General features: G+C 58.1%; 3 protein-coding genes across 14 annotated transcripts in view; 2 read left to right on the forward strand and 1 right to left on the reverse strand.

The window, feature by feature from the left end:
* Positions 1-2471: 2471 nt before the first annotated feature.
* On the reverse strand, positions 2472-31922 carry TRIP13 (thyroid hormone receptor interactor 13). Of its 3 annotated transcripts, XM_027073416.2 has the most exons (13): positions 31731-31921; positions 30922-31087; positions 29139-29268; positions 28345-28400; positions 27546-27636; positions 25930-26002; positions 23324-23387; positions 22425-22511; positions 22077-22183; positions 19639-19792; positions 17238-17350; positions 16052-16121; positions 14806-15705 (listed from the first exon to the last, which is right to left on the reverse strand). In XM_027073416.2, the coding sequence occupies exons 1-13, from the start codon at positions 31820-31822 to the stop codon at positions 15610-15612; spliced, it is 1299 nt and encodes a 432-aa protein (XP_026929217.1). In that variant the 5' UTR covers positions 31823-31921; the 3' UTR covers positions 14806-15609. The 3 variants fall into 3 exon arrangements, with proteins under 3 accessions (XP_053058507.1, XP_026929223.1, XP_026929217.1); XM_053202532.1 differs by lacking the exons at positions 14806-15705; positions 16052-16121; positions 17238-17350 and adding an exon at positions 2472-4644 and having other exon boundaries at positions 31731-31922; XM_027073422.2 differs by lacking the exons at positions 14806-15705; positions 16052-16121; positions 17238-17350 and adding an exon at positions 7729-8045 and having other exon boundaries at positions 31731-31922.
* Positions 31923-32016: 94 nt separating this feature from the next.
* On the forward strand, positions 32017-55706 carry BRD9 (bromodomain containing 9). 8 transcript variants are annotated; one of them, XM_027073355.2, is made up of 17 exons: positions 32019-32213; positions 32876-33090; positions 33346-33478; positions 34948-35008; positions 35435-35579; positions 37168-37278; positions 37945-38120; positions 39160-39292; positions 41446-41521; positions 42457-42552; positions 43446-43578; positions 46124-46235; positions 47058-47141; positions 49257-49295; positions 51672-51771; positions 54098-54271; positions 54973-55706. In XM_027073355.2, exons 1-17 carry the CDS (start codon positions 32162-32164, stop codon positions 55071-55073), a joined length of 1941 nt encoding a protein of 646 aa, XP_026929156.1. In that variant the 5' UTR covers positions 32019-32161; the 3' UTR covers positions 55074-55706. The 8 variants fall into 8 exon arrangements, with proteins under 8 accessions (XP_026929201.1, XP_026929156.1, XP_026929164.1 ...); XM_027073363.2 differs by having other exon boundaries at positions 37987-38120; XM_027073369.2 differs by having other exon boundaries at positions 38005-38120.
* A 3038-nt stretch (positions 55707-58744) lies between these two features.
* LOC106989707 (palmitoyltransferase ZDHHC11-like) overlaps positions 58745-67780 on the forward strand; it is a 23118-nt gene continuing 14082 nt past the window's right edge. For all 3 annotated transcript variants that reach the window (XM_053202565.1, XM_053202557.1, XM_053202563.1), the window contains exons 1-3: positions 58745-60473; positions 64599-64774; positions 65218-65319. In XM_053202565.1, the coding sequence (XP_053058540.1) occupies positions 60261-60473; positions 64599-64774; positions 65218-65319 (491 nt within the window). In that variant the 5' untranslated portion in view covers positions 58745-60260. The remainder of the gene's footprint in view (positions 60474-64598; positions 64775-65217; positions 65320-67780) is intronic.

Below are 67780 nucleotides of genomic sequence, written 5' to 3' on the forward strand. Positions count from 1 at the left end.
AAGAGACAGAGGGACAGAGATAGGAGATAGAAACAGAGACAGACAGTGACAGACAGAGATACACAGAGACAGAGACAGAGGGAGATGGAGAGATAAGGAGTGGAAGGAAAAAGGAAAAGCAGATTATTCACAAATGGTATCATCATAGAAATTAGGGGAAAACGAACAGGATAAAGAATCAATAATAAAGACAAGACATAAAGGATAACGTGGAAACCCGGAAGCATTCTGCACACGTTACCAGAGGAAATAGCACGGAGCAAGTATGTTGGATGCAAATACGACGTACAGAATCGGCTACATCTCTGTGTCCCAGAACAAACACGTGAAAACCTGTACAAATCTAACAACAGATGCGAACTTCGTGGAGACGCTGATAAGGCTCTAGCTTCTCGGCACCACCGCGCTGACGGAGCGTGAGCCTGGGCGGCTGGCGAAGACGGTGCCCGCAAGGACCAGTCAGCACCCATCCGGTTTTGCTGCAGGACGCGGCAAGCTGCTGCAAATTCGCGGGGACGCTCGCGGCACAGGACAGCCAGACGGAGCGGGTGGGGAGCTGTCCCTGTCGGAGCCGACAAGGGGCGGGTGGGGAGCGAGAACAGACGCGTGATCCGACACGCAGGGACGCCGCAGAGGGCCTTCTCGGTGGACGTCTCGGGAAAATCAGCTGTGGCTTAAGAAAAGAGTCTCGCGTCCGGGCAGAAATGCTGGGTAGAAGACGTACAGGAGCAAGCACCTAGGTCCCTAGGGGAGCAGGGCTTTCCGAAACAAGCCAGAAAAGGCAGAAAGCGTCAAGGCAGAGGCTGGTACATTGAGCAGCCGTGAACTGAAGAATGCGCACTCATCGAGACACACGCAGGCTGCAGAGACCAGGCGTGGGGCCGGGACGAAGCGCTCACGTTCAGATGACGTCAAGGACGCCGAGCCGTCAATGAGGAAAACACCAAGGGCCCGGGAGCACACGCCGTTCAGCCTCATCGGTAACGACGGCCCCCAGGAGCAAGTCAGGACACCGGCCGTGTCACTCCCTACGGAGACCGAAGTCAGCAAAAACCAAGCGACTTCTCGCTCGGGGTCGTGGTACGAACGGCGGTATCGTCAGAGGGAGAGGGAGGAGCGGACCAGAACGAGGCTCGGCGGGAGCTGCCCCTCGAGCTGCCGGGGCACTTTCTTCCAGACCCTGAAGAACCAGCAGAGCCTCGCGTGGACCAGCGTGGCTTCCGCCTCCTGTAGTGAAGTCATCTCCCTGCGGCGCGCACCCACAAGTGCGGAACCGGACCCGTGGCCCCAGAAAACCGTTTCTCTTCCTTCTCAGGCCCGTCCTCGGGAAGAGTAATGTACCGTCCCCAGACTCCATTCCTGCCCCTCTGACTACACACGGGCTGCCCGCAGGGCCCTCGGAGGCCAGAGTCCGGAGCCGCCTGTGCTCCCAGCGCCCCCAGTGGAGAGACCCAGCGCGGGTTGTGAGAACTGTACCCCTTACCTCCTGATAGCCTCGGCCGGCCTCTGCAGCCTGCGTGTGTCACCGGCCCCCGGTTGCCCGTGGAGAGATGGGGCTACTTCCTTGTTGATCGGAGCGTCCCCTTCTCTGTGGGGCAAGTCGCGGGGAGGTGGATCTTAGGGTGGTGGGCACCCCAGCGGGCCGGGGCCTCGGGTGCTCCTGGGGAGCAGGCAGTGGACCACTCGCTGGGTGGGGCCGGGCCAGGGAGTCCGGGCGCTCTCCCATCTCCCCCCTGCACCGAGGGGCTGGGCTCATCGCGGTCCCTAAGGCCCGAGCCCTCCGACGGGCTAAGGCCGCGCGTCGTCAGGACAGAGGAAACAAACACGCCAGCCCACGTGCTCCTCCCTCCACCCGTGTCTACACGGTGGCCTGCCCTGCCCCCACTGCACCCCAGCATGGCCTCGCGCAGCCAGGCCTGCACCGCTCCAGCCCCCGGAGCCACCCGGCAGAGGCCCCAGCCGCCGGCACCCTCCCAGGCAGCCGGCAGGGCAGCCCCCACTAGGGCCTGTGGCACACCACGCCAAGCCGCCTCCGGATGGGCGGTGGCTGTGCTCACTGCCGTCTGCCCACCCCCCCCCAACCCCCCCCCCCCCCCCCCCAGCGCAGGTAGCTCCGTCAGGGCCTGGCCCTGAGCAGCTGTACGAGTCCAGGAGGGAGTGCGGCCAGCCTCTCCTCTCTGCGAGGAGCACCGGTCTGGGGGTCTAGCCTGCCTGCTCCCCTCACTCCACGGATCCAGCTAACCGTCAGGAGCAGGTTAGTTTGAGTCCGTTTGCTGTGCAGTTGGTGTTTCTGTCTTAGACGTACTCTGGAGAGGTGGGCCTCTGCTCCTTGCACAAGAGCGTTTCTTTATTTTTTTTAAGTTTATTTGTTTTGAGAGAGAGAGAAAGAGAGAGAGAGAATGTGTGTGTGTGGGAGGGGGGAGAGAGACAGCACAAGCACACACAGCAGGGGAGGGGCAGAGGGAGAGACAGAACCCCAAGCAGGCTCCGTGCCGTCAGCACAGAGCCCAACGTGGGGCTCGATCTCACAACCATGAGATCGTGACCTGAACTGATATCAAGGGTTGGACGCTTAGCCAGCTGAGCCACCCAGGTGCCCCAAAAAGTATGCTTTTTGATACCCGGGTCTGCCGCACCATGTGCGAAGCCACGAACACAAACCTGTGAGCCAGCAAGACGGGCACGCTGCTCTCCAGGACCTGCCAGCCTTCACCCAACAGGGTGCCCTGCAAGGGCGGCCCTCAGGGCCTCCAGGGCTGACAGCCTGTCCAGTGCCCATCTTCCTAGAGCCTCGGGAGGGGACGCCCTAGTGGGGCCGTGGGCCTTCTCCCCCACCCACCGCAAGCGGCGTGCAGGGCTTGGGGGCGGCCCCTGGCCACGGGGTCGGCTCTCAGGGAGGCCTCACTGTGTCTCCGCAGCGTGGACCCTCTGCTTCTCTGCCTGCACCTGGACGTGTGTGCGCGTGTCCGTCCACCTGTGGGCCAAGGTTGTCTCTATGTGCAACATCTTACCCAAGACTGTAATGTTTATAATTTAGTGAACTGGTACCATGAGCCTTTCCAGGCAGGACCACAAAATTAGCAAAGTCCTTTGCATTATCTTCCTCAAAAACTTTATTCATAAATCAAAGGCGCAAGGATTCATCACCCAGATGGTTCTGTCAGGACTAGCCCATCCAAGAGAATGCACCACAAGACATATATAAAACTAGATTTTCTAATAGTCACATTAAAACAAAAACAAAAACGAGCGCCTGGGTGGCTCGGTTGAGCGTCCGACTTCAGCTCAGGTCATGATCTCATGGTCCAGGAGCTCAAGACCCACGTTGGGCTCTGTGCTGACAGGTCAGAGCCCAGAGCCTGCTTCTCATTCTGTGTCTCCCTCTCTCTCTGCCCCTCCCCTGCTGGCGCTCTGTCTCCCTCTCTTTCTCTCAAAAATAAACATAAAAATAAATAAAAGCCCCAAAAGAAACAGATGTCATTAGCTTTAATAATATGCCATTTAAGCCAACGTACCCCAAGTATAATTTTGGCCAAAATGTAACCGAAATGTAAAGTTGTTGCCAAGATGCTCTGCGTCCCTTGCCCTGCACTGTGTCCTTCCACATGTCTGCGGAGGGCAGGTTTCAGGGGCCCCACAGGCCCGGCGGTTGGCGGCCACCAGCTGGACACCCAGGCCCAGACTTGCCATGTCACAGTCAGGTGCTGCCTTGCCCAAGTCAGCCCACGTCTGTCCTATATGGCCCTGGGTTGCAGGATGTGTGGGGTCCAGGGGCAGGGGGGTATTGGGAGAGGGAAGGACACCTCAGGTCCCTGCACGTCTCCTGGGGGCCAAGCCCCTGACGTGCCTGAAAACCCGTGTGCCCTCCAGCCCCACCTGCAGTTGGAGGGGAAGCCGTGAGGGGGACAGGAGGTAGAAGGGTCACCACAGGACAGGGCGGGCACGGAAGGTAGGACCAGCCTGTCCTTCGGGAGCAAAGTCTCTGGCCCCCAGGTAACGGCAGAACCACCCCGGCTTCTCCCCAGACAGGGGTGGTGGGGGAGGGTCCCGCGTCCTGGACCCCGTGAGAAGGATGGTCCTCACACTGTCCTCGTCCACACCAGAGGACTGAGGTCACAGGGAAACAGCCACTTTGAGTCTACGGAGACAGAGGGTCACTGGCACCCAGAAACTGGCAGAAACACCTGACGGTCATTTTCACGAGTTGACGAAGGCTGAGCAAGGACAGACTCCACATCTTCACGGTTTTGCCTCCAGGAACCATACCAGGTTCTCCTGGTGAGGATGCAAACACCTCCACCTGAGAGGAGGGCTCAGTCCCCACGGTGACTGGTCCCCATCAGGGCAGGCCTGGGCTGAGTGTGGGACGCTGTGCCCTGGAGGAAAGGTCCCAGATGCTCCGTCCCGCACGTGTGGCCGCCTGCAGACACAGGGACGCCCAGAGCCAGAAGGGGAGGCGACACGGCCTCTGAGCCCTGGTGCCGAGGCCACCGGCAAGCGCAGCCTGTCTCTGGCCAAAAGAACACAAAGCCCATCAGAAAGGCCTTCCTCGCTCGGTGCCACTTACCCCGCACAGGTGTCCGGCTTTCAACGTGAGCCACAAGACACACCGCCATCTGGGAAACGCCACCACCAGACGAGACTCTACGAGACACAGCAGGGATTTTAGAATTTGGGGACTGGGATTTGCTTTTTATTACTCTCAGTTTTTAACAGTTTGGCAGAGAGAGGGAGAGAGAGAGAATCCCAAGCAGGCTCCGATCTGTCAGTGCAGAGCCCTACTCGGGGATCCATCCCACGAACGGTGAGATCGTGACCCGAGCCAGAATCAAGAGCCAGACATTGACCCGATGGAGCCACCCAGGTGCCCCTGGGGCCTGGGATTTAAGATGCCAGTGATGAGCATGTGAGGGGCTCCAGTGGGAAAAGCAGGCGGAATCGGTGGCCTGGAGCAGGGAAGCCCCAGGACACCATGGACCCACACACGCGCAGCTAAGAATTCCAGGAGGAGGAGGGAAGAAGGGAGAGGACCCATTTGCGGTGAAAGTGCCTGGAATCTTCCAGAGCTAATGAGACCCAAACCACAAACCAGGAAGCTCGGGGCGCCACCAGCAGAATGACCCCCCCGACAGACACCTCAGCAAACCCTCCTCCAGCTGGAGAACGGGAGGCGGGGAGGGCGCGTGAGGAGCCGTCGGACGAGCACGCCAGCTTCCTCCCAGAAGCCAGGATGGGGACCCAGCTCACCTCCCGAGCCCGTGGCTCCAGGCCTTCCCGGAGGGACCTCGCACACGTCCCAGAGCCCTCCTTGAGGACAACGGGGTCGGGAAACCGCGACCAGAGGAGCCTGGGGAGACACGGCAGTAGGCCTGTGTCTGTTCGTGTGTGTCCGTCAGTCTGTCCGTGTCTCTGTGTCCGTTTCTACGTGCGTCTGTCTGTCCATGTCCACGTCCGTGTGTGAGCCTCCCAGGAGGTGAGGGCGTCTAGTCTGAAGGGCCCTCTTGCAGCCTTGGTTCAGAGGTTCAATTGTATGTTCAATTGTGTGTAAGACCATACAATTGACACAGGAACCATTTCCATTAAAACAATTTCCACGATACGTGGACAGAGCAAGGTCACGTCCAGGGTCATGCGGAGGCGCGCTCAGGTGCACGCGCTCCCGGTCGGGTCTGTGTCTGCTGTGCTTATGGCCTCCAAACAGCGTGTCTCCCCAAGCGAGCACTGGTGCTAAGTAGGTGAGGTGGGTGCGTGCACTGGCCGCTGACCCCCGCTCCCCCCTCAGGTGCCCTCCGCCCCCCCCCCCCCCCGCAGGCATCCTCCCCATTGCACAGGAGAGTGCTGGAGTGCCACCGGAGGTGCTCCCTGTGGTTGCACTTGACCTAAAGCTCCGAGTCGGTCTGCCCGGTCTCTCCCTGTGATGAATCACTGAATCACGGGCCGCCAGACACAGTCACACCCGCCCTGACAGCCCCATGTGGAAGCAGGCCTGGGGCCAAGTGGCTTAATGCTTAACGTCTGGGCCCCGATGCAGCCTTGCAGGCGAGCGGTCTTGCCGGTGGCCTGGGGCGCTCGGGCGGGACCGGGCCCACCCCACTTCCCTGCAGGCTGATGAGGCTATGTGGCCCACGTCCTCAGATGACCCCTGCCTCAGCCACCAGCCGTGCTGTCCTCCCTCCCCTGCCCCCCGACCACTTTCTGGCCTCAAATCCCTGAGGGGCATCTTGGTGATGGATAGATGGAGGCGTCATGACCTCAGCACGAGCAGCAGAGAAAACCCTAAGCAGGCGAATGAACCCGAACAAACGGAGACTTCGAACAAAAGGCAAAAGTGTCTGGACTCCAGGAGGCGTCACCCCCAAGCGGCCGCTGGAGCACTTGTCCGAGGGGAGCTTCCAAGCTGACGATTAAGAGCGTGATGAGGACAGTAACCAAGCTCCAAGACGAGGGAGAGTGGCTACGGAGAACGAGTGGGACACATCGGGAGAAAACAAAACACACGGTGGCTGGAATACAGAGTGCGACGCGGGCCAGGGCCACCTGGAGGCCGTGGAGGTGGCGCCTGGGAGGGACGGGGGCCCAGGGGAGCACTCACAGCCATGGGGTGTGTGGGGGCGAGTCGGCGCCCACACCTGGGGCCATGGGACAGAGCAGACCAGCAAATGGAAAACAAGTTCAGAGTTTCCAGAATTACAGAATGACGAGACCGTCCCCGCCTGCGGCCACCATCCTAAAGTCTGAGAGCACAGACCAGCGAGGAGGTCCAGATGACCAGGAGGGGTGCTCAGGCGGCCATGTCTTGAGCCCCACGTTCGGGGTCACAGAGCCCCTGTCTGAGAGCGCGTGGTGGGAGGGGGCGCAGGCGGTGACAAGTTCAGAGTCGGCAGGAAGAGTCAGGGCAACAGGAAGGACAGACAGAGAACTCGCAGACCAGCCCACGGAAATGCACTCGAGGCAGGGGACGGCACAGAGACGAAGGGAGGAAAGACACAGGGACACGCGTGGAAGTGGGAGGCGGAGCAGACACTGGACTTGGACACGGAGTAGGGCTGCACACCTCCTCCGGGGGCGGTTTTAGACGCGTCTGCCAGGAGAGGGGACAGGAAAGGGTGCCGCTCCTTCCGTTGTCGCTCAAAACTCCTCAGCGCAAGGGACACTGGAAACGCTGGCTGGGAACCGGAGGTTTCGAGGGTCGCGGCCAGAGGGTGGCTGGCATGGGCAAAGAGGCCCCGCTCCGTGGGCTGCGCCCCCCACTGGCCTGAGACCCTTGCTGGGTCACTCCGTGTCTGTCACTCACTAGCAGGAGATGACACGGAGGTATGTGAGTGGGGTTTGTGTGGGGAATAAAAGGACACAAAGAGAGGACATGGTCGGCAAGGAGCCCAGGCATGTTAGCGTGTTCTTTCTGAAATATCCCATTGTGACCATCCTCGAGGCCACTGTCCCCTCGTTTGGATGATGCATTTGGGCTGAGCCACGGGAACAGAGATTCGCCGCACCAGCCAGAGGGGGGCCAGATGGGGCCATACAGGGGTCAGACATGGGTCAGATGGGGGTCAGAGGGACACCAGACAGGTGTCAGATAGGGGCCATCCGGGGGCTGGTGGGGGTCAGACAGGGGTTAAGCAGGCGCCAGATAGGGGCCATACAGAGGCTGGTGGGGGTGAGACGGGGGCTGAGGGATCAAGTGGGGGCCAGGTGGGGGTCAGATGGGGACAGGGGTCAGACAGGGGCCAGATGGGGGCCAGACGGGCTGGTGGGGGTGAGACGGGGGTCAGACTAGGCCGGACCGTCGGGATGTGCACAGATCCCAGGACCCCTGGTCTGTCCCTGAGGGTCTGGGAGCACTGACTTCCTAAGGTTCCAGGCGACTAACGGGCTTATGCCGAGCAAACCAGGCGTCAACTCCAATTTCTCGCGATGACGAGACAGGGTCGTTACCCACACACAACCGACAGCTCGTCACCCGCTGAGGTTGAAGTGGTGGGTGCCATACTTACTTGTCACACTAAATAAATGTGCAGCCACCGGTTTCCCAGCAGAGGAAACTGGAAAATACACCAACTCTGGGTTGATTTTGGAACAAAAAGAGGGCCGGACCCAGTGTCGTGCTCCACTGTTCCTGCTAAAAGTCCGTCTCTTCGATCAGAATGTGGGCATAGTTTCCCCATCTGTGCATCCCACTTAAGCAACAAGTCCTCCCTCCCTTTCATTCCAAAAATTAGGCCAAATAAAACCTAGCCAGACTGCCAGTTGTTCTCCAAAAGGGAAATAAAAGAAGTCATGTGTCAGCAGAAAATATAATAAATAATATATAAAATATATAAATATATATAATATATAATATGTAAATATAACAAATAATATATAAAATACAATAACTGTTATAGGCCAGTGGGTGGGGCAGGATCCCACCCCTACATCGTGTCCCACACCCAAGGTGTTAGTGGCAGGTGCCCAAAGCCCAGGGTAAGACACACTAGGCCCTGGGGCCCTGGGTGGCTCAGGGGTTCAGCATCCCACTTCGGCTCAGGTCACGATCTCTCTGCTTGTGAGTTTAAGCCCCACGTCGGGCTCGCTGCTGTCAGTGCGGGGCCCACTTCAGATCTTCTGTCCCCCTCTCTCTCTGCCCCTCCCCTACTCGCTCGCTCTCTCGAAAATAAACAAAAAACTAGGCCCTGCCAGGCGCTTGGCTTTAGCTCACTTTGTTGTAGCCACTTAAAGAACGTGTTCCTTCCCCAATCGCAGGTGAACATGCTCACAGGGGAAGGGTCTGTGGCGTCCGACTCCCTGGGCACCGGGAGGAAGCGTGACGTGCAGACATGAAATTGGGGTGGCCTTGACGAGAGTGAGCACCCGCGGATGAAGCAAATGCAAGCTCCAACCCCACACGCAGAGCTAACTCAGGACGTCGTTGATACTCGTCTCTTTCTAGCCCCAAACACAGCTGGTTCTGCTGACACGGGCATAAATTACACGGGTCAGGATGGCAGGAGAAATTAAGACAGCCCAAAGCAGGTGCTTGGCTTAAGCACAGGTCTTTAAAATTCGAATCAATGTAAAATAACGTCCGGTTTGAAAGACTCACCATGGTGGCTAAACCAGGCCAGCTCCGGGAGAAGTGAGGCTCCAGCTCCGGGAAAGGAATCACGGGGGAGGGGACACCGCAGGGACAGACGTGGGGCAGAGGCGGACACCGGCAGCACCACCTGAGAGCCAGTGAGGGCTGCTCTGTGCCTGAGGCCACGCTGCCCCGGTTCCCGGGGCTCTGTGGCCACACCAGAGGGGGGCGGGGGAGGGAGCGGGTGGCCGCGGGGTCGACGGCTGGCATCCCCTCCAGATGTCCCTCGCCCTCGTCATGGAGTTGCGTGCAGCGGCCAAGGCCAGAGACCAGGGGCAGCGCGCCGGCACACGCTGCCTCTTCGAGCACAGGTGCGTCCTCTCCCTGGGCCTCGGTGGCCCCCCAGCCAGGCGAAGGGCCAAGCCAACACCCGTCTCAGGGAACCGAATCCGGCATGCCTTCTGCAGGCGGTTCCAAGTAAAGGTGTCACCTAATTTCCATTCCAGGTGCCAGCAGCCTGGTTTTGCCTTTCACAGGGCTGCTTAGCGGCTCCGGGCAACTGGGAGCGAACGGGTCAGCCCGGCCGCCAGGACTCCGTGAGTCAGGATCACAGGCCTACGTGTGGACGAGGAGCTGCTGGCCTACGCGGTCTCTCGGGGACCGGCCGGCGACGCCGCAGCAGGGTCCTTGTGCTGCTGGGCTGGTCTCCCCGCCACCCCTCCGCCAGCACAGGGAGAGTGAGGGGTCACATGTGCCCAGGACCCGGGCCGAGTGGAACAGCGGCGTCCAGCTGTAGGCACCTCGGCAAGCCGACAGCAAGCGCCAGCAAATGGCCCTCGTTTTCTGAAAAACTCAAAAAGAACAAACAACAAAACTACCTTAGAGCAATTGCTAATCCCAACCCCAGCGGTTGAAAGCAGGCCTCCTTTCCTGTACTGTCTCGGGGAGACTAAAGAGATCTCTGGAACAAGTCCGACTCGGCGGCACAACTGAGCAACATCTTGCACAGCCCTCTGCCAGTCCGGCGGGGAAACGCCACGGGAAGAAACGCTCACGGTGATCTTCCCAGGTGACTGCAAAGAAAAGTGAAGCGGGAAAGACAAGTCTGTGCCTCAAACCAGCAACAGAGACTAGGTCAGGACCCGCGGATTCACACGCTCTCTTTCCCAGGAAACCGCCGCCGAGTGAAGAAAACCACTAAGAAGAAAACAAGGTGTGCAGGACAGAGGCTCTGGGACACAGGTGTACACAAAGCAGAACTCAGGACGTAGAAGACAGGTTCCAACCATCAGTGGCAAGTCAGGGGGCACAGAAGGAGTGCCATGTCAGGTGACAGGGAAGGACCATTCCTGATGTGTGTGAAAACACAGGTGACGAAAGAGATCGCTGGTTGCACGTGGTGACTCGGTAGGTAAGGAAGGGACACTTCCAGTCAGAAGTGCCTCAGATGGTCGAGAAGGATAGTTCATGGTTACAAATGGTAATGAAAGTAACAGAGAAGGACTTTCTGGTCATAAATTGTGACCCAGGTGACAGGAAAGGCTCCAGTGGTAAGTGGTAAATCGGTGGACAGAGAAAGATTCCTAGTCATTAATGACAGCTTGGGGGTTAGAAAAAGATGGTTTCCGTTCATAAGTAACAACACACGTGATAGAATAATACTGTTCCAGCGATAAATGGTAGCTCAGCCAGCAGGGAGAGAAGGTTCTGGTCAAAAATGATCATTCAGTTTTGATAGAGAAAGAATGATTTCAGTCATAAATAACTCAGGTGACACAGACAGACGTTCCCAGGGATAAAGCTTCAAGGCTTTCAGCCCCAGATTAGAAGTCAGATAACGGACGGTGAGTGTTTCCAGGGACCAACCACTGGTAAGTGGCAGGTAAGTGATCAGAGGTGATGGAGTCAGAAAGACTTCCTGTCAAACATGAAAGCACAGGCAACAGGTATTGAAATTTTCCTGTCATAAGCCGTAATTCGCACAACAGCAAAAGGTTTCAAGTGGTAAGTCCCGTGATGGAGAAAGTTTCTGGTCACAAGCGAGCATTCAGATGACAGAGGAAGGCTTCTAGTGCAAAGTAATAACTCAGCAGAGGCAAATCCGGCTTCCAGTCATCAAGTATGGCTCAAGGTGGTGACAAGAAAGACCGCCGGTCACAAGTGATAACTCGCATGACAGGGAAGGAAAGGCTTCCAGTTGTAAATGCTGCGCGAGGGGTACGGGAAGGAGCCCAGGCACGAGTCATGGCTCAGGTGGCGGAGAAACACTGACTTCATCGTAAGTGTAACTCACTCAGGGGGGAAGTGCATCGTCAACCCGAACTGTAAATTCAGCAGATACACAACAGTATTCGGGTGACAGAGAATGAGGACTTCCAGGCATGACCGATAAATCACGGAGGAAAAAAAGGTGTCTGATCGTAAAGGATAAGCCAGGCTTGGTAAAGACAGATAGCAGCCAGTCATGGATCATAACTCACGTAATACTGAGAGAGGACATTCAGCCAAAAACGCCTCAGGAAAAGAGAAAAAAGCTTCCAGAAAGAAATGTTCAATAAGTTGACAGGGAAGGACATGTTCCATTGTAAATGGTGACTCAAAATGGTAGACTAGGCTGGGTTTCAGTCATAAACTATAACTTAGGGGATACAGAAAGAATCCAATCTTAAATCCAATCCAAGAGCAACGGAGTTTCGCCGTAAAGGATAATTAGGAGACACAGAAGGAAGAATTCCACTCAAAAATGACAACCAGGGTCATGGAAAGTTCTCCAGTCTGAAATGGTACTTCAGAGGGCAGTGAAGAAGGGAAGGGTTTGCGATGGTAACTGACAGCTCACGCGATCAGCCACGAACGTTTCCCGCCGCAGGTGGTCAGTCCGGGTGCCGATATGTTTAGGAGACAGGGCGGGAGGTCCGCTGTCACAAAGGACGACATACAGACACAATGCGATCCATTACTGACAACTCGTGCGGTAGAAGAGGAAGAATCCCAGTCAAAAAATAACTCATGTGACAGAGGAAACAGGTTTCTGTGAAGGGTAACTCATCTAATAGAGAAAGGTTTCCAGTCCTAAGTGAGAACTCACAGGATAGAGATTACATTTGTGGTAAGTTGGGTCTGGGTGTCTGTGGGGTGCAGGGACATGAAGCACGAGGGAACGTGGTGCTCACACCGCTCACTGTGCAGAGATGACCTCTGCCTCTGCTTGAGTTTCCCGCCAGCATCCACGAAACGTGTCTGCTCTTAACTGACCCCTGGAATGCTTCAAGGGACCAGTCCTTTCTCCTGACAGGGGGCTCCACCAATAGGCCGTCTTCTGCTTGGCCATCTGAAGGCTCCCAGGCCCAATCCTGCTTCCTCTCTGGTTGGGGCCCCTCCCGCCTGGCGGGGAAGGTGCTCAGGTGGCAGGGACCGAGGAGGCTGACCGTCACTGCACCCGAGCTGTGGGGGTGTGCCGGCCAGAGAGGTACGTGAAGTGCTCGGGGGAATGACAAATGCAAGGACGGTGGCACTGGGTGGTTGTTACTACGATGTGAGGACGTCCTGCAGAAAAGGAAAAGCTGAGGCCAGCGGACGATGCGTGCAGAGGAGTGAGGGCCAGAGAGGCTCCAGACACTCAGAGAAACACAGCTCATGCAGCAGAAAAGCAGAGAGTTTGGTGGTCCAGCACCCGGACACAAGGTGGTCGAGTGCCCCCAGGGGATCCCAGACCACAACCCAGGCATAGGACACCTGTGTGAATGGGTCCCGAATCTAACTCCCCAGACCCGCTGGACCTTCTGAGCCCGCAGAAGTGGCCCCCGAACTAGGGCTAAATAGCACAACCTACCTGGGGACCTGCCGGGTCCCCAGGACTGAGCTGTAGAGGGAGCACCAGGGCCACACCCCAGGGTGTCACCGAGGGAGCTTGAGGGGAAGATCTGTGAGCGTTCAGGACTTCAGGCACTTTCTTGGGACACGGGGTCAGATTTCCTGGCCAAGACCCAAGGGATGAGTAAACTGGCCACTCAGGGGCCCTTGGAGGCTTAAAGACAGATGTGGCCACGTGGGGCCATGGCAGCCAAGGAAGGGGTGGCTGGGTCGGCAGGCCTGTGACGGCAGGGGCCAGGCAGCCGTGGGGGAGAGCTCACCAGAGCCACCTGCTTTTCCCTGCTGTGTGCGTTGGGAATGAAGCAACACGCTTAACATCGGGTCCCTGCCCAGTGGTGAGAGCCATGCCAGTGGGGAGAGCAGGGGGCAATCTTGGAACTGACCCCCCACGACGGTTTCCCAAAACCAACACCAGGTGGGAAAGGGTTCAGGGGTGTGCCCTTCCCACCTCTGCTCACTCTCCGCCTGGTCCCGTGGAAACTGGGACGCAGTGATGACCGTGGGCTCCCTCAGACATGGCTCACAGGTGGCCCTCCTGGCCCCGGTCCCCACACCTTTGCTGCTGAGGCACGGTCTCGTGGCTACAGCGGTCTGTGGCTCATGCCCGCTATTTGGAGGACTCAGAAAAGGGGCCCAGAAAGCGTTCACACACACACACTGCCCTGCCTACAGGTGACCTCTCTCTCAGTTTAATCTCACGGCCCCTCCGGGCTTCCGGGGACAGCACTCGGCGTTTCGCCCATGAGGAGTGGGCTGCCCACCCCAGGAATGCAGCTCTGCTTGCCCCTCAGACCCGCCCCTTGTGGGCAGGACGGCCCTGAGCCAGCGGGGTGTCTAGCGATGCCCGGCGACGTGCACCTGGGAGGTTTTGGCTGCTACCCACACAGTGCCCCTGACACAGCCTGTACCACGGGACAAGCCCAGGACCCGTGTCCTCAGTCTCGGGGCCCATGTATGACCCCCTCCTCACACTTTGGCCCACCCATCTCCAGCAGGCCCCTCCGGATGGCCAAGTGGGTGCGATGGCCCACGGCCTTTCTCCTACACACGCCTAGCGAACTAGGTTCCGAGGAGGAACGAGAAGCTGGGAACACTCATGCCCCGCCGCCCCCTCCCCTGCATGGAAGTTCATGCTCATGCACAGCCCCAGGCTCAGACATGCACATGGACACACGCGGCACGTGGGGAAGACAGAAGGGACCGCAGAGCCTAAGAGGGACACGTGGCAGGGTTGGTGGCCTTCGCTGACCACGCTGTCCACCCCGGGGCACCGGCTGAGCCCCGGCACCCCCTCCTGTGCCACCACCCGGGGCAGCGCCACCCTCTAGAGGCCCTTGGGCAGATGCATCAGATGCACCCACAGAACCTCTGGAACCCACCTTCTGGGAAACGGGTCTTGGTCTGGTGGCCTCCCGTGCTTAGATCTCGTTTTCTGCCCGCAGGGTCTGGCTCTGGAGCCCCCGCGCCCGCCGTCCCCAGTCCCTCGGGCTTCCCTTCCCCCTGCCTGTCTCCCTTACCCTGTCTTTCCCCCCATCTGCCCCAGCCCAGCCCCTGTCTCCTTCCTTCCATCCAGGCACCTGGACACCAGGCATTTCAGCAAAGTCGAGATGAAGTTGTCTCAGGGTCCCCCACTCCTGGGGCACGGTGTGCCCCTCTTCTGACCCCGGTGCCCACAGACACTGCTTTTACCCCCTTCAGGGCTTGAGGAGGCCAGAGCCAGGCTCCAGGTTCCAGATGCGGCTCTTGGTGTCATTCCCATAAATGGTCACAGTCCCTTTTGACACCTCAAGGCATGAAACAGGCTAAAAGCTACATAATCACGGGAATGTCTCAATAGAATCCACATCGTCGGAGTGGAGACTCAACATGAAAACTTCTGGTGGAATACGCTTTAATACTTAAAAAGCTCTGTAACAAAAGCCAACGTGGTTTTCAAAACGTGTACAAAACAGGAGCGTGAAATTGATCTGAGCGTCGGGTAAGCGCAAAGCACATCCTGTGAGGTGCGCCAAGTTCCAGCCAGCTTGCCGTACGCGGGTGACGTGCCACCGCGCGCAGCCGCAACGCTACTGCAAAACGACGGGCAGGAAACCGTGTGACGCCGCCTGTCCTGGGGCCGAGCTGCGTGGCACACACTCACCCGATCCCCAAACTGCACCTTTCTCACAAATAGCACCTTTGTGCGAAGCCCACTCTTCCAGAATTGTTTTCTCCATTTCTAGAACATAGGAATAGGTTTTTTTTTTTTTTTACTCATTAGTCTCTGAACCGTTTGCACCAAATAAACGAGGCTCAGGTCAGAGAGCAAAGGCCACCTCATATTTCAGTGACCCAGATGTTTTTAACGCTGGGATTACATTCTTATTTAAGACAATGTAGTTTTTTCTTTTGCTTCTTAAAGCCTGTGTTCATGGCCTATTTTAAACCAACTTTGTCAGCATTTTGCATCTGACTGTCCAGAGGCAGGATGGAGTGAGCACACCTAGACGGCAGAACTTGAATCATCTTTTACAACAGTGAAAATCACAGGCCGATCCGTCTTAAAAACACGTCACATAGGACACACTGCTTTGAACACCACTCAGCCTCGTGGGCTTCCGGCCCGGGCAGAGTGTTCGGAGACTTCTGGGCAGCGACGTCACCTGCCAACTGTGCCCACGATCACGGCGGGGTCCGGATCAGACGCAAGACGAGAGCTGCTTCTTCTCTTCGAACTGCTTGTCCACTGCCAGAGAGAGGGCTCGAAGGAAGCCCTCGATGGTGACAGTGGGGGCCTGGAAGCAGACATGGGTACATGGGCCGGTCGTGCCCCCCGTGGGGCTGCTGGCCGGCACCCCCAGTATGGGGCAGGGCGGGGGATTCCGAGGCCCTGCTCCGCGCGGCCCAATGTGAGCAGAGGTGTGTGAGATGCCCGCAGGCCACCTCCTCGCTTCAGAGGCACCGAGGCCCTCCCACCCAGAAGCCAATCGCTTAGGCATGGAGGTGAGTCAGATCCGTATCAGTGTTACGTGCAACTCCCTGTGAGGCCAGGCCCCACCACACAGAGTGGTGGTGGGGGGCACACAGTGGCAGTGGGGGGCACAGAGCACTCAGAGGAAGGGGCGGCCATGGCGGACTCACCTGGACATACAGCGCATGAGCCAGAAAAGGGAGCTTTCTCAGGACGCGGCCGCTGAGACCCTCGCTCTTCCTGTGAACAGAATCGTGCTTGGGGACGGTTCCCTCATCTCCGAAAGTCCCCTCCCCTATAGCTGGCCTCAAGGTGGGCTGGTGGCCCCCAGTCCTCAGCTCCTGCCCCAGGCGGGACAGGATGCTTGCCGCCCTGAGCTGCTAGCGGCCTAGGAGAGGCACACACGACATGGTGGACACGCGGCCAGTGGCACGGATCCCGAGGAAACCAGGCTGGTCCCCATCAACTATTTTTGTCCAAGTGTCAGAACTTCCCTCTTCTGCCTCATCTTGACCAGTTTCGATCTCTTCAAGAGATAACCCGAAATATAGTTTCTTCAGGCTATCCCTTTGTTCAAAAGCTTCCACAAGCCTCACGGCTTCAGGATGAAGTTCAAACTCTGGTCACAACGTGGCCTCTGGGCCGCCAGCATCACCACCTGATCTCTGCCGTACAGCCCACCGCAAGTCCCCCACGGCCTTCCCCAGTTCTCTCCAGTTTGTCCAAATTCTAACTGTCCTTCACTCCACTGCAACTGTGCTCCACTCCATCTCCCCACCTTCCCTTCCTGCCACCCCTGGTCACCAAAGCCATGTGGGAGGTCGACCACACTGCCAGCCACAGGCCCGCAGCACGTGTGCAGCCACTGGCGCTCAGGGGCCGAGCGCTCCCTCCTGACGCCTAGGGCTGCCGGGCCGCGTGCTTTCTCTGACTTCCCGAAGCACCAAGCACAGACCCCTGCCGCTGTGTCCTCTGCTTACTCAGACAGAAGTTTCCACTTTTTCCTCCTCATCGATTTGTAAACATTTAACAAATGCCGTTTAAGAAATCAGGACTACGTCATGAGAGCCTCATCTGGATATCTATCTTTTCAGAGACAAACACAGCACTAGTTTTTACTTTCTAACGGTGCCTGTGGGAGGGTGGCGGACCTCTACGCTCTGGCCCAGGAGCCTGGGGCCAGGGTGGTCGGGTGCTCTCAAAGCTCTCCCAGCGCCTGGGTGACAGACGCCTCGGGGTCCCAGTCCCTGTCCTCTGACCCCAAACCATGACCCCAGGCTGCTACAGTCAGCTACAACCGCCCATGACCACAACAAATGCACTTTTCTAGGTTATAAAGATGGAGGCAATGCACACCTTGAAATTTCACTCAAAAGGAGACTCAACCTTGACACGTTGTTTTCAATGAAGCCAATCATCTCCAGCTCCCGGAGGGTCAGCAGCTGCTGGCGAGGGTATATGATCTGACACTGGAGACAGACACAGGGCGTCACGTCGCGGTTCACGGGCAGAGTGCACACTGTCGGCCACGGGACAGCAGCCCGTTTCTCAGAAACATCGCCTCCCCCAGAAAGGCAAGCACGGCCACGCCAGGACGCAGGCCGCTCCCCTCTCGCTCACACGCACGTCCCCGCTCCTTCAAACGCAGGTGAGAATACGGGTGACGGGACACGTCTCGGAGACTAGCGGGGACCCAGCCTCTTCTGTGCTTTTGATCAAGACATGTCTTCACTACGTGTCAGGGCAGAGAGGGACTCAGAGGGGCTGAGGCCAGCCCGGTATTGGGTTTCAAAGGCATATCACAACCCAGGGAAGCAGAGTCGAGCTCAGGAGTCAGGACTTGGCCTGCCTTTCAAGGAGGGTCTCCATTTTTTTTTTTTTTTTTTTTTAGTATTTATTTGAGGGAGAGGGAGAGGGAGAGGGAGAGGGAAAGAGAGAGAGACAGACACACACAGAATCCGAAGGAGGCTCCGGGCTCCAAGCTGACGGCACAGAGCCCGACGCGGGGCTCGAACCCACAAACCATGAGATCATGACCTGAGCCGCGCAGGTGCCCCTTCATTTGTTGTTTTTAAGACAAGACCGTTGCGTGGCAGGTGGCACAGCCTGACCCTGGATCTGGACTTCATTCCCTTGTGAGCCACGTGGCTGTACACGGGAGGCACTCTGCCAAGAAGCGGCACCTAACAGGGCGCCCAGGGACCAGCACTGAACAACTTCTAACGTGAACTGCTCTGACTTAGGGACCAGGAGAGAACGGAGAACAAACAGCTTTGTCCGCACGTTTTGGAGGTCTGGTGAAGGCTGTGAGTAAATTTAAGCAACAGGGTTTATGTCAGGAGTGTTCTCACCTTCCTGAGCCTCCCTGGGCCCCTGCAGCCTCCCTGGGACTGCCCCCCGCTGGCCCTCCGGGTGCACGTGACAACCGCGGGCTCCTGACGGAGTGGGCCAGGCACACGCCGACAGCCTTCAGGACTGGCCAAATTTCCACTCCGTCATCGGAATGGCTTAACTTCCTGCAAACCGGTTGAGAACCCCTGTCCCACACACTCAGCTTCTAGAAAAAGTTCGTACGTTAACTGGTGAAACATCTCCCGGATGCGCAGCACAAGTAGGAGCGTGACCACCGTCGGGATCCCATCACGCTGACTTCTCAGCACCAACACTTCCCGGAGCTCACCTGGGACCTCAGGTCAAGGCTCCCTGGGGCCGCCACTTTCTCCGTGCCGCAGCAAAGTGGGACGGGGTGCACACGCCAGACCAGCCCTCCCATCCCTGTCAGGGGCTGTGTGATCCCCGCCGAAGCTCTGTGGCGCCGGGCTGGGGGTCGATCCCAACCCCGCCATCCTGTTACGACAACGTCATGCCCACGATCACCACGTAAATCCCCGTCCGTCGGTTGGCTTGGTTACCTCGTATCTCCCAGAATCAGGGTTCAGGAACGCTCCCCTGGGGGAAGGGACTGCCTGCCTCGGGCCTGCTGTGCCCAGTGTCCTGGACTCCTAGCACCCAGGTTCTGCCTAGAGTGGTTTACACCAGGCCCACTGGGAGCGCGCTACCTTGCCCACTGCTGTTGTGCTCACTGCTCACTAGAACACGGGACTGAAGGGACATTAATGCCGTAGCTAATGATACACTGTGAACGGCCACCCAGTCAGATGACCCCTCTGTGAACTATGACCTCCAGTCAGGAGGACGTCCCTGTGAACTGTGGCCTCCAGTCAGGTCTCCCTATGAACTAGGACGTGTCCGGCAGGTTTCCACGCCCCTCCCAGCAGATCAATAGATCACATGATCACAATCATCATTTTGCACTAAAAGAGCAAAAATATAAAGTCGGTGGCCATAATTTCTTTTTTTTTTAATTTTTTTTTTACATTTATTTATTTTTGAGAAACAGAGTGAGACAAAGCGTGAGAGGAGGAGGGGCAGAGAGAGAAGGAGACACAGAATCTGAAGCAGGCTCCAGGCTCTGAGCAAGCAGTCAGCACAGAGCCTGACGCGGGGCTCGAACCCATGAACCGTGAGATCGTGACCTGAGCCCAAGTCAGACGCTCAACTGACTGAGCCACCCAGGCACCCCAATAATTTCAACTATCAGCGCAACCTACGGAACACACCCACTGCAGTTTTCGACCTAAGATGGTTAATACCACGTTCAAGTAACTCATCCCATCTCGGAATCGGCGACTTTAAACCTGTGTCAGGGAACGAAGGACACACGAGAAGCCTGGTTGGAAACAGAAACGCCCCGTACCTTCATCAGTTCTTCCAGACAGGAGAGGTAGATTTTGAAGATGGCTGCTGCAGAGGGCGGTCCGATGTACTGCCTGATGTCAGCCCTGTCCACGAAGGCCACGTCGATCCTCTCCGTGATGTTGGAAGTGGTCAGAATCACCACGTTGCAGTGCCTGGAGGCAGAGGAGTGAGCGCCAGTCGGCCGGTGCCTAGTGATTCCATCACACCCCCCACCCCCGTGCTCAAAGGTTCAGAATTCAGCCAGCGTCTCAGCCGGCTGCACCCCACGTCCCAAACCCGGCCTAGGGAGGCCTCCTGAGGCCCACACCCGAGTGCCTGCCGGGCCCCCAACTCCCACCAGGCTCTCTTGGCTGCAACACAGTGCGCCAAGGAGGTGTTGCTCCTGTCTTCCAGCAAGTTGTCCCAGACCCCCACTTGACCGTTCCCTCTCTTCCATCAACTGTGGCATGACAAAACTCTCGCTTTTTCTTTTTTCTTCCTCCCCCCCCCCACCATTTTATTTTTATCTCTAGAGACAGGGAAAGTGTGTATGTGCAGGGCGGGGGGGGGAGAGGGAGGGAGGGAGGGAGGGAGGGAGGGAGGGAGGGAGGGAGGGAGAGAGAGAGAGAGAGAGAGAGAGAATCCCAAGCAGGCTCCATGCTCAGCTTGGAGCCCAGTGCAGGGCTTGATCCCACGACCTGAGCCAGTATCAAAAGTCAGACACTTAACCGCCTGAGCCACCCAAGCACCCCCGGAGCTCTCACTTTGTGTGCAGAGCCCTGAGCACCCCATCGACCTGCCAGGGCACAGCCAGCTGAGCACTCGACACGCAGCTCTCGGGACTCCCACACGCCGTGGAGCTGAGGTATTTATCCTGTTTATGGGCTGCTTCCCCTTTAGCTTCCAAAGGACAAGAGAGCCCCGTTGTCCAGTCTGTCGGCCAGCGTGGCCAGCACACGGCAGGCACAAGGCATCCCACGAGCACGCTTCCCAGGCCACTGGGCCTGGTGTGGGGGATGTGGCGATGCTCCCCCGGGGCCCAAGTCAACACACAGGCCAGGCCGCAGGAAGCGTGTGGCCTGGGGAGCCCCCAGGAAGGCCAGCTTCACCCGGTGTCTGGAAACAGGTGTGTAGTGCGGGGTGAGCAAGGGTGAGCCACTGAGGGTTAGGGGCAGGGAGTGTGCGGGTCACAGGAGTCCGGGCGGAGGGATGACACGGCTGGGATTCTTGTCTGGGGACGGGCTTTGTCCCAAAGAGTCAGACCCACACAAAGGAAGGCCTGGAAGGGTGGTCTAGAGGGGCCTGAACAGGAAGCGTGAAGTTAAGGGCACAGGAAGGGGTGAGGGCAACCGGAAACCCGTGCGTCTCCATTCCCTCCTGAGCCCCCACACCTGCCAGCGACAGGAGGAGCACTGGGACCCCACCTTCTGGCTCGAGCAGGGGCTGCACAGGGAGGACATCGGGTCAATGGGAACCCTGGAGGCAGGAGCTGCAGGGCTGAGCGAGCGACCAGGGAGTGTCCGACGCCCAGTCTAGGTGGACCCGCAGGCCCGTGAGGGGTGACCAACAGAAGAGGGAAGGAGGCTGACAGCAGAAACTAGGCGGTCTGGAGAGTGGAGGCAGGGGAAGGGTGGCTGGAGGTCTGACGGTGCGGAAAATTCCAGGGAGGGCAGATGGCTCTCAGGTAAGGGAGGGGCAGAAACCAGACTGAGGAGCAGAGCCCAGGGAGGAAGGAGGAGCGGCTACAGGGGCACATGGCTGGCCCCGAGCAGGGTGGAAGCAAGCAGGCCAGCAACAGCTGCCGCTCAGGAAATTACAGCCCCTCACAGCAGGTCGCAGGTCGTAAACCGTGAACGTACTGCGGGAGGCCCGGGAAAGAGCCCACGGCACGATTCGGTTCCCCACCAGTCCACGCGGACAAGCTGGCTCTGCAGCCGGGCAGCCGCCCAGTGGGAGAGCGCTCCCGGGACCCACCGAGGGCTGCGATCCGGGGTGGGGGTGGGGGCCCGGACCGAGTCAGGTTACGAGGAGTCACTCCCTAAAGCTGCACGGGCTCAGGGCACACTGACCACAGGCCCCGGACCTGCAAGGCTGGGCTGTGGAGATGTGAAATCTGGCCCCATGAAGCGCACGCGGGGGGCGCTCGCCTGTCCATCGCCAGCCCTGCAACGCCAACCAACACTGGGCGGTGCCGGCATCGGTGCCGGAGGGCGGCCGTGTCTCACGGTCACGTGCTTCTCCGCACACTTGAGTTTCGCTTTATGTTTCCGATACCTTAGTGAAAGTACCTGCCCGCGAAGTGGTGCACTTAGCAGATACACCGCCTCAGGTGTGGGAGAAGGGCTGAAACTCAGCAGCCGTGTGTCCGCTCAGAGGAGCTGAGTAACGTGTAGAGGCGTGCGGCCACCTCACACCCTCCCTGTGGCTTCTCACGTGAGACCACCGTGTCAGCATTACCTCTTAATCTGATCGATCTGGGTTAAGACAGCGTTGACCACACGGATGGCATCTGACGGCTCGGTACCTGCTCTGCAAGCGTTGCGGGCGGCCGTGAGGCTCTCCACCTGTGGGGATGGGGCGACAGGTCGGAAAGGACAGCACCCGACCCCAGGGCAGCCACGCGCTGCATCAACCGCGCGAGCGAGGGACAAGTGAACGGGTACGCGTGGGCCCGCTATGCCAGGAGCTCGACGTGCGGGACGCCGGGGAGGAGAGGGCTGCGTGACAGGAGTGCCAGATGGAGGACGGACTCAGCCAGGGGTCCAATTTCCTTCGGTCACGGGTGTGATGTCCAGCTGCGCCTACCTCATCAATCAGCACGAACACCAGCGCATCTCTGTCATCAATCAAGTCCTGAATCTTCTGGAACATCTTCGTTACCAGCTTGCCACTCTGGAACCAAAACACTCCTTTAATGTTGACTTGTACGCTTCACGCCGCCTGCTGCACACCCTTATCTGCCGTCCCTGCCCAGCCTCGTTATGACCCCAGGGGGCCCCACAAGCCCATTGCCTCCTGACAGCCCCCTGGAGAAATCCCTAAATCCCAGGAGCCAGGGCCACACGGGAGAGGCCGACCCACACGATCCCCTTGCCCCGCTCCACGTGCCAGGAAGCGCGCCCGAGCCCACGCCGGCTCAGCCCTGAGCCGCCTGGCACACACAGGTGCCTCAGCGCCCTCCCTCCTTCCTTCTGCCTGCCATCCGCACCACCAGAACAAGATGGGTCACGGATGCCAGCTAAGTGCGCTCCTTACGGGTGCTCCGCGTCCTGGCTCACCACCCTCTGGAGGGATCTGTTTGCACCGGTGCCCGGGCAGAGCTCTCCTGTGCTGAGAGGCACCTGCAACATCACCTTGACCGAGCCCCATGGTTCGGACAGAGGAACACAGAGGAACGAGGCTCAGAGCCCTGAGGGCGTGCTCTCTGAGGATGCAGCCCTCTGCTGAACGCAGGTCCCGTCCTCGGAGAAAGCTGAGTGTCTGTCCCGCCCAAAGGTCTGGATGCCACCAGCAGAGGGTACTCTCGGGCCTATTTCCAAGTTACCACTCAGTTCTGGAACTTCCCTCTGACCGCGAGTCTGCCCTACTGTCACGTTACCTACTTCTGTCTGAAGCTCTCAGAGGAGAGTTTGCCTACTCTACGAGACAGCCGTCCAACTACATGGTTGACAATGCCGACAAGCAGAAGCGATGCTGATACTTACTTCCGAAAACCACTTAGAGAAGAGGCTGTGGCTGTTTATTTCAATTAATTGGCCGTACCGGTACCTGAGATGATAAAACAGAGTTACAACGAGTGGCTTCCAAATCGCTCCTACGGCACCCACAGGGGCGGCAACACTTCTGCTTTAACCCAGCATCCCTCCGCTGCCCACTAACTGGCTAAGTCACCACAGCTACCAACGAGGGCTGGTGCAGCAGCCTGCGCAAGTACTTACGACAATCTAACAACATGCAATCAGCGGTCCTAGCTGAAGCAAACTAAGGGTTTTGAACTGGAAAACATCTCTGCATCAAAACAACAGTAACATCTCTCTCGCTTTTCATCTGCTTGTAACTGATGTCTCAGGTGCTCTAAGAAGCGTCACCAGCAGTAACGTGGTAGCAAAACAAAACGTAACCGTCAGACGTTTTCTGGCCAGAGCTGAACGTGTTTTCCTCCCTCCATAAACCCGACGAGTGGACAATCTGTTTCCCAGCAAAAACTCACTTCCTGTGGACCCCAGGGCCATGGGGCACCCAGAGGCCCCGAGGTCAACCTCAGTATATACTGACAGACTGCAATCTAGCACTGGTCCTCTGTGCACACGGGCCACCTGGATGCACTTAGTTCTAACTAAAATCAAACAGGGAGCGAGACGGGGGCAGAAGGGAAGCCGAGCCCTGTCCCCGATGCCTCGAAAGTCCACGTGAGAAAAACAACCCCTTTCAAAAAATTGCAACTGGCTATCCACTAATTCTGTTTACCAAAGAGGGGAGAGACAGACAACCTAATGGAATAAAGACTGGGTTGAATACTGAACAAAATGAACCCTAAGGCATTTCGATCAGGTGAGCAACAAAGGCTTGCTAAGGTTTCTCTCTGGCATTTCTAAGCCACAAAATAAATGCGTATTTCCAGACGGTTGTACTGCAGGAAGTTTTCTTTCTTGCAGTAACATCTTCAGTGTCCAGTGTTTCAGGTAACGGCTCCAAGAGATCTGCAAGGCACAGATGCACCTCGGCAGGTCAAGACAAAGCCAAGTTGCTCACACAGAATAAAAAGTAGAAAAAGAGCAACTTCCCTACACAAAAATACTCACGGGACATTTTTGAAAGGGAAGAAAATAAAGTATTCGTCCTAGGATACACGCTGGAGTAACAAGTCTCAGATCAATCCCCTGAATTAACCAGAAAAGGAGACGAAATCATTGCAACAGCATCTGTGAATGGCGCCAGACAGCAGGCGTCGGGACTGTCACCCAGACAGGAACGAGGGAGCCCGCAAGCGCTCTGGCTCTCTGCCTACAGCGCCTTCCGACCGCGACCCTGGAGGGGACCCAAGACGTGCACAGCCACCGCGCTGACTTGGACACAGAGGTCAGAGTTCGAGGAGCCTGAGGCAGCTGTAGGCTGCAGAGCAGAGTTCCAGAGGGGAGGTAGACACGCAGGAGTAAAGCTCCGGGAATCATCACGGGGTCCCTCTGGGTCTTTGCTGACACTCGGGCGTGTGTGAATACGGAAATCCCAATCGGCTGGAGAGCCGTGAGGGGCACGGCTCCTGGTGCTCACAGGCTGGGAAGCTCGAGTTCCCAATGGCCAACGTGCACAGTACCCGCTACCACTCAGGGTGCCCAAGTGAGATCCCAGAAGGGCCTCACTTCACTATTAAGTCTGGACTCCTTTCCAGTAAAGCTTAAAAACAAACCTCAAAAGGGTTGCCCTAAATCACAAATGCAATGCCTAGCGGAACAAAACCCGACAAAAACAATGTCTGCATTCAACCAAAACTTACCTGACGGCACAAGCAGAAACGGACCCCAAACCAGGAGAAACACCGGTCAACAGAAAGACCCGGAACTGACAACAAGGATGGACTTAGCAGGGAAAGCTGTGAAATGGTGACCACACACCGGCTCAAACATTTTAACAAGAGGACGACGCGGAGAGAATTGAAAAGTATAAAAGGAACCAGGTGGAACAGCCAGAAAAAACTACGCAAACAGAAATGAAAACGTCACTGAATTAAAAGCAAATCTGACATCTTAGAAAACTGCCCAAAATGGAACACAGAAAATTCTAAAATCCTCAAAGAAAAAAAGCCACACTGGTGGCCCAGGGGAGAATATCAAACAGTTGAACACGCAAATAAATGGGTCTGTTCCTAGAAAGTGAGTGTGTGTAGGGGGAATCCGTTGAGAAAATAACGGCCGAATGGAGTCTAGACGCAAGGACATCATGAGCCCCGAGAGAGACAGAACTCAAGGAGAAACACACAAATCCACCCCTAACTTGGCCATGCCTCTCTCAGGCAACAGGATGGGAGACCGTCAGCGAGAGCAGCAAGCATCCAGCCCCGAGAGCGGACTGCATTCTGACACACACGTGGGACAGTCACCCAAAGAGCACGTGCTGATCGTTAAAGGAAGCGCCGTAAACGTAAAAGACTGAAACTCTTAGGACAGTGCTCAGTACGGGAGTGAATTTGCTCTGAGAGAGAGGGATCTACTAGTAAAGGAAAATTAGGAAGAAATAAACGGCTTCCGTGTCATACATGAAAAGCAAGCGACCCGGTCCTGCTGCTCCCCTTTCTCGAATTACCAGAAGTTACCTGCTCGAAAGTCTGATGGTCAATTTCTGGGCTAGTGCCTTACACAGGGATGTTTTTCCAGTTCCCGGAGGACCTGTAACAAAACCCAAGCAGATGTGTTTTTAAGTCAGCGTGGTAACAAATCCCTTAAAACAACGGGAGCCGCATTATCCCCGGCACACACAGCAAGGAGTGGGGCTCAGAGCTCCGAATGCTGTTACCCCAAGTACTGCCGGGCAGCCCACAAAGAAGTCGGCTAGCAGCGTGCGTGCTGCAAAATATTAACACGCTTCCCAAGGCTTTCCCTTTTTCTCCTTGTCTGACCTCGGCCTGTGTTTCTACTCTTGGCCTCCGTGTCCCCAACACAGCATCGCCTTCCCGGCCCGTGCGTCCCCTCAGCATCCAGAGCGAGCACATCTCCTGGTCTCCAACTTCGCTGACACCCTCCTTGTCCCCACACGTCCTCTAGAAAACCCACTCGCTAAGTCACCTCGTGAAAGGTCAAACACCTTTCATGACAAGCATCTGGATCCTTAAGGCACTGATGTTTGTCATTCCTGCAGCCCACAGCATCCCTGTCTTCCACGGCAGCCCACACTAAACCAGAAGAGCAGCAGGCGAAGCCCTGCTCGTACAGCTTCTTGCCCCGTGTGCCACTGAGCAGGAGGCCTGGCAGCAGCTGAGACGCCAACACAGAGGGACAAATGCATCTACCAGAAGATGCAGACACTTTCAAATCTGATCTGAGTGCATTCTTGATAATTAAAGAAGAAACATAGAGCCGATTCTAAATGGGAAATACTTGATTTCACTAACCAAAATACCCACGGATGGTCTGCTCAGAACCCAGTATCAGGACAATATGCTGAGATTAACCGCGGTTTAAAAGGCCCCGTGTTGGGGGTGCCTGGGTGGTTCTGAACCTTGATTTCGGCTCAGGCCAAGATCTCACAGTTTGTGAGACTGAACCCTGAGTTGGGCTCTGTGCTGACAGCGTGGAGCCTTTTCGGGATTCTCTCTCCCTCTCTCTCTCTCTCTCTCTCTCTGCCCTTCCCCCACTCGTGCGCTCTGTCTCAAAACAAATAAATACAATCTTAGAAGAAAATAAAAGATTTTTAAGACTCCACAGAAGCTTATGGTCTTAACTGGTCTCAGAAGCTAATCACCCCCACCTCACTATTATTTGGGCATTCTCTCGATTTCTTTCTAACCAGGAACATCAAGAAAAAATCCAACGTTCTCCTCTGAGAAGATTCAGACAGAATTTCAGTGAAGCAGGGCTGTTGCGGTTTATGGTCACAAAGCGAAGCCCTGGGAATACTACAAAAACGTGAGGCAGTTCCTGCCCTAAGGACTGTATGATCACTTGGGGGAATTAGGCAGTTATATGAAAAGTTTAATAATAACATAGAAGAGTCACAAGGCAGAGACCAGGCAGCTGCCGAGTGAAGGGTCAGGTGACACATGCCCAGGGTAATGTGAGCTAGAGTGGCTTCTCAGGGAGGGGACATTCGAGGACAGCTCTGGCTGCATCAGAAAACAGAACTGTAACCCCTTGAAGGTCAGCAGGACAAGTAAAAAAGCCTGACTTCACACGGTTTACCTGGTTAAATAAAGAAAACCCCACACGCTCTTACCGTGAAGCAGCACCACCCGGTTCCAGGCGATGAGATTGCTGTCGACGTTCTTGTCTGAAAACAGCAAGGTTGTCATCACGTAATCGAGGAGCTGAGCGAAGAAAGGTAAAATGCACATGGAGGTGTGGACAAGGCAAAGGTTCCCACCAGATGTGCTGCCAGAGCTCGTGCCCGAGGAGAGGGGCCGGGCGCCAGACCACCCCTTGGCGACTGCTGGCGCCAAGTGCCGGATGCTTCACAGGCTTTCATTTTGGAAGAAACTCCAAACGTACGAGACCAGGTTGGCTGCTGCTACTCTAAGTATGCAGGCAAACACAGGGGTCCCGCCAAAGGACAAGACTTAGCAAGTGATGAGTGGGCTCCTACCTCTGGGACAACACAGCAGCGGGCAAGCCACAGCACATTCAGTTAGGACAACAGCCAGGACTGTGGTCGCGCAGCCCGGGTGATGTGGGGGATGGACTTCTAGTGTCCCCCACGGCATGTAGGACCCTTCCCCTTGAAGGGGGCTCAGATGAGCTGGCGCTTGCTCAGACCTGCCGACCTGCTCTGTCTGCCCCTTGGCCCTGCCTCCTCAGTCCCAGTGCGTTAAGAGCACAATCCGGTGAAAGCTGTCTTTACATTCTGCACCCTCCTCTTCCTCCCCCATGGGACAGGCACCCGGGACACGGGCTGCCAGGAGCCATAAATTCCCAAAAGCCTAATTGAGTCACAGGGCTCCAAGATGCTGGAGGGCAACACAATATTGATCCCAACTCAAACAGCCGGGACTTCCTGCAAAATTAGCACAGCAACTTACATGAGATTTGACTTCCACATCATATACCAGGCTGTCCCAAAGCCCATGGAATTCAGCTGGGAGAGAGGAAAACAAAAACCTAATTTTAGGAAAACAAGCACCACAATGACCAGTGAGGTCTGCCCCGAGTCACTGACGCTCTCCGTCGCGCCACACACCACAGGCTGAGAGTCTCATTACCGGGAAGTTAAATTTTTGAATTGTTTCTTAAAAGTTTAATTTTTCTTTACAGATGCAAAATCACTGCCAGTCACTCAGCTTTCAACAGACAACCGAATGGAGTACGGAGTTACTTTTTCATCACGTGACCGCACGCAATTATCTCTTGTGGACCTGAGCTCTCCCACAAGCACATAGACTGCCCCACCGTCCTCCCCAGCAGCCAGCACTTGGGTGGGGCAGAGGCAGGTCTGGGCTGGCTGTCACGACACCACACGTAAACGCTGAGGACTCCACCGGCTAGAACCAAGGCAAAGTCCACAGGGAAGCACGGAGAAGGCAGGAGGAAGGAAGGGGCCGGCAGGTGACCAACCGGGAAGGAAAGAGCACCTCCGGATTCTCAGCACCATCTCTGAGGGACCCGCCTGCAGGAACACAGCCTCACAATGGAGACCCCTGCTTTTATCTTCTGTGATGCGCTCTCTGTTCCACAAGAAAAAAAACACCCCGAAAGCCTACAAAACAGATGGATGAATACAACCTCCTCAGCTAACTGCCTTGGAGAGAGCAGGCCACATGCCGACCCCTGACTTCGTGTCCCAGGTGCATACTGCCCGGCGCCAGTGCTCACGCACCTGCGGGCAGGACCCAGTGACTCGCCGCAGTTATGTTCTCGGTCTCCTCCTCCAGAGTCTCACTGCTGGGGCCGCCCTCATTCAGCTGGAAGACGTGAAGTGAAATCGTGCAGGCACCCAAGTCGATGGGCTGTGATGAGAGGGAGAGCAATCAACCCACACAGACTGAACTCCCTTCCTAATTCTAGCCATGACAATTACCCGGTAACGTCCAAAAATAAAAATTGAATATGCAGAACGTTAGAAACTCGTTCGTAGATTAGGAAAAAAGCCTTTCATATTCAGATTCGGTATCAACTCTTTAAGATGTTTCCCTCTCCCCTTTTGACTAAAAAACTACTTTATTGTTCTTCATAATCATGAAAATTATGTGGTTAGTGAAAACATACAAACGATACAGAATGAAGTTTGTCAAAGTCGCCCATCCAACCTCACAGCCACACGTACTTGACCAAAAACGGATTCGACCACACAGTTTTCTAACTGTGCCTTTCCGGCTTCTTTTTCACAGCTATGTCGTATTTACTGTGATCGTATCATCTGCTTAGTCAACCTCTAACTGACGGATAACCAAGATATTTCGAGTTGTCAGCTACTGTTAACAACATATATAGAAAGTCGCCCTTGCACTTCTACAAAATCACATAATTATGTCTGAAGATGAATTTCTCTAGGTGAACAGGCAGAGCCAAAGATGAGAACGTTAAAACGTCTAATCGCTGGCCCCAGCACCCTCCACTGAGGCTGGGTTAACCTGTCCTCCCTCAGTAGCGTGGAGAGCGCCTCTGCGTCCTCCAAGCTGTCCAAAATCAAGTATGATGGGTAAAAGTCACAAAGCCACAGGGCACCTGGGTGGCTCAGTCGGTTGAGCGTCCGACTTCGGCTCAGATCATGATCTCACCATTTGGGGGTTCGAGCCCCGCGTTGGGCTGTGTGCTGACTACTCAGAGCCTAGAGCCTGCTTCAGATTCTGGGTCTCCCCCTCTCTCGGCCCCTCCCCTGCTCACGCTCTGTCTCTCAAAAATAAACATTAAAAAATTTTTTTAAAAAACCCCAAAACTGACAAAGACACAAACGTTAGTCCCAGTATAAGAAAGGAGAGGTCCACCTTCTAAGCAAAATTTTGGGGCCAAACCAATGCTTCCCAAGTGATTCTTTGTAAGACACGAGCCATGCGGATAGAAGGGATGTATCAGACACTGGGTTGTTTGTATAGTGACAAGAAGGTCCCAACACACCCACCCTCTCCCACAAAGATGGTGGGCGAGGCCGTCCACACGCCAGACTAGACGAAGCCCTTCTCCACGAAGGCCCATCTCATCCCTCAGCCCCCATGCCTCCTACAGTCTATGCCGGTGGAGCGGTCCATGGACATCTGCTGCCTGGAAGGACAGAGAGCAGGGACGGAGGCCTCATCAGCACAGCCCATTCCACGGCGCTGCGTTCTGCTTTCCCAATGGTCCCCCTACTGTGCTGTGAGCATCCTGACCCCGGGGCCAGCCCACTCCCAGCACCTGGCTCTTCCCAGACAAAGCAACAGATAAACGAACCACTTTCTGACAACACACCACCAAAGCAGCGAGCAGACATCCATGATACTGACGTTGTTTTTTTTTTTTTTTTTTTTTTTTAAGGTAAACTCAACACCCGACATGGGGCTTAAACCTATGAACCCAAGATCAAGATTGCATGATCTGCTAAATGAGCCAGCCTGGTGTCCCCATGACACTGACTTTGTATTCGACTATGGATTAGCGATTTCTTGGCAATATGAATTAGTCACCTGTGGGTCTTTAACCTTCAACTCTGTGTCAACAATAGACACAGACTGCACGTTTCTGCTCAGAAAAGGATCATCAAACTCGGTCCACGTGTAGTCACCAAACACAATGTTATGTCTGTTGAGCAGCTTTCTAACGCTCAGCTTTATATCTTCTTTTTTGGCAGTGCTGGGAACACAAGACACAGAGGTCAGGATGGTAACAAGTGCCTTCTACAAAATCAGGCCTTTCAGAGCACAGCGGTGGGCTCGCCTGGGGGTCAGCCCCAAGCCAAGCCCTGCCCTCCATCCGCCAAGAGGCCACAGCAACAGCTCCTGCCACCCGGGGCTGCCCCAACGGAAGATCAGCCCGGACACACAGGCCTGGCGTGCGCCACGAGCTCTCGCTAGTGCTGCTACTGTTAGGAACGAAGGCGCAAAGCTCCCACAGCCGTGGGGTTGCAGCCCGAGTCCGCATTTTAACAAAAGCCCGAGGCCTGTGATTCACGTGGGAAAACTCTGACACTTTCCGACTGGCATTCAAGGCTTCCAGGACGCCGACCGGTTCTGGACCATACCTGCCTCCGCCCCACCTCCCACACTGCCCCAGCCGGCCTCCCCCTCGGGCTCCCCCTCGGCGGCAGGCAGGCCAACCCAGACCCCTCTGAAAGCTGCGGACCACGGGGGTTCGCCTGGGGTCCTGAGAGATCAGGTGGTGGGCGGCTGGGGTGACCGAACGGCCCGACAAACGCCAAGTCCGAGAAGAACGTGCACACGCGCCCCTTCCTCCCCGGGCCCGTCCGGCTCCGCTTGGGTGCGGCGCCCGAGCTCACCTGCCGCTCCGCTGGTGCACCTCCACGTGGACGGTCGGCGCCTCGGCCACGCAGGGCAGCGCCTGCTTCAGGTCGCCCACGGCCTCGTCCATGGCGCCGCCTGGAGCAGCGGGGACCCGGCCGGAGCGTGGCCGCCGCCGCCTCGCGCCCCGAGCCGCCGCCACCACCCGGGCCGCCACCGCCCGGGCCGCTCCAGCCGTCCGCCCTCCCGCCCGCGCTTGAAAGTGCCGCGCGCGGCGCACCGCCCTCTGACCCGGAAGCGCTGGGCGCCGGCGGGGCGAGACGGCCCGACTTCCGGCGCCTGCTTCCGGCGGGGCCCGGCGACCTCCGCGGGGCCAGGCGGGTGGCGAGTCAGGGCCGCGGCGGCGGCGTCCACGCTGCGGCCGCGCTTGCTTGCAGCCCTCAGCCCCGCGCTCCGGCCCCGCGCCGCCATGGGCAAGAAGCACAAGAAGCACAAGACCGAGTGGCGCTCGTCCTACGAGGGTGAGGCGGCGGGCGCGCTTTGTGACGTCGGGCCGGCCGGCGGGCGGGGGGCGGGGTCCCAGGCGGGGGCCCCGGGCAAAGATCCCGGGCTCGCGGGCTCGGGCCCCGAGGGAGAATCCCCGGCTCGCCTGCGGGTGAGGGAGGGGGGTCTCGGCGGGGGGAAGATTCCGGGGTGGCGGGAAGGTGTCCTGGGCGAGGATTCTGGGATCGCGGGCGGAGGTTCCGGGCCAGGGCGCCAGGGCTGTCGGGCGTCTGGTCCGGCCCCTGCATCTGTGTTGGCTTGTCTGGTCTTGGAGAAGTTCGTCCCTGTTTGTCACCCGCGTCCCGCCTGCGCGTTCCTGCAGCCTCGGTCCTGTGTCTGCTGCAGGACAGACGGGCGTGAGCGCAGGCCAGGAGCTCAGGGAAGGGGGCGGGGAGGGACCAGGCTCCTGGGCTCCCCTGCCTCCTTGTTCCTCGCCAGACAGAGCAGCTCGAACTATGTCCCTGAGGGTGATGCAGCACCAAGGGGGGCGGGGCTGGCAGCCCTGGGGTTTGCTTCCCCATCTTTCCCTGATGGTGTTGCCTTCTGGGGCCTGGGCGTCCTCTCTGTTCCCCCTGCACGTCGGGCCCCTGGTGCCACTACACACCCGAGCACACCCCGAAGCTGCGGTCTCTGCTTACAGATTATGCAGACAAGCCCTTGGAGAAGCCCCTGAAGCTGGTTCTCAAGGTTGGAGGAAGTGAAGTGACTGAGCTGTCGGGGTCTGGGCACGACTCCAGTTATTACGATGACAGGTCAGACCATGAGCGAGAGCGGCACAAGGAAAAGAAGAAGAAGAAGAAGAAGAAATCTGAGAAGGAGAAGCACCTTGACGACGAAGAAAGAAGGAAAAGAAAGGTAGAGCAGGGCGGCAGCTGGCCGGTGGAGGCCCCCCAGCCCCCCGGAGGGCAGATCACAAGGGCCGTGGGGTCTTAGGAAAGGGCTGTCCTGTTTGTAGCCAAAGGCGCACGAGCCCAGGGGGTGGTCGTTGGGGGGGGAGGGGGGGTCTGAAGGAGAAGCGTCTCTGGAGGGAGGTTTGCTGCTCGGCTTTGTGTTGCAGGAGATTATTGAAAACTGCTTGCCTTGCTCTTGTGCCCTGACTCTGCCTCACAGGAAGAGAAGAAGCGGAAACGGGAAAAGGAGCATGGCGACTCGGAGGGAGAGGCCGACGACTTTGATCCCGGCAAGAAGGTGGAGGTGGAGCCGCCCCCCGACAGGCCCGTGCGAGCGTGCCGGACACAGCCAGGCGAGTGGAAGGAACGTGTTTGGAGGCTCTCCTGGAGCGCGACAGCTGTCTCTGTGACACAGTGGTTGGCGTCGTGCTATTCTGCCTCTTGGGGACGTGTGCGGGAAGGAGGGAACAGCGCTTTCTCTTCCAGGGCTCGACGTGAAGCGTAGCTGGACCTGAGGTCTTAGTGTCAACTTGAACCTGTAGAGCAGGGTTCAGCCAGCTGCCGCTCCTGTGCCCCCTCCCTTTGTTCTTTTTAAACTCACGAGCTCGTCACGGGGAGAAGGGAACTAGTGCTCAAATCAGTTGTTACTGAGGCTGTCAGGCACCACGAGGGCTGTGCCAGCCTCACCGGAGGAGAGGACACTCGGGGCTCTCTAATCTGTGAGTGGTCACTTTCCTCAGGGGCTTTCAAAGGGTCAGGAGGTACTGAAGTGGAGGCGGTTTTCCTTCGAGCGTTTCTCTTCTTGACGTTGGGCTTCGCTGCCTGTGATTCGGGAGGGAAGGAAGTGGGGTCGTATGGCAGTCGTTGCCGAGGGTGTGGTTTTCTGGCAACAGCCGTCCCCGTGCAAGTCATTGCCACGGTGAACAGGTAGGACCCGGGGCCACGGGGCACAGTGGGCAGGAGAGAAGGTCAGGCATGAGACGGTTCGCTAGGTGAACGTGCTCACGAGGTGCGTACGGTCGCCGGTCCCTGCTGGCTTGGTCTGACCAGCTGATTGAGGTCACGCGTGCAGTGCTTCCCTTCCATGTACCCGAAGAGGTGATGTTCACACTTGCTCTGGTCACTGTCACTATCGGGACCCCCTCGTGGTCTGCAGGCCTGTTTGCTTCAGCCCTGGAACCAGCTATTTCTCCGAGGAGCCCTGGTTCCTTAGTGCATTTCAGATGCTGAGGTCTGGGGGCTGGGCGTGGCCGGCAGTGGTAAGAGCACTTGTGTTCTTATGGCTGAGGGAACAGAACCTAGGCCGCCACGTGTGCTTACTACGTTCACCGGAAACCACGGTTCCACACCGTGGGCCAAGAGATGTAGTTAGTGGCCGTCCTCACAAGGACCCCCGTGCGGTTGCATTCGTACCCGTTTTACAGAGGAGGAGCAGCAGAGGTGCGGCCAGAGGTTCTGGACTGCCAAGTAAAGTGATAGTCGGTGAAGCTCGGCCTCTGTGTCCTGGCCGTCTTCGTACTGTGTCTGGAACGTACTGGGCCCGGCCGTGACAGGGGATTCATACAGACTGACAAGTGACAGCTCCCTGTTGTCGTCTGAAGGATCTTGGCACTTTCTAAGGGGTTTGGGGGACTGATGCTGTGGTGGATGCCCCTCCCACCCAGCTGAGTTTTTTGGGGCCAAGACCGGGTCTGGGTCATCCTTGTACCCAGTTCTTGTTGGAGCCTGAAACACTGAAACGTGCCGTGGAGTGGGAGCTCTCTGGTGACACAGTATCAAGATGTTTTGACTCATCGTTATCCTGTACTCTTTAAATTGTCAGCCGAGAACGAGAGCACACCGATTCAGCAGTTACTAGAGCATTTTCTCCGCCAGCTCCAGAGGTAAACAGTTTCTCAAGAACTTGAGGTCGGGAACCTTCAGGGTGTCTTTCCTTGTGACGGGTTCTTCCCGTACCTCCCACACCCGTGAAGCAGACCCTTCGCCCTCCCTGGGTGACGCCCAGTCTAGTGGGGAGGTGGGCCGGCGTGGGGAGAGCGCCGTGTGCCTGGTCCGTGCAGGGCAGGGGTGTTGGTGGGGGGCGGTCAGGACCTCCACGATGCAGATGTCACGGCTCCAGCCAGGAGGGTAATTTTGGAATTTTTAATCATCAAAAACATCTACGCTTCTACAGAGTGTAAATTTTATTTCTCATTTTAAGGAACAAAACTTGGTGAATTGTATCATGTTTTTACCGTGAAACGTTTTGTATCGTTTGGAAATCTACATTTAGGGTTTTCCTGTTTAAGTAATGATGTTCTTGTTTTCAGAAAAGATCCTCATGGATTTTTTGCTTTTCCTGTCACGGATGCAATTGCTCCCGGATACTCCATGATAATAAAACATCCCATGGACTTTGGTACAATGAAAGACAAGATTGTAGCCAACGAATACAAATCAGTCACAGAATTTAAGGTAAACTAATTTCGGTTTCTGAAATAATTGTTGTGAAGCTCTCTGTGTGTTTATGTCCAGTAAGCACTCTGTCCGTATCAGCTGGTTTCTAGTTGGGAGTGTTCATGGCGGCCTGAGCCTTCGGGCCAAGGTCTCCCAAAGGTTGCATCAGGGAAACTGGTATCTTGTCTGGAAGCTGTAGAGACACGTGAGGTCAAGCAAAAGTGTGTCTGATTTGGTCTGACTCCAGGATGGGTATTTTTAGAATTACAGTTTTTCCTAGTTTTTTGTTTCATAGTAACTGTGAGTTTAATTTTTTTTTTTTTTAACGATAAATTTCTATGACTCTCTAGTGTGTAGTTCTGAACTCTGTTTCTTGGTACAACCGTGAGGCAGGAATTGCTTGTTGGCTTTGATCCCAGGGGCGGATCAAGATGAGTGCTTGATGCTTTGGTAATGATGTCATGTAGGAAAAGGCATCGGGTTTCTTTTTTAGTTTCTATTCAATTTGGAAGGCTTAGCTCTATTCCTTTCATTTGCTGGTGACATGACTGAGCGTGTTTGCTGAGCCTCAGAGGCTGTGCCACGTGAAAGGGTACGGGGGCAGGCGGCCCTCAGTCCTCCACCTTCCTTGTCGGGCCCTGGTTTGCTCTGCTGCCCAGTGACAGTCCTGGATGTGAGCAGTGTCCCCCCTCTGCCTTGTCCTCAAGACTGCTACATCAGGGCCCACAGAGGAGGGGGACTTGAGGGCCACAGGCCCAGCCCTGGGGACCTTGGCCGTGGGGCCAGTACTGGGGCTCGGTCGGGGTCTGGCTGGCTTCAGCTGTCCTTATGCGTTCTCATGGCCAGCACAGCGCACAGTGACAGGTGTGTGTGCGGTCTGTAATTTGGTTGGGGTGATGATATATTGAAACGTCCAATAGCTTGCTTTTAACGTAAGCTGTTCAGCAAGATTTCCCTTATCTTACAGAAAGCCTTTTTGCTGATGCTATTAGAGTAATTGGCGATAGACCAAGTTTTGAATTCTGTGGCAAAATCCCAGAGAGAGGACGTGAACATGCTCAGCTCTCGGCTCATTCCTCAGCTTTTCCTTAAAAGGACCTGGCTGTCACTTGTCGTTCCTACTTACATGTGATTTCTCCCAAAGCGGGGGAGCTGGAGATGGAGAGAGGGAGCCGCGATGTTCTTAGAACGCACACGTGTTGGGGCAGCTGGGAGGCTCCGTCGGTTAAGCGTCCAATTCTTGGTTTAGGCTTAGGTCATGATCTCGTGGTTCACGAGTTCAGGCCCCACGTCAGGCTCTGTGATGACAGCGTGGAGCCTGCTTGGGATTCTGTCTCTCCCCTGCTCACACACACATTCTCTTTCTCAGAATAAAAAAACAGAAACAGAAGCCACACGTGTCGCGCTCAGGAGGAAGCTCCAGGTTTGGCAGGCTTCTCACTGTAAGGTCTGAAACTTCCCTCAAAGAGTCGTTAAAAACCATTTGTTAAGCTGAAGAGCCTGGTTTAGTTGCTTGCCACTCAGTTTTAGCCTCTTGACAGGAATCCGGTTTTTGCCGGCATCTCAGTGGTTCAAACTCGACAGATTCTATTTTTTTCCCTTTCAGGCGGATTTCAAACTGATGTGTGATAACGCGATGACCTACAACAGACCAGACACTGTGTACTACAAGTTAGCTAAGAAGATCCTTCACGCAGGCTTTAAGATGATGAGCAAAGTAAGAAGCCCGCAGCGGCAAGGAGCCACAGAGACGAGAGTTCCCCTCTGTCTCGATGCCTACACAGAGCCCCACCCCCACTGACTGACATGCTTCCACCCGTCCATCACTGGCCGTGGTGCAGAGCCTCTGTACACATCCCAGGCCACCCTCCCTGCCAGGCGCGCTTTCTCTCTCTCTCTCTCTCTCTCTCTGCTCCTGCGCCAGCTGGAACGTCTCCTTTAGGGTTGGTGGAAAGTGCTGGATCTGTTGATCTAAGTGTGGGTGTCTGATGGATTGCAGCCAGCCTGTGATTTGTTTTACGTGGCTGCCTGACTGAGTCCAGACAGGACGTCTTGGCCGTCCGGAGTGGCTTCCCAGATCTGTCCCATGAGCCAGGTTGCATGCGTCACGCATCTAGGACCAGTGCCTTGTGCCTGACCGGCCTGTAGGTGAGGTGCGGGCCCCTGTGCCCTCTGGCCCGTCCCCCTCTGCCAGCCCCGAGTGCTCCCAGCCAATCGGCCGCGCCTGTGGTGCTGACTCCCACCTGCACCTGCCGCGGTAGCGCCACGGGAGCCCGCTGTTAGGCCAGGCGAGGCTGCGGCCATCCCCATCCCACCCATCGCCATGGCGCCTCGGCTGTGAGGCAGAGGTAAAGGCCTGCTGCTCTGTCCTTTTTGATTCTAGGAGCGGCTGTTAGCTCTGAAGCGCAGCATGTCGTTTATGCAGGACATGGATTTTTCTCAGCAGGCAGCTCTTCTGGGCAACGAAGACACAGCTGTTGAGGAGCCCGTTCCTGAAGCGGCACCTGTACAAGTAGAAACTGCCAAGAAATCCAAAAGGCCGAGTAGAGAAGTTATCAGGTAACGGGAAACGCACCTCAGGATTGTGAGTGAGGGTGAGCCTGTGCTGGCGCCCGTGTCCGCGGAGTAGCTCGCGGACCCCCACCTGCTGGAAGGAGCCCGGTCCCCAGCGGCCGCGTGTGAGCTCTGGTCTCAGGTGTTTCCAGGCAGCTGGCCGGCAACCTGGGCCAGCCGGACCTCGTCACGCTAACGGATCTGGGGGCACAAGGGCAGGACAGCCCCTGCCAGCCACACGCAGGCTCTGTTCCAGGTGTGACACTGCTGTTCCCATATGCGTGTTGCAGTGATTGTTGGCCCTTCACTCTGAAGAAGTTCCCTCACGTGTAGGAGGACACTTGATGGTGGCCTAGCTTGGCTGTCCCTGTGCGGGGGACATAGCTGTGCTGTGTTAGGCAGGTGACACGCTTTGTGGGGGGGCTTCATTCTCCTCGTACCTGACCCCCCAACTCCTGCAGCCGTCCACCCTGGGCCAGAGGCGGGGCCTTCTTGCAGGCTTGGGGTCCGCAGGCAGAGTTTGCTCCCGCAGCTCCTTGGATGGAGTCGGTCCATATGCTTCTGGCTTCCACAGGAGAGGCCACATCCCTTGGGCGCTGCACCCAGTGACCCTTGGCTGTTCGAATAAAGCTCTGTGTGGGGTCTGAGCCCGCCTGCCGAAGGCTCGGGACGCCCCTTTTGCCTCACGACCTGTGCTCCCAGCTCACCCTTGTTTCTGGCGTCTCCACGCTCCACGGAGCTTTGCCTCTTTTTCCAACGGTGCCTCGAATGACATTGTGAGTAGTGAGGTTGCCGTCAGGTTGCTCTTAGATCAACTCAGGTGTGCAGCTGAGACACGAGACACCTCCAGTGGCCGTTTGGGGCTCCCTCGCTGTTCGTGGAGGCCCCGCATATTGCTGCAGTTACAGCCACGAGGACAGGGTCGAGGAGTGGTCCGTGCCCTTGCTCCCGGCCCGTGGTGACCTTGGGGAGCGGTAGGGACTGACCGTGGTGAGGTGGGAGCAGCACGTGCCCCGGTGACGGGTGTGGTGTTCCTGCCTCGCAGCTGCACGTTTGAGCCGGAAGGAAATGCCTGCAGCCTGACTGACAGCACGGCAGAGGAGCACGTGCTGGCCTTGGTGGAGCACGCAGCTGACGAGGCTCGGGACAGGATCAGCCGGCTCCTCCCAGGGGGCAAGGTAGTGTCAGGGGTGTCTGGGCAGAGCTCGTGTCCCGCAGGCTCGCTTTGGGTTCCGTCACCGGCTCCATCTCGGGGGTGGGCGGGGGCCTCCAGGGGTGCCTCGCGGGCAGGAGCCTCCTAGAAGCGGTGTGTGATGCGGGGACGCTACAGCAGCCTAGCCCCGTAGTGGGGATGTTGCCCACCGGCGGATGGATGTCAGGCCTGCCAGGCATCTGCGCTGCAGCCTCCCTCTTCTCCTGGTGTGCTTGCGTCTCTGTGTGCCTCTGCGGTGCCCGTGGGTCCCATCTGACCTGGGCCTGGCCTGTGGGGGCCTCCCTGCTGTGCTTGGAGCACCCCCCTGCCGGGAGAGCAGACCGGCACCTCCGGTAGAAACGGTGTGGCTCTTGCGTGCACTTTAAAAAAATTTTTTTTTTTTTTAATGTTTATTTTATTTTTGAGACCGAGAGAGACAGAGCATGAACGGGGGAGGGGCAGAGAGAGAGGGAGACACAGAATCGGAAGCAGGCTCCAGGCTCTGAGCCATCAGCCCAGAGCCCGACGCGGGGCTCGAACTCACGGACCGTGAGATCGTGACCTGAGCTGAAGTCGGAGGCTTAACCGACTGAGCCACCCAGGCACCCCTTGCGTGCACTTTTAAACCCGCTAGTCACGGTAACAAGGACAGAGGTGATGTTAATCCCGACACGTTTACTTGACCTGGTGCATCCACAGTCTCGTCTGTGCATGTGGTCTGTGTGAAGAACTCTTAGAACTTCACATCCCTGTCTCAGACACGCGTTTTCAAAACGCGCGTGGAGTGTTTTGTCAAAGATTTTGAACAATGACATTTTGCATACGCCGAGTTACGTGAAGCATACGGAGATGAATCTTTTACTTACCTTAAGCTTCCCTGGTGGAAAGTTTGCAGTTCCCTGTGTAGCTGATGTTGATCTGCTGGACCCGCTGGTCTGCACGCCTGTAGTGCTTCATCCCTGGAATGTCCTGGGCACTGGGCACGGCCCTCAGTGGCGCTGGGAAAGAGCCCCGCGGACTGTAGCTCGGTGAGGGAGGGCCATGCTGAGCTGCGTGTATTCATCAGAGGCACGTGTCCACACCCGAACCCCCATTGCTCCCAGTGCTGGGCCTGTTTCCCTTTTCTCCCTTTTTGGGTTGTAATTCCACAGCAAGAAACCTGACTCCTGTTCCCCTTAGTGCATTCACGTGGTCAGTGCTCACGTGATCAGCACTTACATGGTCAGCGCTCACGTGGCTGGTGCTCACGTGGTCAGCGCTCACGTGGTCAGTACATCCATAGTCAGCACTCGCATGGTCAGTGCTCACATGGTGAGTACTTACATGGTTAGTACTCCCATGCTCACCGCTCACGTGGTCAGCACTTACGTGGTCAGTATATGTGGTCGTCGCTCGTCAGTACTGACACGGTTAGCGCTCACGTGGCCAGCACTCACGTGGTCAGCACTTACACAGTCAGCACTTACGTGGTCAGTGCTCACGTGATCAGTACTGACACAGTTAGCGCTCACATGGTCAGTGCTCACATGGTGAGTACTTGAACGGTTAGTACTCACACACCCAGTGCTCACATGGTCAGTACTTATGTGGCCAGTGCTCACATGGTCAGCAGTGACGGGTGTCCTGTCCTCCCCGCCCTGTATTCAGGCACTCAGGCCAAGGGTCCCCCTCTTCTCTTCCCCCACTCCCATGTGCAGGTGCCCCTCCTGGACCTTCCTGGGGGCCTTCAGAGGAAGAGGGCTTTTGTTCAGTGGTTTTCTGTAAGCGGAACTAAGTCCCTTGTGTTAGAGATGGAGCCTCTAGTGCCCGTTGATACGGCATTTGGTGACCAGGGTCCTGTTCTGGGTCATTTGGCTCAGGTTCTGACATCCTGTAAGAGGGCAGTTTCTGGGGTAAGCTTCCTGTTTCCGTATCTCCTTTAGAAGGATCAGGAGCTAGTCTTAATCCTTTCAGTACACATGGGTGTGATGTCAAGTTTGGGGAGGTATGAGAGAGGTCTCTGTGGTCTTTTCCATGGGGAAACCAACTGCCCCGTGACCTGTTGGGATTTGTGCACGTTAGGCCGTGCTCGTACGCCTTAGCTCTGTTGGCGTTGCGGCAGAGCACGTAGGGCCGGCCCTCAGGTGTGCTTCCTTGCAGATGGGCTATCTGAAGAAGGACAGTGACGGCAGCTTGCTCTACAGCGTGGTCAACACGGCCGAGCCGGATGCTGACGGTGCGTGGCCCCGAGCAGGGCTGGGGTTAGTCTCCACAGCGCCAGGGAGTTTCGGCTTCGTAGCCCGTTTGAGATCACGGTTGCCTGTGCAGAGCAGGCCCCAGTCGCACGGCATAGACGAATCCCATCCGGTGTTACTCCCCTGTTCTCCCCCTCCTGTGTGTGATACGCAGCCTGCGTATGATACGTGGACGGGGGCAGTCATCCAGCGGGGGCAGGGGTGCTGCTCAGACCTTTTCTGCCCCAGGGTCTAGCATAGGCAGCCAGTATAGAGCTGTGCTCCCACAGGGCTGCGGTTCTACAAGTCTTCATGGCCTGACTTCCAGATACCATCATGAGGATCGACTCACACCCTTGTCAGGGCTCCCTGGGAGGAGCCAGAGTGCACAACTCCGTCGCACTCGCGGAGCTTGGAAGGGGCCCAGACGTGGGCTTAGAGGGGATGCCCTGTGTGATCATCGTGTTGAGGACCTTGAGGGGGGCACAGATGCTGGATCTGCTCACCTGTGGGGAAGCCCTTATGTACTCCGTCTCTTTGAAAAGTATCTTGAGTTGATCAACTCGTAGCTTAGACAGAGTTAAGGTTTGAGAATTGTAGCGGCTACTTTTTTTTTTTTTAAGTGCTTATTTATTTTGAGAGAGAGAGAGAGAGAGAGAGAGAGAGAGAGAGAATCCCAAGCAGGCCCCAGGCAGTGCAGAGCCTGAGGCGGGGCTCGAACTCACAAACCGTGAGATCGACCTGAGCTGAAATCAAGAGTCGGATGTTTAACCCACTGAGCCACCCAGGCGCCTAAGAATTTTAGTGGTTTCTGTAAATTTGATTTTAGCTGGTCTTTGTAGAGAGCCCCCCGTGCCTTCCCCAAGTGCACTCTGTGAGCCACTGCGGGAGCTGGGAGCTCCCCGAGCCACCTGTTCACAGCCCGGTCCCTTTGCAGAGGAGGAGACACACCCTGTGGACCTGAGCTCACTCTCCAGCAAGCTGCTCCCCGGCTTTACCACACTGGGCTTCAAGGATGAGAGAAGGGGCAAAGGTGAGTGTGGGGTGGGCAGGTAGGGGCACGGGATGAGGGAAATCACAGGAGAGGTGTGGACCCAGAGTCCTCCCGCCATCTTCCTGGCTCACCTGTTCTTAGTACTGTGTCCAGATTCTGGCTCTGAAACTAACAATGAGATTAAATTAAGGTCCTGTCGAGTGAGAGGAATAAACATTTCACCGGGCACGCTCCTCTTTGCCGTCCACTCGTACCGGTCTGTGGGTCTCAGCCCCGTGCCGACCGTGGGTAGGGGTGTATGCCCGGGTGTCTGCCGAATGATGGTGGGCAAGTGTGGGAGATGGAAGGTTGGATGGGTGTGGCGGTGGAGGGAGGGAGGGGACTGGTGTGCTGGCCGCACTTGTGTGTGTGGCCGAGTGACCGAGTGACGTCTGTGGCTGGTTTGCTAGATTTGGAGTGTATCGGTGTGCAGCAGTTTTGTTCCCCGGGGGACAGCTGGGGACGTTGTGATGGTCACATCCGTGGTGCTACTGGAGTCTAGTGGGGGGGAGGGGCACGTCTGAGACGCATTGCTCTTGAGCTCTGACGTCATTCACGTGGGGACGCCAGCCGTGATGCCCCCACAGCCCCTTGAGGGATCCAGCCTCGTCCTGTGGGCTCGGTTCCCAGCAGGGCCTGGGTCGGCACGAAGCCCTTCTACCAGCGCGCGCTCGCCTTGCATCGCGTAAACTGTCCTCTGCACCTGCTGCAGAGCCTGAAGTGCTGGTTTGGCCCGGAAGCTGCCACCACTTCGGGTCACTGGGAAGCAGCGATGTCACAGGGAGGGGGCTGGGAGCGGGGGCGGGGGCACCGCCCGCGGGACCGAGCGCGTCTCGTGCGGGCGTCACCGCACGTGTGTCTCACGTCTTGTGCTCTCCCTCTCCTACCCTCAGTCACTTTTCTCTCCAGCACCACCACCGCGCTTTCAATGCACAGCAATTCCGTGTTCGGCGACTTAAAGTCGGAGGAGATAGACCTGCTGTATTCCGCCTACGGGGATGAGACGGGTGTGCAGTGTGCGCTGAGGTGAGCAGGGTCGGCACGGTCTGGAAGGTTCTCGCTTGCCGTGCGGGAGGAGCCGTTTCCCCGGTGGGTGGTTGGCGGGAGACGGCCGACGGCAGCGGGTCTGCACGGCAGAGGTTTTCGAGTTCTTTTCCGTGAACCACTGGTTTGCCACGGGTTGGTCTTGAAGTTTGGGTAACTCAGCTGCGCCTTACAAAGGTGACGATCCGGGCTGTAGTTTAAAAAAGAATGTGTGTGTGCATGTAACCAACCACGTGTTTGGAGCTTGTTTCGTGATTTTGTTGGAACGTGGCTCGGTGGCCGTGTTCGTCTGCTGGGGCCACCGGAACCGTGCACCCCAGTCTGAGGGGCTGAAGTGACAGGCATTCGTCGTCTGGCGGGGCCGGAGGCTGGGAGTCCGAGACCCGGGCGTGGGCAGGGCTGCTTTCTCCTGGGGCCTCTGTGCTTCATGTGTAGACGGCCCTGGTCTCCCTGTGTCCTCACCTGCACGCCCGTCTCTAAGTCTGTGTCCCGGTCTCCGTTTCCTTCAGAGACACCAATCATAACGCGTTAGGGCCCCCTACAGACTCCGCTCGACCTTCATCACCTTTGGGAGGCCACGTCTCCAAATAATACGTTCTGAGGTACCGGGGTTGGAGCTTCAGCAGAAGAATTTTGGGACACGCTTCAGTCCCCAACGGTGACTGGGACGTGGTACTAAAACCTCAGACGTGGTGCCGTGTTTCTGTGGAACTGCTGTGTTCTGTGCACCAATAGAAGTAGGTCACGCCTGTGGAATTTTAGGAATTCTCCAGGAGGAAAGGCAAGTTTGGCTAACTTCTAAGAAATGGATCTTTCCGTATTAGAGCTTTAATTCCAAACAGAACACGGGACGTATTTTAAAAATGAGCAAAAGGAAATCAGCCCTTAATACGATTTTTAACGAGCCCAGAGAAGCAGAAGTGGAACACCAAGGAGGAAATCTGGTGAGCGAGGACAGTGTCACAAGTGGTTCCCCCCCCCCTTTTGCCCCACTGCCCGGTCACAGCCTTTAAGGGATGGCAGTCACCTTTGGTTCAGGGGGCACGGTGTTCCCAGACGGTGGTCGCCTTCCCCCGCGCCCACCGCTGAAACACGGATGGACTCTGGGCGCCGGGCAGCAAGAAGCCCAACCGCGTGAGCAGCGCACGGCGGCCGCAGCCCACGCTCCTCCCGGGCGTCCCCGCGTCACGTCGCCACGCGCTCTGTTCCAGACCACGCCATGAGTGTTCCGGTGTCCCTGCTCCCGTCACATGCTCACGGTGGTGGCGTCTCCTGAAACGCTCCCGGAGAGACTCTTGTGCCGTCACGGTCTCACTCCCAGATCGGTGGCCCTCCTCGCTCCGTGTGACGGTCTGGCCTCTGGGGAGCCCTTCTGAGCCTTTGCCCCAGGGCTTAGAGGCCAGGACCCGGGCCTTTGTCCCCCGCCTTCTTTTACGGTGCCTTCCACTCACTGCTTTTTTAGTTTGTAGTATTCACGGAGTCCGAAAACCAGGACAACACTCTAGGGTGCGGTGCCCGCGGAGTCTCGTTCCCGCACGAGCTCCCTCTCCCCGCTGCTGTGGAGCATCTCTCCTCGGTCTCCTTTCTTTAAGTCAGAACGGAAACAAAAACGAAAACAGCACCGGGTACGGCCGTGCCCCTCCCGCGGGAGCCCGTGTCTCCCCGTTGACCCCGAGCCGCGCGCTGGCGGTTGTGCGGGGCTACCTACCCGCGGCTTTTCTCGGTCGGTAGAGGATGGCGTCGCGGTCGGGTTTTCTCGGGATTTTCTTCGTAACGTGCTCTTCCTGGTGTGTCTCGTGCGGGGTGTGGTGTGCGGTGCGTGTGACGTGCGAGAGCCGCGCTCGTCAGCTCGCGTTCTCAGAAAGGCTTCCGGTCAGCAGACTGCGAGCGGTTCGGTGTGAGGCGAGACAGAAGTGATGCGTGGATTTGCAACTTGCGGGGTTGGCGCCCCTGATCCCTGCCGTTGTTCAAGAGTTCACCGTACGTGCCCGGACTCTCATTAGCCTTGTCTTTTTTTAAGTGATCTTTTCGAGATGGTTTTTAAGTTTTAGCATCTGTTTTTTAAGATCTCTTTTGTTTGTTGTTTAGTTTATATTGAGGGAGAGTGCATGTGCACGTGAATGGGGGAGGGGCGGGGGGGAGGGGGGAGAACCCCAAGCAGCCTCCGCGCTCAGCTCAGAGCCTGATGTGCGTCTAGAACTCCCAAAGTGTGAGATCGCGACTCGAGCCCAAGTCGAGAGTCACGTGCTTGACGAGCCACCCGGGTGCCCCTTGAGTTGCTTTTCACCTTTCTGGATCATGGGCCACCCTGAGTATCCGACGAAGACGGTTGCTGCCACCCCCCAGATTACACGTGGGAGGTTTGCGGCTCTTGGCGAGACCCTCTTGTGGAGGCGCGTCCGAGGAGCCGGGTCCACGGGGCAGGCCCCGCTCCTCGGGACCGCCGGCCCCGGGGAAGGCGCCTGGGAGACGAGAGCGTGCGGCGCGGGGCCTTCCGGCGGCATCATGCCCTCTCTCGGCCTTCCAGCCTGCAGGAGTTCGTGAAGGATGCTGGGAGCTACAGCAAGAAGATGGTGGACGACCTCCTAGACCAGATCACCGGCGGGGACCACTCGCGGATGCTGTTCCAGCTGAGGCAGGTGGGCGTGCATGTGCCGCGTTTGTGGGGCCGCGCCTGTGGAAAGAGCCTGTCCGGATGGACACCGTCCTAGGGAATCGCTGGCTCGTCTCCCCTCATTCATGTTTTAAGTTTTTACTTCAGGCAGTCAGTTTTCTTTCAGAGGAACTGAAAAGTTTAAGAAGTCCCGCTTGCCACCCCCCCTTCCCAACCACCCCCCCCCCCCCCCCGCCGTCTCTGGGGCTCTGTGACTTTATACCCAGATCACTGTCGTGTGCCGTCCATTCCCTTTGCTCTGAAGACTCTTTTTGGCTATTTCTTCGAGTGTAGACTTGCTGACGGGGAATTTACTCAGCTTTTTTTTTGGTCTGAAGGAAGTTATTTTATCTGTATTTATGGAATTCCTCTTCCCTGGGTCTGGAATCGTGGAATCCTAGGCTGCTTTTCTCCTATTTTGAGAGACCTCTGACCACACCGTTTCTGAAGCGTCGCCGTCGTAGGCGTCTGTGTCTTCTGTCGCGTGTCTTCTTGGCAAAGCGCACGCGTCGGCCGACGGGCTTCGAGTGGGCTTTTCCTTTTCTCAAGGTTGTAGGAAAAGACAAGAAGAGGTCTGTGCTATACAGACCTCCGTTCCAGGAGGCCTCAGATACTCGCTCCTTTGTCCTTTGCAGGAAATGGACTGTTTGCTGCTCTACATGCTTCTAAAGTTTAATGTTTGTAACTGATTTTCAGTAATTCGTCTCTGATGTGTTTCAGCGTTCTTTTCTCTGTGTTTATCCTGCTTAACGTTTGTCGGGCTCCTCAGGCCCGTCATTTAGAAGATTTTCATCCGTCGTCTTTTCAGATGTCGTGTCTGCCCCCACCCCACACTCGTCGCTTCTCCAGGACTCTGACACGCGGCTGGCATCCTGGCCTGTCCCGAGTGCCGGTAATGCTCAGCTCCTTTCTCAGTCTCTTGTCCCTCCCTCAGGGGTGAGTGCTGTCTGTTGCCGTGGCTTCAAGTTGAGTGATCTGTTTTTGTGCCGCAGCCACGTTTGCTGTTAAGCTCAGCCAGTGAAGGTTTCCTTTGAGACGCCGTGTTGTAGGTCTAGGCTCTGTTTTCTTCCTTCTCAGGCCTTCCCTTTCACGTTATGTTCATGCTTTCCTTTTAAATTTTTGGACCTATTTCTCATATCTCCCACAGCTGCTTTGAAAGTCCTTATCCACCAATTCTGTCATCTCTGTCATTCCTGGATTTGCCTTTTGGTCGATTTTCCTCTGCTTACTGTCCACAGTTTGCTGCTTTATTGTTTGATTGGGCCCCGGGCATTACATTGTCGAGTCTCTGCTGTCTGGACTGGCTATTACTGCCGCCAGCAGTCATAAGTGACTGGCGGAAATATGACTGTGGTTAGTCTGAATTAGGTATGATGAGAATGTGAGCTGCGGACCAGGATTTTAGAGACTGGTGCGAAAAAAGAAACGTAAAACTATTTCATTATTTTATCTGGATCTCACGTTAAAATAAAAAATGTTTTCAATACGTTGGGTTAAGTGAAACGTGTCATCGTCGACTACGTGTTAAGATTAATCTTAAGCAGGCTACTGGAAGGTTAGGTAGGCATGTGCTCACGTACATTACTGCTGGGTGAGGCTGGCCTGGATTTTACTGTGTTCTTTTAAGAACGTTGATGTTCATTTTGGCAGAGTTCTTAGGAGTCATCTGATTTCTTGGGATTTGTTTTTAATTTGGTAGGGTGGGTTTCAGCGGCCTTTATGTTGGGTGAATTTGGCCCTGATCCTAAGGAATGGCCTTTCAGGGTCTCTTCTGGTGGCCCAGGTTTCAGTGAGGTCTTGGCTGGGTGGAGTTTGGTTGTGTCTCCTCACGTGTACCTGGCCCCATGGTGTTCGTCTGTGTGCGCACAGGTCAGTGTGCTCCGGGTTCAGCCCTCCTGGACTTGTGGAGCTCCTGCTGTGAGCTATATCCTCCTCTCCAGACTTTGCCACTCTTCAGTTCCGTGTGGCCGCTGTGCCCCGGCTCCCGTTCTCTGCACCATGGTCTGAAAGTTTTCCTCCTGGTGCCGCCCCTGGGCACAGTGTGTGAGGCTGTGTCTTTACAGAGCAGGAACTCCTGAGATGTCCTGGCCACTTGGTTTCCTTTCTAGATTCCAGCGGGATCACTTTCCTGAAAGTGAGCTTGCATTACAGGAGTCACATAATTCCCAACGTGCTGTGGCGTTAGGTGACGTTTGATGCTAAAACGTATACGTTAGTGGAGGCGTGCGTATGCGTGTGGAACTGGACGTTATGATAGCGGAGAAGTTAATTTTCTACTAAAACTTATAAAAACCTTAGCACGGGTGAATCTCCAGAACGTTGTCCCAAACAAAAGATCTCAGATGCAAAAGCGTGCGAGCTGAGTGACTGTTTTGAAGGTGAAGATCCTGCCAGATTGCAGGACGGTGGCTCAGTAGCATTTAGGCTTGTGATCTCCACATGTGGTCACATGTGGCTGGGCGTCCCGTACAGAATGTAGTCACACAGTAGCTGTCTTGGGTGACTCTGGGTCCCGCACAGGCTGTGGTCATGCAGTAGTGGTCAAGTGTAAGCCTCTTGTGCACACTGCAGCCCGAGGAGAAGATGTGTGGCCCCACAGTGCAGCCCATCGGAGGGCAGGGGACCCTCCTCACCTAGCAGGTGGTTTCCTGAGCTGCCCCTGAGACGCAGGTACAACGTCAGACGTTTACCTTCTGTTTGAAGCCGTCCAGGGCTGCGGAAACGCATCGGGTGCCCTCTCCTTCGCCTCCGTCCCTCCCAGGGTGCCATCAGGGCACTCGGCCTCCCAGGGTCTTGGCCGGGCTTGCATGAATCGGGCCCTCTGTGGGGAGTTGGCTGTCTGTCTGGTGCTGCACCAGCTCTGATTCACAGGGTGGTGTGAATACCGCGAGGACAACCCCAGCAAGACTGAGTGGGCTGCTTTAATTTACGTCTGTGTACACGATCTGCGCGAATCGTTCTGTATAAAACCGTTTCGAAAACTGGCTTCTCCTGTTTTGATTTGCAGAGGAGAAATGTTCCCGTGAAGCCTCCAGAGGAAGCGAAGGTGAGTTGCACGGACGTGTAAGCGAAAACCTGATGATTAGCGTTCCTGCGGGGAACGGTCGTGTTCAGCCTGTGAAATGGGGTCTTGAGAAGAGGGTCACGTGTTGTTTTCTTGGGAAACTGGTTCAGTGGTAGTCTCCCTGCCCCTGAGTTTCAGCGACAGGGGTGAGGGGCAGGGAGCCACGGCACTTCTCTCCCAGTCCAGGCACGGGAGCCGCAGAGCAGTGGCTGTGCGGGGGCCCTGTCTTCTCACGTGGCAAGTGTGCACGGCCGGCCGGTGGGGAAGCAGGCGCTGGTAGGGGAGCCACGGGGCACTCTAGCCTCTGGGGTGCTCCCTCGGCTATGTGTGGGGCCTCGGCCCTGTGAGGTCTCTAGGGAGGTCTGCGTGTCCGCCCTTTGGCTGGTGTGAGAAGTCGTGCGTAAACCAGCTGTGTTCAAGGCGCTTCTATGAGTTCCAGGCTGCGGGCGAATCTGTAACAACTTGGAAAACCGCAGCTGTGGGATGATTGCCCCAGCCACGTAGGGAGAAGGGCCCCGTGCTGGGCCCTGGGTAGGATCATGAGTAGCACCGAGCCTCGGTCTCTGGTTGCAAAGTGGAGCGGTAACAGTGGGGTCGTTGTAGGACTCCCGGTGGCACTCTCCCCCGAGACCTGGCCACCGCTGTACTCCATAAACACGAGCTCAGCCCCGGCCGGCGCGTCGATGGCCCAGGGTGATCACTGTGACATTTCCTCTTGAGAGAGACTTATCAGAGCACAGAGCAAAGTGGCTTTTCTGAAAGTCAAGTGAAAGAAGCAAATTCACAGATCACCCAGACGAGACAGACCGATGGCAAGGGTTCGCGCCCAGATAGGATGACAGGAGAGGGCTCACACCAGAGGGCGGGGCCCAACGGGGGAGGGCTCACGCCCACAGGGGACAGGCCGGTGGGAGAGGGCTCACACCAGAGGGCGGGGCCCAACGGGGGAGGGCTCACGCCCACAGGGGACAGGCCGGTGGGAGAGGGCTCACACCAGAGGGCGGGGCCCAACGGGGGGAGGGCTCACGCCCACAGGGGACAGGCCAGTGGGAGAGGGCTCACACCAGAGGGCATGGCCCAACGGGGGAGGGCTCACGCCCACAGGGGACAGGCCGACGGGATAGGGTTCACACCAGAGGGCACGGCCTAATGTGACAGGGCTCACACCCACAGGGGACAGGCCGACGGGATAGGGTTCACACCAGAGGGCACGGCCCAATGGGAGAGGGCTCGCCCACAGGGGACAGGCTGACGGGATAGGGGTCACACCAGAGGGCACGGCCTAATGTGACAGGGCTCACACCCACAGGGGATAGGCCGATGGGAGAGGGTTCATACCAGAGGGCGGGGCCCAACGGGAGAGGGCTCACAGGCCCTGTGCCCCTTGCCTGGTTAGCAGGGTCTCATCTTCCTCCTTCGCCAGGTCCCTGTGTGTGGCCGGATGTAGGTGGGTGCCTGTCCCTACTCTCTGGGCTGGAGGAGACCCTGTGTGAGCCTTCGAGCTGCAGAGCGGGCTGAGGGTGTTCGAGGGCACGTGACGTGCACCTGCGCAACCAGGTCCACAGGCTCTGAGCGTCTGCTGCAATGTGGACCTTTAGTTGAACTATTTGGTGAAGAAACGGTCCCTCCAGGCCGTGTGTCGGGAAGGGCGTGGTCATCAGACAGTAACTTATCCCACAGTGACTTAGGGTCCGATCTCCAAAGTGAGGGTGGGATTTGGTAGGATTTGGAGGCCTTAGGGTCTTACTTATAGTACATTTCCCTTAAAGCACCAGAGGTGGCTCTCAATGTTCATTTTAAAAAGGGCCATACATTAGCTGTTACCTCCTAACGTTTACGAGCCACAGGCCGCTGTGGAAGGTTTGCATGGTGGGAGCGTCTCGGGGAACGCTGGGCTGTTTCCTTACAGTGCAGAGAGGGCTAGGAGGGCGTGGGGCGGCCACAGAAGGAGAGAGAACACGCTTGGCTTGGAATCTGCCGTGTTTTTACGTGTAGTCTCTGCAAGGTAGCCGTGAGCCCCTCAGGTCCCCTGTGTCCCCCTGTGCCGCCGCCCCCCTCCCCCCCGTTGCAGGGACCTGTTTATCCCTGAGACCCAGCGGCCTTTGGCTGTGGGGTCTGGTCTCGGCAGTGGCAGCCGCCTTTGGGAGCGCCCCTGGTGGTCGTGGCTGCAGCGAGGACCAGACGCAGCGTGGTCTTCCCGCTCCCTGGGTGTGGACGTGGCGGAGCCGGCCTGTCCTGGGGGCGGCGGGGGGGGGGGGGTGGGGGGCGCTGCCGCTCCTGTGAGTTCAACAGCTGGTGTTAACTGCCCGCTCAGTGACCTCTTTCCTTTTCTGCTCGGTACCTACCTGTCTCCTGCAGGCTGGGGACTCGCTGGGCGACAGCAACTCCGTCCTGGACTTCATGTCGACAAAGTCCTACTCGGACGCCTCCCTGGACATCTCCATGCTTGGCTCTCTAGGTAGGTCGTGCCGGGCGTGCTCACCTCCTCAGGCTCCGCTGGAAGAGGACGCTGTGTTCTCATCCCCGGTGCCGAGTCAGTCTGCGAGGTGGTCCCCGGGGCATGAGGCTGGTGTGCTGAGGCCTGTCCCCTTTCTAGGAATATGGCCACTGTGCTTGGGGTCCCTCCCTGATGGCCCCGGAGGGGGCTTGCTCAGGTCTCCTTTTTGACGTCAGGGTCCCTCGAGCCTGTCGGTCGTGTAGGGACGAGCTGCCTGCCTCGTGGCCTGCCATCGATGTGTCTGCACACACGTACCCACCAGGCTGTGCCCTCGTCGGCAGCTGAGCCCGACCCTGCCACGTGAGATGCCCTCTGCGGTCCGCATGGCACCCAGGGTTTTGGAATCTCTTTGGCCGTCCGGCTCCCTGTTGACTCGAGGCTCTCGGGGTGCATTCTCCTCCCCTCCTTTCCTTTGGGCCCACCTGACCATTACCACGGGGCTTCTCGCGGACGGTGGCCTCCCTCATTGCGTGTGGCTGTGCCCGTGGTGCTTCTGGCGTCAAGGGGTGGAGGCCAGACGTGCTGCTAAACATCCCAAGGCGCAGGGAGCGGCCCCCCAAGAATGACCCGGCCCCGGAGGCGACCGCGGCCGGGGGTGAGAAATCCTGCCTGCGTCAGAAGTGGTTTCTGTCAGCGGCTCGGAGCGCATGAGGCCGGCTCTCGCTTTGTCATCAGCCCCGCGGTCTCTGCCTTGGGTTAGGCTGTTTGTACTTAGCGTGGTAACCCAGACCTGATTGAGATCTGCTGTCTTGCTCCTTGTCTGTTATTTTCCCAATTGTTTGGGGGTCCCACGCCTACCGCTGGGTTAGGTGGTTCCCTAGGAGTCTTGGGACTCGTGGCTCTGGTTTGATACAGCAAAGGGGGACAGATCGGGACCCACAGAGGGAAGGGGCGCATGGGGTGAGTCTGGGGGAGACCAGGCAGCGCTTCAGAGCCGCCCATGGGGTCCCATGGACACGCCTGACTCCCAGCATCGAGTTGGGCCAATGCAGGCACTCTCTCCCTGGCACATCTACAAATTCCAGGCTCCTGGAAGGAGAGCAGGTGTTCATTGGAAACCACATCAGTTGCATGGACAGTCGAGGTCCGGGGAGCCCCTCTGTCAACTTGGGTGGTGGCGACCCTCCCGGGATCCAAGTTCACCAGCCAAGGGCCAACTTGGTCTTCTGGGCTTGCGGTCGGAGGCTGCTGTGTTAACGTTAGCCTCGCCAACTCTTCTTTTCCTCTGTGTTTAAGGTTTCTTCCTCATTATTGGTTTTTGGTAGTTTGAGTGTAAGGTGCCTTGATTTGCTTTTGTTTGGATTTATCCGTTGGGGTGTGTTCGACCTGTGGACTCGGGGGTCTGTGGATTTTCAGCTGGGCTCCCGATTCTGCCATGTGTTGCCGAGTGTCTTTGCTTCGTGTCTGGCCGTCTGTTCCGCCGCAGCTCACCTGCTGTTGTGCTTCCCGCCGTGGGGTGGCGGGTTGCCGCAGACGCGGCTCTTTTCCTGTGCCGGAGCCCAGTTCGGCTTTTCCAGACTCTCCCCTTCTCCCCTCACCACCCTCTTCCTCTGCTTTTTGAGGAGCGAGGGCCTAGTCGCGAATTTAAGGCCTCTCTTGTTCACAACTTTCCTCCCGTGTTTGGTGGGGCTGTTTCCTTGCCCTCTGCCCACCCGGTAGTGGTTTCTTATGGGCCAGACTGCAGTTACGCCCTTGGGTGCTGGTTAGCTCGCGTGCCTCGATGCTGCGCTTGGTCACGTTCCGACGGGCCGTTACCAATGTGTAGGCGTCGGACCCTGTCCGGGTGTGGCTGTGAGGTGCTCTAAGGGCGGCCCTGAGCCACATTTAGTGTAGGGAGGGACACCGTCCCGCCGGTGGACCGCACCCTTCTTCAGGCTTGGGCCACCGGTTGTCGGAGACACGCGAGTTCTTGAACTGCCTGGAGGGGTCGTATGCTCCCACACACGCAGGGCCCCTCCTGGCCCAGACCCGGGAGCTCTCCCGGCAGCCCACTGCCCGGGGCCCCCTGCCCCCGCTCTGGCGTGTTCTCCGTCCTGGCGTCTGCGGGCCTCCGTTGCCCATGCTGTCCTGCTTCCTGCGTGTTTACACCAGAGGGCAAGCCCTCTTCGTGAATGGCTCAGATCTGACGTGGCACCCGCCCTCCAAGCTTGCCTGTCCTCTCCCCCCGCCCACCCCAGCTTTCCGCACGGTGGGTGTTGTCCCAAGCGTTCATAGCGGCGAGGGAGAGACTGGGGGTGCGGCCCAGGCGTCTGGGTGTCTGACGTCTGACGGCCCCGTGTCTGTGCAGGGAAAGTGAGGAAGGAGCCTGACGCAGACGACAGCCACCTGAACCTGGATGAGACGGCGAAGCTCCTGCAGGACCTGCACGAGGCACAGGCAGAGCGCGGGGGCTCCCGGCCGTCCTCCAACCTCAGCTCCCTGTCCAACACCTCCCCCTCCGATAGGGACCAGCACCACCTGGGTAAGGTGGCCCCCGGGACCGTGCGGGCTGCTCCCTCTGCAGGGTGTCCCTGCCCCTGGGGCGCTGAGACCGCCCTAGTCGGGCAGCTGCCCGGGGCGGAAACGTGTGAGTGGAAGTCACTTGGCGTTAGGAATCGTGGGGAGTGGCCGTGAGACGTGGCCGGCCCTGCGTCAGGAGGAGCCCCAGCTGGCTACACCCCAGGGCCCTTGGAAGGGGCAGAACGAGCCTCAGACGCTGAGTTCAACTCGGGGAACGTTTGTTTCTTTCTGCCATTCCCGTGTTTAGTCCCAACACAGAGTGTCAAGGAGTGTGTCGATCCTCCGGGGCCCTGAGGGGAGAGCAGGTGGCCTGGGGCCTTCTGTGTTTACTGAGACAGAGCGGGCAGGTGTGTGGGCCCCATCGGGATTTCAGTCCCACCAGGAAGGGAGCCAAACGCTTCCTGCTCCTTGAATTTACTCCCTTACTTGCCCATGCTGCTGTCGTAGTTCCCAGATAGAAGGTCAGGCTCGCGGAGTACGTCTTGACGTTGTGGGCTCAGGGGTGCTCGTCCGCGGTGGAGGTTTGGCTGAATAACAAGCGGGCTCTGTGGCTGAGTTGTGGTTTCACTAACTGCTGTCACTAGGACACGTTTTCGGCCCGGTGTGAACCGTGACGTGTGTGTGGATCTGCCGTGTGAACACCTGTCTTTCCCACAATTGCAGGAAGTCCTTCTCGCCTCAGCGTCGGGGAGCAGCCAGAGGTGACCCACGACCCATACGAATTTCTTCAGTCTCCAGAACCTGCAGCCTCTGCAAAGAGCTAGCCTTGTAGATAGACTTCCGTTAGTTTTTTATTTTTTTATTTGTGTGTACAGAGTTTTTGTCGTGAGACAGAGACTTTCGTTTTGTCCCCTCTGGCGTGCGGGAAGCAGCCCCGGGAGGTGGGGAGGTGTCTCTGGCATCATGTCAGCCATACGCGGATCCCGTGTTTCTGTGGGTAGCCCCGTGAATGCTGGACAGTGGACAGCACACATACAGGTGTGTGACCGGGTGGGGTCGAGCCGTTGTGCTTTGTCTCTTGACCTTTGAGGGGTCTGTAAAGCTCCTCCCTGTGGCTGGCCGGGACACGCCGTCCTGCCCCAGCATCCTTCCCGAGCACCCCTTGGGAGGCAAGAGATGCCCACGTTGGGGGTCCTGTGTGCTGTTTGCCCTGCCCACCCTCCCCGCCGTCCCCACATTCCCGAAGCAGGTCGTGGTGGGGCCACACCCTCCTGGCCTGGGACAGGCTCTGTGCTGTGCTGGGCGAGGCCTGCCTTCTGCTGGAAGCTGACACTGCCCCCTGGCGACAGTGGTGTGCTGTGTCCGTAGACTTTTTTAATCTGGATGTGTTTACTGGATGCCTGTTTACATTTGCAAAACGTAGAGATCTCAATAAAATACAGAGCGATTGCATGTAATTGTTTACAGCCCGTAGGCGTCCACTTCTTCGTTGTTTTCTTAATTTTCTTCAACGTTTATATTTGAGAGAGAGCACAAGAGAGGGAGGGGCCGAGAGAGAGGGAGACGCAGAAACGGAAGCAGCTCTGGGCTCCGAGCTGCCAGCACAGAGCCCGACGTGGGGCTGGAACTTACAAACCATGGGCTCATGACCTGAGCCGCAGTCGGATGCTCAACCACCCTGAGCCCCAGGCGCCCCTGTGGGTGTCCACTTCCGAGTGACTTTTCGGCGAGAACCTTTGTCACAGGAGGTCAGCAGCGTCCGTTCCGTCCGCTCACCCTCCCGCGTTTACTCTGCGTCTGGCCCCGTTCTCCGCCCCGCAGTGTGTCTGTCTCTCTTACCCACCCTGCACCACTTCCAGGTGGCTTCCTTCTTGAAAACAGAATTGGAAGGGCGCCTGGGCGGCTCCGACGTTTAAGCGTCCCACTCTTGATCTTGGCTCGGGTCATGATCTCCCGGTTCGTGGGTTCAAGCCCTGTGTCGGGCTCTGTGCTGACAGTGCAGAGCCTGCTTGGGAGTCTCTCTTTCCCCCTCTCTGCTCCTCCCCTACTTGTACGCACGTGCGCTCACTTCTTTCTCTCTCGAAATAAACTTCAAAATATTAAAACAAAACAAGATTGGAGCTTCTGTCACCTCACAGGGCAGAGTGAATCCCGGGGGAAAGGGGTTTGTGTGACAGAGGCAGTGGACAGCATGACGTCCCCTGACCCACAAGTGCCACGGGGTGGGCCAGCCCTGCTGGCCACTGCCTGCTGTGCTGGTAGGGCCCCTTGGGAACCTCAGGAGAAGGGGAGCAAAACACTGCATAGCCGAGGCGTCAGGAAGCCGTGGCAGGTGCCGGCAAAGGAGCAAGTCCCCAGGAGGGACAGACCCCACGGTCAGGCTGCTCCTTCCTGGGTGTGTCACAGCCGTGAAGGGGGGGACCTGGGGCTTGGGGCGCCTCCCTGGGCCTGCTGCTCCAGGAAGCTGGCAGGATCCAGGTCCGAACCCACAGGTGCTCTCGGTGGTCAGAATAACTGGGGGCAGGTGGCCAGAGAGGGGGAGTGTCCCTCAGAGCCACACTGGCCACGTGTCAGCCACGGATGCACGGGAGCGCCACAGCACCTCAACCGTGCTGTTGACTCTCCGGGGAGAGGCTGTCTGGGCAGACAGTGCCAGGTGACGGGGGTTCATCTTGCTGCCTTTTCTGTGGGAAGCCACACTCCAAACAAGACCAGTGAGGGGGAGAGTGTGCACATGTGTGAGTGTGCATGCTTGTGCAGTCTCGTATGTGCGTCTGCGTGCACATGAGTACGTGTGACATGTGAGCATGTGTGTGAGCACACGTGTGCACATGTTTATTCTGGTGCACGAGTGTGGACGTGCACATTGTGTTAGTGCACGTGTGAGCACGTGTGAGCGTGTGTGTGAGTCTATGTCCATACACGTGTGAGCGCATGTGTTGGCGTGTGTGCCACGTGAGTGCCAGCGCCTACCTGTCCCGCGCTCCACCTCGCTCCTCCGCCATCCCTGCCCCCGGCCCCAGTGCTGACCCTTTGGGGGTTGGGTGCTTAGGTGTGTGCGCAGCGGGATTGCAGCCGGCCCGTAACAGAGCTTGTGAATGACCTTCCTGTCAGGCAGGTTGAGGATCACACTCGGTGGAGTGCTCTGTGCGCCCTAAAAATAGGGGCGAGTCTGTGTTGAGGGAAGGGGACACTGGGCTGCAGCAGAGTGGACAAGAGTGGGTTGCAGAGTGGGGCCCACAGCACGCCTGTCCCATTAGAAGTTCAGGGCATGCAGTTGTGCGTGGGAAAAGTCCTGGTTGTCCCGGACAGGGGTTATGGCTCTGGGTTTAGGTCTGTTTCTTAGTGTTGTAGCTTCTGGAGTTTTTCTCATGGAGCGAAGATGTCTCTTTCGGAGGCACATTTCTCATAGGTGTGAGTGGCTGAGGTCACCGTGGCTCCAGGTCAGCCGGGAGGCCCGACCGCCTGCAGACTCGGGGGACCCCTGGGGTAGTGCCTCCCCTGCCCCACTCCCCGGTGCCTCTTTCAGGGTCTGCCGAGTCGAGGGGTTGAGGTCACAGGCCCCAGAAAAAAACCCCAGCGAGGGGCCAGCAGCCTGCACACAGGCGTATCTGGGGAAGCACGTTCTGTGCAGAAGGCCGAGACCTTGCTCGTCTTCATTTACCGAAAAGCACTTTCAAGCGCTGTAAAGACTACACTTTGCCGCAGCTTGAGCTCTGCCAGTGGGAGTGGTGGCCTCACAGCCGACACTCACAGGCCGTGTCAGACGTGGCCGTTCAAAAGTGAGTGCACTGTGGGAGGCCTGCACTCTGGCGGGTGCCCTGCCCTGAACTTGAACTGTGTTCAGTTACTGGCATCTCCCACCCTCCGCGGCCTCTGCCATGCGGATGGTTGGGCTCTTGGGGGTCTGAGACCCTGGTCAGGCAGCCTGTCGTCTGCCCTGGGTCTCTGGTGGCATGTTGGCCTGGCCTGGGGGAGCGCTGTGGGAGCATTGCGGCTCCAACACGTCTCACGCCAAAACCTGGACTGAACCCTCAGGAATGACGAAAAACGAACGTCAGGAACTGAGCTTGGGCTAAGAAGGGACCCAGGCCCCACCGAGTCTGCCCAAGAGGGAGATCGTTAGGTTCCCTTCCTGTGGCCTGAATCCGGAGGACCAGTCCCGGCATTTGCGGAAGGAGTGGACGGGGGCCTGGCTCAGATCTGGGGGGGGGGGGGAGTGAGGAGGTCGTCTAGGGAGGGACGCCAGCACAGGCTCCAAGGCAAGAGATGGCCGTTAGCCGGGGGGGGGGGGGGGGGGGGGGGAGTGGGCGGGGGGGACGACGTGGCTCCAGGCCGAGGAAATAGCACAAGAAAGGCCAGGAGCGAGAAGCGAGCCGCGAAACCTTGTGTGCCCAAGCTGTGAGTGTGCGTGTGTTCCACGTGTACGTGTGCCCTGTGGCGTATGTGCGTGGTCTGTCACGTACGGGGTATGTGCGGTGTGTTGCGTGTGCGCTGTGGGAGCGTGTGGATGGACGTGTCCGCACGGGTGTCTCGTGCACACGCGGAGCCCACGTTAACTGTGCCATCTGGTCCCGGCAGGAGTCAGGAGCCCGTGCGTTTGTTGCTAACTGTGTATTTGTCCTGGTGAGAACTGCTGGAATCTTCTGAGAGTGAAAAACCGAACCGGAAGATCCAAGGGGGTGTTCGAGCCGAGCACCTGCCCCGCCAGGGGGCCCGGGGCGAGGCCCCTGCTACCACCTGCAGCTGCTCTCTCCAGACCCCCCCCTCCCCCCCCCCAGCTCACCAGCGCCCACGTGACTGGTGGGGCCGGCCGCAGCCACTCCCGGTGACGGTAAGCGTGTACCTCCCGCCGCGGCTGCTTGGGCCGCGTGCGTGGTTGTGACCTCACACTCAGGCCGCTGTGGTCCTGCCCCCGGGACCAAGGCTGCGCTCACCCCCCATGGAGTGTTGCTCTTGGTGCCACTTTGAGGTCGGCTGCAGGGAAGCTTCCGGGGGGCCTCCGAGGAGTGCTGCTGCGGTGCCCCCACGCGCGCACTCTCAGTCCCATGTTCCCGTGACACTTTGGCTGTCTCTGTTGGGGTTCAGAGTAGTCTCAGAGCGTGAAAACTCGCTCTGCTTCAAGTGTTGCCAAATCCAATGCCAGCTGCAACCTCAGGGTTTCCACACGTCAGCGATGCCATTTCTGTCCTGGGAAGCCCCGTAGGATGCGGCCCACCCTTGCCTTCCACGGGCTCCTGGGCCGACGTGCGCCCTCCCGTGCCTTCCCTGTGCCCTCCTCGTGTCCTGCCCGCACCCCGTCGCTCCTTCGACAAGATGAGTGCCGTCGCCACTGCCATCCTCCACGGCACTTCCGGTTTCTCCCACGTCCCTGCTTCACCTCCCTGGGCCGAGGTCTGCGGTTATGCCCTAGAGTCCACCTCCCCGTTAGTGGGGTTTGGTTTTCAGAAGCATCCTTCCCATTGGCCGGTACTTCCATCCAAATGTTGTTTTCACGCAGGAATCGTGTCGTTCGTAACACGGTGCCTTTCTGTGCTCCAACCCCCGGGGTGCTGGCCTCGCCGTCCATGTGGGATGGTCTCTGTGGTCCCCCAGGGGTCTCCCTGATCAGGTAAGCCCTGCCTGGCCCCACACCCTGAGAAGAGGGGCAGAAATCCGCCCTAATGAGGCAAAGTCCCCAGGACCCTCGGCTCTGCCAGGGGCAGCTGTGATGTGGCTCACCTTCTCCAACAGCCGGACACCTGGCCAGAAGTGGCCACGGCTCCCTCCCAGCCCCTCAGCTCAACCTGGGTGTCCCCAGAGTGCCCAGAGACCCCAGAAACCCCTTGGTCAGCAGGCCTTTGTTCTGCAGCAGGAACGCGGTCTCTTGTTCTGTCCTCAAGGGAAACTTGCAGAAGATTCCCTGAGGATTTCGGCACACAAAAGTGTCGCGTTGTCACAGGGTCTGCTTTTCCTGCACTCTTTTCCTCGGTTTCCCTGGGGGTGGGGGTGACCCTCCTCCCGTCTTGCAGATGGATCTGTGCGGCCGGAGCCAGAGAGGGGCCCTGCGGGAAGCCAGCAGGAAGCAGGCCTCGCCCCGCCGCTGGTCCAGAGTGAATGGCTGGTCGTGGCCCCTGCACACCTTCCAGGCGGTGGCCTGGACCATGCTGTTCATCTTGGCCTTCGCCAGCTTCGGTATCTTCGTCCCCTTGCTGCCGCCTAACTGGAACTTGGTCATCTATGGTGTATCCTTCACTGTGGGAGCAGCGCCCGCTGTCCCAGGGAGGCTCCCCGCGGGCCCTGCCCCAGATCTGGCTCGGGGCCCTGCCACGCCTACCAGCCCCCGCTGCGACCCCTGTTCTGCGACCCCGCTCCTCCTCTTCACCCCAGACACCCGCCACGGCCACGCTGCCTGAAACCTTACGTTCGTTCTCGGTGCGGCTCCCTGGCTTGGGGCCGGGGCTAAAAGCACAGAGTGTCTGCTGCTCGCCTGCCATCAGTGCAGGGAGAGCACGCCTGGGGGCCAGGGCTGGAGGGGCTTTGGGGTGAGGCAGGCAGCCTGGACGACAGGAAAGGGTCGCAGAGGGGTCGCGGGGCTGGCTCAGAAACTGAAGGCTGAGTCCCAGGGATTCACATGGCGTTCGTTCTCAGGGTCTGGGGTGCCCCATGCGGGCCCCACTTGTCTGCAGGTCTGCAGTGGGCTGGGTCAGGCTGGCTGGCGGGGGAGCCACGCCAGGGGTGCGAGGAAGACACCGATTATAACCGTGTCCCTCTTGCGACAGGTGAGTCTGGTGGCGGGTGTTGGCTGCGCCTGGAGTGGCCGAGGCCAGAGAGAAAACCCGCCGGCTGTTAGGAGCCACATAGGCCACAGTGGGGACTGTGAACCCCGTGGTGGCCTTGAAAGGAGGCTCCAGACGTGTCACCAGAGTAGGCTTTAGGCCAGGTGGGAGGGCATCAGAGACGCACTTGGGGCTGGCGCGCAGGCCCCCTGGTGGAGCGTGGCAGGTGCAGCCGAGTGCTCCTCCCCCAGCCAGGCAGGCATCGCCAGCCTTGCCCCCTCCTCACACCTCACTCTGTGGGTGACGGACCTCAGTTTCGCCAGCGCATCCGTGCTCCGGGGGCCACCGCTGGCCAACCCCACCAGTGAGCCTGGGCGTCCCCCACGGCCTGATGTGCAAGCCTGCTGCCCCCCCAGTGCCACGCAGCCCCCGATCTGGCCGGCCTCCCCCTGTGGGGCCCTCAGGGTGTCTGATCCAGCGGCACAGAGCTGGGAATGTGGGTCCTGTGTGTCCGGATGCAGCTGCCCCACTTCTAGGCCTGTGGCCCAGGGTTGACGACGCTAGGTGGGGCCTGCAAAGCCAACATCCCACGCCCCACATCACCCCGTATAACTTGTGTCTTTCACACACAAGAGGATGGGCAGAAGTCGGCCAGCCTTGTAGATTTCTCCACTGGTCCCCAAAACCTGCTTTGTTGGGTTTTTAAAATTCAGAATCCAGGCACAGTTCACGCTTTGCTTGTGGCGAGGGGTCTCCTCTCTCTGTCCCAGCACAAAGGCCAGCAGTGCCCGACCCACGACTTCCTGGTCAGAGTGGCACTCTCACTGGGACTCGCACCACAGCGAAACATCTCCCAGTTCTGAGAGGGAGCCCTCTCTCGTTCTGGGAAGAGAAGCCCTTAGTGTCGGCAGGGGCCAGCTCCGGGGAGGGCCAGTTCCTGGCCTCCTTGCTGCCTCCAGCTGCCCCTCTATCTGTATCCTAACCTCCGTCCCTGACTGTGGGTTTGCGTTCTGGGTTCTAATCCGTTGTCTCCCTTCTCCCTTCGCTGTGGCTCAGCCTGTTCTGGGGCCTTCTCAAGCTGCCTCGTGTTCTCTGTCCAGGGAGCACTCTGAGAACTCACCTGCTTTCGGGCCCAGAGGGCGCCCCGAGCTCACTTGCACACCCTTTCTCCCAGGAGCCCCTGGCTGGCCCGAGTCCCAGGTTCTGGCTGGCTTCCTTTCCCCTCAGGCTCCGCAGCGCTTGGCCACCGGGGGGCGCCAGCGTCGTTCGGCGCTGCAGGGACTGCTGCCCCAGGAGGGAGGGCAGGGTCTGGGTTGCACCTCCAGAAGACACAGCAGAGGAGGCGGACCCCTGGTTCCCCGCTGACCTCAGCGGCCAGCTTCCCCCACAGCCCTGCCCCTGCGAAGGGCCCTGGAGGGTCCCTGTGCTGAGGGACTGGCCTCTGACGTGACCCATCTTAGTCCAGGAGCCTGCGCCGTGGCCAGGCGAAACCCCTGGTTAGGTTAGCCTCAGTGACTGCAGGGCTGGTGGGGGGTGGTGGGAGCTCTGGGGGGCGCCTCACCCCTTCCTGCCGCAGAACCGGAAGGACCCGAAAGGAAGGTCGGGCGGGAGGGCGGGAGGGCGTGTGTCCTGGGCTGGCAGAGCTGTGTGTTTACCAAACACAGATTGTTGCTAAGGGGATGGGGCCTCGAGGGCAGGGCCTGGCCTTCTGCCGCTGGAGACCTCCTACCCTGTGCCTTTTACTTTTTGTTATTCTCTGCAACCTGAGAGACACCCATAACCCGGGCATCTGAATGTGGGGGCAGAACTTTGGTGTGGTGCCCACCTGCTGACACTTCTCAGCCAAGTGGCTTACGGAGTGAATGGCCAGGCAAAACACGGTGGCCTTTTGCTCACCCGTGTCACTCCCACGGGTGACCTGCCTGAACCTGTGTTTGTGCTTAAGGGGGCTTGCCTACCACATGGCGGGGGGCTGCCCCTCTGTTCCTGGGGGACACGTTCTGGTAGTGGCCTGGCCACGGCACCTGCAGGGTTGCGACAGGAGGGGAAAATCAGGCTCAGGTCAGGGGCCTCGCTGCCTCCAGTTTGAGGCTAGAGTGCAGGCCACGCTGCCCCTACACTGTCTCCAAGGGCCCCAACGCCTCAGTCCCTCCCCCACACCTAGCCTGCCTGTTTCTGATGCGAAAGAGGAAGGGGCCTTCCTGCCGCACCTCTTGTCCTGGGCCGGACCCCTGTGCTCAGGACCTGCTCCCGCTGCCCCAGTAACCACACAAACAGTGCTTGCCTCCAGTCAGCGCCTCAGGCTTCAGGGAGCAGGTGCAGGGAGACCGTGTGCCAGCACTGTGTTGGTGTCTCCAGCTGTGATGGCAAAGCCTGACCAGGCCCCTGACCACCTGGCCGCGGCCCCATACCCTGAATGGAACAGCAGAGCAGGGGAGGGTCAGGCCTTACCCAGCCCTGCAGGGTCCGGTGGCCACAGGAAGGGCCTTGGTGTCACCACATCCCTTATGTGGCACTGAGGGATCTGGTCAGTCTCGTGCCCCCGTGCAGGTCCCCCAGGGCCTGGCTGGTTCTCAGCCACCCTTCCACTCACCCCTGGCATGGACACCAGCTTCCTGGGCTGATCCTCATGGCCCTCAGCTCATTCTCGCCTGCCCTCCTCCTGCCCTCCTCCCCAGCAGGGCTGGGTCCCCATTGCCTCCATGCCGTCATCTGGCAGCCTGAGTCCTGGGTCTGCACTTGGTGCCTAGAGGCTGGAGGGCGAGGGAGGAATGAGCGATTTGGGCCAGAAGCAGCCTCCCACTCAGGCTAGTGCATTGTGGAGGCAGGACCCCGCCTGTCAGCCCCAGGCCCGTGGAGGCGGAGGCAGAGGCTGAGGCGGAGGCGGCTGGCAGGTCTGAGGAGGACCCTGAGGGGGCTTCCCGTAGGACTGAGCAGTAGCCCCAGCCCCCTGCCCCGAACCCCCACCCCAGTCAGATCCCGGCAGAACCCTGTGCACCGTGGCCTCGCCTCCCAGGCTGGGTCATTTCCCCCTGCCACACCCTGGAACCCAGCCTATAAACCCTGAACCCTCCCATTCAGCACCGGTCCTGGGAAGCAGGGCAGGGCTGACAGGGAGGCGGCTTCCACCTCTTCTGTTTGGTTTCCAAGGGGACAGACAGTGTGTTGGCCCCGAAGGGGAGGAGGAGGATGGGAGCCCGGGGACTGGTTTTACCCTGGGTGCCACGGCAGGAGTGGGTCCAGAGAGCCAGAGGGGCCTAGGGGCGAGGAGAGACAAGACAGGACCCAGACTGTGCACACTGGCTGTGTGAGCCCTCCCTGCTCCCCTCCATTTTTTGATGATACACTGTCTTCTTCCCCCGACGCACGTGCTCTGAGCATCTCTGCTGCCCAAAGAACCCCCACGACTTCGGCACCCAGCGTGGTGGCCGCTGGCCCCTGAGGGCCTTACCTTGCTGCCTTGGTGAAGCGTGGGGTCCACGCCCTCAGGCCGCAAGCAGGCGCCTCCAGGGTCCTGCTTCTAGTTTGAGCGGGCACCTTCGCCGTGTTGACCAGGCCTGGCCGCACGTTCCTTGACACACTCACACCCAGGTGACGGGTGGGCTTTTCTGTTTCCACTTCGTGGTCCACTTGCTTGCAATTTCCATCAATCCTGCTGAAACCAACATACGGCTCAAGAACTACTCGGAGCCCGTACCCACCTTCGACCCATCCAAACACACGCATGTCATCGAGAACCAATATTGCCACCTGTGTGAGGTCACTGTGTGAGTGCCCAGCGTGTGGGGGCAGGCAGCCCCGAGGGCGCAGCCCCTGCCGTGTGGACCCGTCCCCTCCCCGTGCTGTGCACAGGCAGGTCCTGCCCCGGCCTTTCTGTTTCCATGCAGCTGACTGGTGCTGCTTTCCTTGAATGAGCAGCAGTGGCCCTGAGACACGCAGGACCCCTCACCCATCTAGGGGCTCAGATGAGTCCCAGCCCTCCCACCGGAACCCCACCTGGGCTGGTCAGAGCACTGAAGGCTCAGCAGGCAGGCTGGGAGGGAGGCCTGTGGCTCAGGATGGGAGCTGGTGGCACCGTGTGGCAGGCGTGGCTGAGGGAAGATAACCTGCCTGGGGCCTGGTCTTCCCTGCCACCTGTCTCTCCCTTCTGACCCTGTCTTCCTCCTGCACATGCTGCTAACGGGCTGCTCATGTGAATTCTTCCTTCTAGGAACAAGAAGGCTAAACACTGTAGGGCCTGCAACAAGTGTGTATCTGACTTTGACCACCACTGCAAATGGCTTAACAACTGTGTAGGGGGCAGGAATTACAGGTGAGGGGCTGGAGGGGGAGGTCCGGGAGGGAGGGGCAGAGTCCTGGGGGAGGGAGAGGGAGACCCAGCAGGGAAGAGGGATAAGGGCATTGCAGGGCTGGGGCGGGGGGGTGGGGGGGGGTGGACCTAGAAGTGGGGAGGGGTGAGGTCCTGGGGGAGGGAGAGGAGGTCCTTGGCAGGGGAGAGGGGTGGGGTGCTAGGGAAGGGGGAGGTGGGACTTGGGAGGGGGGAGGGTGAAAGGACTGGGGGAGGGAGGGGGATTGGTCAGGAGGAGGGGGCCCAGAGAGAGGGGTCCTACAGGCTGGGGGCCTCATGGGTAAGAGGGTGGGGGCCACAGGCAGTGGGGGGGAGTCCCGTGCTGTCCCCAGCACAGCGGTCCTTAGCGTCTTTCTGTTCTCCTTGTCTGGCTCTGAAATGTGTTGGCCTGGAGCCCCTCCCGAACGTGGAGGCCCAGCCCCATCCAGAGGGGCTCAGGCTGAGCTGACTTGTCCTTGGCCTGCTGGCCTGGACCCGGGCACTTTCTCCCGGAGGCCGTCAGAGCGCAGAGGATGTGGGCCGAGGCTGCGCTGGGAGCAGGTGTTCAGTCCTGCACAGGCTTCGCCAGGACCCCACGTGCTAGGGTCCAGGCTGTGAGTGGCCAAGAAAGTCGCAGGGGCTCCCCCGGTTAGTTCAGAGTGGCCTTCGCCGGCTCATGGCGCTGCAAGGGGTTCCACTGCTCACCCACCACTCATAGCAGGTGTGCTCCGTGCAGCCTGGTCATGGAGCCCGGTCCAGGAGGGTTATGTTCCGTGCAGCCCGGTCATGGAGCGTCATGCTCCGTGCAGCCCGGTCCGGGAGGGTTATGCTCCGTGCAGCCCAGTCATGGAGTATCGTGGTCTGGCTCTGTGCAGCCCGGTCCAGGAGGGTTGTGCTCTCTGCAGCCCGGTCCAGGAGGGTTGTGCTCCGTGCAGCCCAGTCATGGAGCGTCGTGGTCTGTGCTCCGTGCAGCCCGGTCCAGGAGGGTTGTGCTCCATGCAGCCCGGTCATGGAGCGTCGTGGTCTGTGCTCCGTGCAGCCCGGTCCAGGAGGGTTGTGCTCCGTGCAGCCCGGTCATGGAGCATCGTGGTCTGTGCTCTGTGCAGCTTGGTCCAGGAGGACCATGCTCCGTGCAACCCAGTCAAGAAATGCTCCACTTGTTCAGGTTTGACAAGCGTTGCTGCTTTGAGCAGAAAGAAATGCAAAGCTGTCATGATTAGAAAAGTCTAATGAGAATCGGGGGCCTGGGAGCCCCCATGCCGCCCTCTCCCGTACAGAGGAGGAGCCCCAGGCCAGCTGGGGCTGCCTCCTCACGGTAGCAGGGCTTTCTTCTCTCCCCCAGATGCTCCTCTTAAGGCCTTGGTGCCACAGGCTGGTGGCCTTGAGGTCTGGTCAGCCGTTGGGGACGGGCGAGGGTTTGGGGCCCTGCCACTGAGGAGGACCAAGCGGACCGGGCCCCAAAGGGCACACAGGGTGGAGTTCCGAGGTCCTGACAGTGGCCTCCGGGCACAACAGGCTGCAGAAGTTCCCGGTGGGGACGGCTGGGCCCCAGGAGCCCTCCTACCCACTGGGCAGTGTCAGCAGCAAGGAGTGTGCACAGAAGTGAGTGAGGGCACCGTGTGTGCGGGGGTCCTGGTGAGGGCGTGGCCACCCCTGTCCATGTGGAGTCCCAGACTCCCTCCTGTCCCTTCCACCGTCAGGCAGAGAAAGCAACAGGAAATGACTGCATTTAGAAGACGAGTTGGCCAAAACAGTTGGCAAAGTGTGATAAGCTCCTGAGAGGACGTGCCTTCACAGGGGAAGTGCCCGGACTGGGCGCTGAGGCACCACAGACTCGGGAGTCAGGGACGACAGCGACGTTTCTGGCCCCGAACGTGCAGCTGGAGTGGCTTTGGCCCTCACCCTGCCGGGAGGGCCGCCTCTGGCCGGGTGCCAGCAGCAGCGGATGGCCGAGGGCCTTCTGCTGAGGGTGAGCCCGCCGGCTGCAACAGCTGCACTGCACATTACAGGCTCCCCGGGGACCAGAGCCAGGTGTGGGGCCAGGCTTCTGCCCCTGCAGCTCGGGGACACACAGGACACGTGCCCTCCAGGGCCTTCGACAAGGGGCCACAATGCAGGCTGCTCTCCACATCCATGTGACCCTTTGAGGACATTCACATTGTAGCTCTCTGCCTAAATATGTGTTAAAAAAAACAAAAACCTCAAGATGTTCTGGAAAAGAATAATGGAGTCAGATAAATTTCAGCTGGAGAAAAGACATTGATGAAGATTGAAAATGCTAAAGAAACGGTTTCCTTAAATATCACCACGGTAGAAAGCCCAAAGGAAGACCTTGCAGCAGAAGCTTATTCCAAGAATTGCTGACCAGAATTTAATTTTTGGATGGTTAGATCATTCTCTGTCCTGAGCACAGGCAAGAGGACAGGAGTGATTCTGGTCTAATGCC

The sequence above is a fragment of the Acinonyx jubatus genome, chromosome A1 (genome assembly GCF_027475565.1).
Source record: "Acinonyx jubatus isolate Ajub_Pintada_27869175 chromosome A1, VMU_Ajub_asm_v1.0, whole genome shotgun sequence".
NCBI lineage: Eukaryota > Metazoa > Chordata > Mammalia > Carnivora > Felidae > Acinonyx > Acinonyx jubatus.

Excerpts from the sequence above, each read along its gene's own strand:
- TRIP13 (XM_027073416.2), bottom strand. The coding sequence starts at position 31,822 with ATGGACGAGGCCGTGGGCGACCTGAAGCAGGCGCTGCCCTGCGTGGCC. Across the intron at positions 22,512-23,323 it reads TCTCTAAGTGGTTTTCGGAA|AGTGGCAAGCTGGTAACGAA; the intron begins GTAAGTATCAGC and ends TTTTGGTTCCAG. Across the intron at positions 16,122-17,237 it reads CTTTTGAGTGAAATTTCAAG|GAAGAGCGAGGGTCTCAGCG; the intron begins GTGTGCATTGCC and ends TTCTGTTCACAG.
- BRD9 (XM_027073355.2), top strand. The coding sequence starts at position 32,162 with ATGGGCAAGAAGCACAAGAAGCACAAGACCGAGTGGCGCTCGTCCTAC. Across the intron at positions 43,579-46,123 it reads GGTGTGCAGTGTGCGCTGAG|CCTGCAGGAGTTCGTGAAGG; the intron begins GTGAGCAGGGTC and ends TCGGCCTTCCAG. Across the intron at positions 46,236-47,057 it reads TGCTGTTCCAGCTGAGGCAG|ATGTCGTGTCTGCCCCCACC; the intron begins GTGGGCGTGCAT and ends TCGTCTTTTCAG.